The sequence below is a fragment of the Centroberyx gerrardi genome, chromosome 23, assembly GCF_048128805.1.
Source record: "Centroberyx gerrardi isolate f3 chromosome 23, fCenGer3.hap1.cur.20231027, whole genome shotgun sequence".
Classification (NCBI taxonomy): Eukaryota; Metazoa; Chordata; class Actinopteri; order Beryciformes; family Berycidae; genus Centroberyx; species Centroberyx gerrardi.
Genome location: NC_136019.1, coordinates 9014898 through 9084540, shown reverse-complemented (window position 1 = coordinate 9084540; position 69643 = coordinate 9014898). Strand labels below are relative to the sequence as shown.

At 45.0% G+C, this 69643-nt stretch overlaps 5 protein-coding genes and 1 non-coding gene across 8 annotated transcripts in view; 2 read left to right on the top strand and 4 right to left on the bottom strand.

Annotated features, from left to right (window-relative positions):
• mmp14a (matrix metallopeptidase 14a (membrane-inserted)) overlaps positions 1–6326 on the top strand; it is a 16566-nt gene extending 10240 nt beyond the window's left edge. Inside the window, exons 4-10 of the mRNA XM_071909098.2 lie at positions 1–285; positions 604–765; positions 1087–1226; positions 1642–1780; positions 2009–2159; positions 3084–3199; positions 4092–6326. The exon at positions 1–285 is cut by the window's left edge and continues 23 nt beyond it. Of these exons, the coding sequence (XP_071765199.1) occupies positions 1–285; positions 604–765; positions 1087–1226; positions 1642–1780; positions 2009–2159; positions 3084–3199; positions 4092–4411 (1313 nt within the window). The 3' untranslated portion in view covers positions 4412–6326. The remainder of the gene's footprint in view (positions 286–603; positions 766–1086; positions 1227–1641; positions 1781–2008; positions 2160–3083; positions 3200–4091) is intronic.
• Positions 6327–14739: 8413 nt separating this feature from the next.
• On the bottom strand, positions 14740–16742 carry mrpl52 (mitochondrial ribosomal protein L52). The gene is made up of 5 exons (XM_071909137.2): positions 16703–16742; positions 16035–16104; positions 15762–15829; positions 15372–15436; positions 14740–15223 (listed from the first exon to the last, which is right to left on the bottom strand). Exons 1-5 carry the CDS (start codon positions 16734–16736, stop codon positions 15071–15073), a joined length of 390 nt encoding a protein of 129 aa, XP_071765238.1. The 5' UTR covers positions 16737–16742; the 3' UTR covers positions 14740–15070.
• A 2653-nt stretch (positions 16743–19395) lies between these two features.
• Positions 19396–28900, top strand: ajuba (ajuba LIM protein). Its single transcript, XM_071909106.2, has 8 exons — positions 19396–22086; positions 25214–25315; positions 25546–25613; positions 25751–25813; positions 26327–26457; positions 27284–27335; positions 27943–28011; positions 28241–28900. The coding sequence occupies exons 1-8, from the start codon at positions 20526–20528 to the stop codon at positions 28370–28372; spliced, it is 2178 nt and encodes a 725-aa protein (XP_071765207.1). The 5' UTR covers positions 19396–20525; the 3' UTR covers positions 28373–28900.
• Positions 28901–29210: 310 nt separating this feature from the next.
• On the bottom strand, positions 29211–57425 carry acin1b (apoptotic chromatin condensation inducer 1b). 2 transcript variants are annotated; one of them, XM_071909095.2, is made up of 17 exons: positions 57285–57425; positions 55997–56062; positions 55301–55412; positions 54206–54279; positions 51835–53580; positions 51076–51155; positions 44692–44812; positions 39605–39650; positions 37736–37893; positions 36676–36828; positions 36084–36255; positions 35663–35808; positions 33562–33669; positions 32778–32885; positions 31792–32152; positions 30980–31077; positions 29211–30844 (listed from the first exon to the last, which is right to left on the bottom strand). In XM_071909095.2, exons 1-17 carry the CDS (start codon positions 57417–57419, stop codon positions 30506–30508), a joined length of 4023 nt encoding a protein of 1340 aa, XP_071765196.2. In that variant the 5' UTR covers positions 57420–57425; the 3' UTR covers positions 29211–30505. The 2 variants fall into 2 exon arrangements, with proteins under 2 accessions (XP_071765196.2, XP_071765197.2); XM_071909096.2 differs by having other exon boundaries at positions 37736–37890.
• Positions 54569–54687, bottom strand: LOC139919410 (small nucleolar RNA U6-53/MBII-28). Its single transcript, XR_011784998.1, has one exon. It is a non-coding gene; the product is annotated as a small nucleolar RNA U6-53/MBII-28 (small nucleolar RNA).
• Positions 57426–59053: 1628 nt separating the features above from the next.
• Positions 59054–69437, bottom strand: efs (embryonal Fyn-associated substrate). 2 transcript variants are annotated; one of them, XM_071909114.2, is made up of 8 exons: positions 69332–69437; positions 68630–68852; positions 66483–67823; positions 65521–65640; positions 63263–64228; positions 62826–62897; positions 61383–61640; positions 59054–60713 (listed from the first exon to the last, which is right to left on the bottom strand). In XM_071909114.2, the coding sequence occupies exons 2-8, from the start codon at positions 68639–68641 to the stop codon at positions 60528–60530; spliced, it is 2955 nt and encodes a 984-aa protein (XP_071765215.1). In that variant the 5' UTR covers positions 68642–68852; positions 69332–69437; the 3' UTR covers positions 59054–60527. The 2 variants fall into 2 exon arrangements, with proteins under 2 accessions (XP_071765215.1, XP_071765216.1); XM_071909115.2 differs by lacking the exon at positions 62826–62897.
• Between the last annotated feature and the right edge of the window lie 206 nt (positions 69438–69643).

Here is a 69643-nt window from a genome sequence, read left to right as displayed (position 1 = left end):
TTGGGGAACACGCCACGTTCGAGGCGATCCGGAAGGCCTTCAAGGTGTGGGAGAGCGCGATCCCCCTCACCTTCAGAGAGATCCCCTACAGCCAGATCCGGGACAAGGTTGACAAGTTCGCAGACATCATGCTCTCCTTCGCCGAGGGTTTCCACGGCGACAGTACGCCGTTTGATGGCGAGGGTGGCTTCCTGGCTCACGCTTACTTCCCCGGCCACGGCATCGGGGGAGACACACACTTTGACCTCGCCGAACCCTGGACCACCGGAAACGTCGACCAGGGAGGTAAGAGAAGGGAGAGAGGGGTGATAGGGAAAGGTACAGCCTGGAAATAACAGAGGATAACAGGGATTGGAAGACACTTAAGACATCTGAGAGTGTTTTCATTATGTTGTTGGAAACCTGTAATTGTCCTAATCATACTGTTGCCTTGAGGATGTCTAGACTTTGGTCTGCACGCTACTTTTGTTCTTCTTTTGTAACTGTCTGTCTTAATGCTCTGCAATTTTCCTCTTACTCTCTCTTTCTGTCTTCTCTAATGTGTAGCCCTTTGTTTTTTCCCCATTGTCTAAATGATTATGTCTAATCTCGCTCTCTCTCTAGGTAATGATGTGTTCCTGGTAGCAGTCCATGAGTTGGGTCACGCTCTGGGTCTGGAGCACTCCAACAACCCCTCTGCCATCATGGCGCCCTTCTACCAGTGGATGGACACCGAAAACTTTGAGCTGCCCGACGACGACCGCAGAGGCATCCAGGCAATCTATGGTTGGTGATTCCTCTAGAAGAATTGGAAATTTTGTGGTGAACAAATGTTTGCGGTGATGTTCCTGAAATATTGCCATGGAAACCTCCCTTGAATGTTGTTGTGGCAACGCCTTGGAATGCTCCTGCAATGCCCCTGGGGTGTTGAAACTGTTCTGCGTCCAATTTATATTTAATCGCCATTGGTTTTGTTGTACAGTTGTTGCCGTTTACAAACCCACATGATGCTGACGAGCACACAATGGTGTTGGTTTTTTAAATATGTCTTGTGCTTTTTCTTTGAAAGAAATATTTCTCACCTCTCTCCCCCAATCTTTCCCACAGGAACCAAGTCTGGGGCGCCCCCTCCTCCCCCTCGACCCACCAAGCCCTCCACCCCCGACAGGCCCGACCACGGCCCAGACATCTGTGAGGGACACTTTGACACCATCGCCATCCTCAGAGGGGAGATGTTTGTGTTCAAGGTATTTCCAACGCATGTGGAGACACTGATCCTCACATACAAAAAAAAATATTCTCAGAGCTTCATTGAATAACCTTGGAGTTATAAGGTTCTATTTGACATTCTGGTCAAGACTTTTCTGTATATATATTTTATAGTGGGTCAAATCACCTTAAAATGTGAACCTATCCCTCCAGATTCTTGAGATTCATTCGTATCTAAGAAATTTTTCAGTGGGGAATCTGTGAAATGACAAATGGAAGATTCCCGACGTTTGTATGATCTGTGTCTTGGTGCACAACACTAGGACATAGCTGGGTTGTACTTGCTCTTGCAAATAGAGTTTCCCACCCCGAGTGTGACGTATGTTCAAAATTGGTCACCGTGGGAATAAGGTCTATTGTAGCTCCAATCTAACTCCAAGTATGTGTTTGCAGGACAAGTGGCTTTGGCGTGTGCGTAACAACAAGGTGTTGCCAGGCTACCCCATGCCCATTGGTCACTTCTGGAGGGGCCTGCCTTCAAACATCAACGCTGCCTATGAGAGGGACGATGGGAAATTTATCTTCTTCAAGGGTACGTTGTATTTGAGATTAGATTGAAACCAGATTTGGGAAGATTGCGTCATCGCTGGCAAGAGATCCAAGTCATGTGTTAACGACTGGTCCTCGTTTATTCTCAACCTCTATCTCTGACCTCTCTCTCTCTCTCTGATCTTTCTCCCTTCTCATCATTCCTTTCTCTATTTTCTCATCCTCATCCTTTCTAACCATCAACCTCTCTCCTTTTTTCTCCCGTCTCCAGGTGACAGGTACTGGGTCTTCACTGAGTCCAGCATGGAGAAGGACTCTCCTAAGAGCCTGAAAGACCTGGGCACCGGTCTACCCAAAGACAAGATCGATGCTGCTCTCTTCTACACCCCAACAGGACAGACATACTTCTTCAGAGGCACTAAGTAAGTCCATCTTCTATCCAGGATTTACCTCACTCTCCCTTATACTAGCAGTGAACATGCTATATGTACAATTTGTTGAGTCCACTGTCTATTGGACATCTTGCATCGTCCACTTGCAGTACATGTGCTGCTCTGTTGCCTTTGTACCATGCCAATATGTACTTATGTCCCTACGTAAGCTGTTGATATGTTCCTGAATCAATGTCACCAATACTTTGTACTTTGTAATTGTACTTGGGGAAAAAAGTGACTGATTCTGAAGAGTTAGGTAGGGTGAAAAAACACTACAGTCCTCGTCTGAAGGGACTCAATAGTAGTGACCAATCACTGTGAGTAGAAGAGAAGGAGCCAAAGACATTTTTTTTAAATTACTTCCTCATACACATCCTGTATTTTTTATTGTCTTCTGACCCCATTTCCTGCAGTTTAACTGTGGTGTGATCACTTGTACTAAAAAATATTTTATCCATCTTTAGTCAAACATAAAATATACTGCGGGACAGGCATGACACATGAATTCCTGTGAAAAAACGGCAGCTCCAGTGCAAGTCCGTATCACACACAGATGGTTGATGCGATGTACTGCATAAGTGAATGCATTCCTGCAGCAACATGCACCGATTATATCTCTTTCTCTTGCCAAAACAAAGTTTGTTTGTGCTTGTTGTGATAGTACAGTTGCGCAGGCCTGTCATAACCTGCTGTATTCTTTCCATACTTATCTATAAACATGCTGCTGTACAGTAGCATGGCACATTTCATTTCTATGACTCATATTCTGTCCTTTCTATCTTTATTCTATTTCAAGTTGACCGAAGAATGGATATTGTGGCCACATAAACGTTTCAGGAGAAAATACCTGTATATTACACCCATTTTATTCGTTTCATTCCTTTGATGTTGCCTTCTTTCTGGTATTTGCAGGTACTTCCGTTTCAACGAGCAGACTCGCACGGTGGACAGAGACTATCCCAAGCCCATCAGCATGTGGAGCGGCGCACCAGAGAACATCAAAGCTACCATCATGAGTGAAGACGGATGTAAGTGTTCCTCTCCATGAAACCGATCATTTGGGTGCCTACATTCCAAATTTGTGTCTCACTAGTGTTTATACAATGAGTAGTTTCAGCCAAGCAATCTGATTGGTCAAAGACACGTTCCATCTGTCATTGTAATTCCGATGAAGCATGGCTAGTCATGCTTTATTGGTTGCTTTATCAACTCTCGCTTAGCAATATTTCTTGTTTTCTACGTTTTTTATTTTATGTATGTGTATGTAAACCACTTTGAAGAAAACTTTTCAGTCAGTACACAAGCGTTTATAACTGTTGTAAAAAAAAGCCGTAATATCCTTAAAGGAAAAATCCACCCTAAAACACTTAAAAAACACCCAAACCTAAAACACTGTTAAAAAACAGCTGTTGGAGAATGGCGACATACCCTGCATTTTGCGTTTTGAGTAAAGGGCGCGACTCAATTTTTCTCAACTGGAAAAACTCTCTTGCTCTTACTGTGCTATCACTATCTCCCTCTTACGTGTATAACCAACAGTTGAATGCAACATGTTTTCACACCTCTTCTCTGGAGGTTGTGGAACGGCATTCTGGGAAATGTAGAAAATCACTAACTGAAGTAGAAGCACTGTGATGAAGAACACTTCATCACAAAATAACTCCTGGAATCTATTGAGATTATATTATAGATTGATGATATATAACAGAGTAAGGTAAATCTGAGGGTGTATTTTTCCTTTAAGGATGTTCTATACTCTGATTATGAGTACTTTTTTGCGAAGGCAGGAGCATGTTGCATCACCATCATACCCATAATGACAGTAAACAGTGCCTTTGCTATAATGAGGTCACTGTGTTTTATAATCAAGCATCCACTATAAAAATGAGGTGACTAACTTTCCATTTCACTCCTCCGTAGCTTACACGTACTTCTACAAAGCCAACAAGTACTGGAAGTTCAACAACCAGTACATGAAGGTGGAGTCTGGCTACCCCAAGTCCGTGCTCAGTGAGTGGATGGGCTGCGAGGGAGAGGAGCCCAAGAAGGGGCGGGAAGAGGAGGTGATCATCATCGAGGTGGACGAGTCAGAGGGCGGGGCGGGTCCGGCGGCCGTGGTGATCCCTCTTCTCCTACTGGTGCTGGTGGTGGTCACTCTGGGAGCGCTGTTGTTCTTCAGGAAGTACGGCACGCCTCGACGCCTCCTCTACTGCCAGAGATCTCTGCTGGACAAGGTGTAGACGGAGTGACGGATGATTGACAGACTGCCACAGAGGGACAGAGAGAGAGAGGGAGAGAGAGAGAGAGAAAGAGGACCGGATGAAGTGGATCAAAGACTGGGAGGGGGGAAAAGGGGGGGGGGGGGGGGAGAAACGAAAGAGGAGGAGAGAGCGATTGGAGAGTTGATGCCAGTGTGAAGACAGAAGGAAAGGGGGATGGAAGGGGGATGGATGATGGTGTTTCAGGGTTTTGGGTGGTTTGTATATGCCACAAAAGAGAGAAAGAGAAAGCGACTAGAAGCTGAATCAGGAAAATGTGTATTTTTATGTTAACTATTTACATGTACTGCTCTGTGTTCTGAGATTAAGAACATACCCACACACTCACATAGAGGCAGGGAATTATACAGAGAGACTCCTCTTCATCAACGACTTGACTTGACACCCATCTGTTGCAAATCAATAAATCTCTCTTGGTCCTTCCCTCCAGCCTCTCCTCTCTCACTTCCCAGATAAAAAAAAAACCAACAACAACATCCCTCCTCTCCTCTAACTGGACGACTCCAGCTGAACTGCTGTCTGATTCATATTTTCACCCCTCCATAAACTTTTATTTTGAATTCTGTGTTTCAGTTTGGGTTTTACTCTGAAATTCATGGTTTCATTATTAGTTTTGCTGTAAAATCCATTGTTTTATTTTACGAGTTTTACTCTGAAATTCATTATTTCAATATGACTTTTTGCTCTGAAATCCATTGTTTTCACTGAGTTTTGACATTCAGCCATGGAAAATCTCCCGTGTTTCTCTCTTTTCTACCACTAAGAGGATTCTCTCCCATCTCCTAAATGCTAAAGCCTGCCCTTCTGACAGGTACTTGGTCAAGTGGCTATAGATGGAGACTGTGTTCAGGTTCAGGCACTATTACCCACCTGCTTGTGGGCGTATTTGATGAGGTTGAATATAATAGCACAGAACCTTATGCACAGTGTTGGCGTAGATTGATGTAGACTTATCATATTTCAAAATATGCATGGATGGAACTTTTACTACCAGCCTGCGACTAGTACTTTTCAGACCTGGATAGTGCAAAACTGGCAGAATTTACATGGGGCCTGCTGGAGATGGCACGGCGATAGCAACCAAGTACGTTTACTTGCCTATTTCCCATGATCCTTAGGCTGCACCCCTGTCAAAATGTCTCATAATGAAGATGGCCCTTGCGGTACCAAATGTAGAATCTTTTCGAAAGGTTTTTGCCACCATCATGTCTTCACGCAGCTATGTAACTGCAAACTACAGAGGGGAGACTCTTCTTTCAGTGTAAGCAGTCAGACGGAAAAAAAATATAACGAAATGTTTTAGCTCACAAATGACAGTTTTCAAACATTCCAGTACATTTATTATCAATCAAACTAATAAGAGCAGAGCTGCTTGTCCAAATGTTTGAGTAAGCGGTACAGTTTCCAACAATATGGTGCAATTGTTCTGTTTTTAATTATTATCATTGTTATGGATAATTATTGTTGTTATAACTATGGTTATTGTTATTATTGTTCTCCTGGTAAAGTTATAATGACATTTTTGCTGTTGTACATTGTCATTTGGAGTCCTGCTGGACAGAGGCATAACGTGACAATGATGGAAATGTTTTTACATTCAATTCCCAGTTTACATTCAGTGTGTGGTGAATTAGATCTGTACAAGAGGAAGTAATGTGAGTTTCTTTTTATTCTGAAACACCCTGCTTTTCCCATTAGTTGACACAGAATGACAAACAATGCTATTTATGAACTATGATTCAGATGGTGCTCACTGTTTTTTTTTTTTTTTTTTACACAAATCAAAAATGAAGTAGAATTGATTTAGCTCATAACAATGATAATGGTAATGATATTTATAATGATGATGATATCAATAAAACGGAATGAGATTTTTTTTCTGCCTCTTTTCACTTTTGTATTTCATTAGATAAAGTGGAATAAAACTATTTTCTACAATCTTGCATGCACTTTTTTCCAGGCCTTTAGATACGATTTTGCTTGCATAATTCATCCACACTCTCACACAGACACACACACCAAAACACAACAGCCTGAGCTGAACAACATTTATTTGACTTCCCAAAAGTGAAGAAAAAAAAAAAAGTAATACCAAGGTGAAACATCAATCTACACTTAAAATCTACTAAATAGCCAGACAGTTTTCACCACAACTTTTTTGAAGAGCATTTTAATGGCAGTTCTGCTTTATTAATTAAATCACTGTTGTCATGTGAAAACCTCATAACCCTGATTTTGGTCATTTGTTATGGTTTTTTTCACATCAGTTGAAGAATTACATGCTCCTCTATGGGTTGAGAAAATCCTACCATCCCTGAGCTGATGAAACCTTTTTTATAACTACATTCGAAAAACTCAAAAATGCATGGTGGTCAAGCTGAAAACAAGGATGTTCTTCTTAGTTCCTGAACAGTTGACATTTTGGAAATACAAGGTTTTCCAATAGTGGCACTGTGGCAGGGTGATGTCATGAGGACAGGGACCGTTTCAATCCCCATTTAGTCAAGCATCCAAACTGCCGAAGTGCCCTTGAGCAAGACAATGAATCACTACCAGGCGTTCTGTAGCTGATCCTGACCTCTGACCTCCGAGGGAAAAGAGAAACTCTGTATGGGATTCAATAAAGTCACACAAGTGTACAAAGACAGAGAGGATGGGAGAGAGAGAGATGACATGTGACAAAAGCCACGGATCAGATTTGAACCCTCCATGTTGCCTTTGACTTCCTGACAGACCGGGACACGCCAGCATTCCCCCTGACCTCTTCTACAGTTCTGTACAGTTGGAGGGCGACAGATGGAGCGGCCTGGATCGAGTTACAGCGGGGTTGTTTTGGACACGGACCCAGCGGTCATGTGTCCAGGAACGGGGCGGAAAAAGTGATGGAATGGTCACATTTTTTCAGAGAACCGCGTTCCAACTGAGTTTCTCTTAACAGCATCTGGTAATTCTTGAAACATCTGAGCTCCTTGGCCGGGCCCGGCTGGAGTCTGCATATACGTTTGTGTGTGTGTGTGTGTGAACTTGTGTGTTCAAGTTCAAGTTTATTGTCACGTGCATAAGAAAAAAATACAGCTGTACTTTTATACGTGCAAAAGAAAGAAAGAATAGTGCGTAAAAAGAATGAGAAAGAAAAGCTGAGAGAGAGGGAGAAAGGGAGAGAGAGAGAGAGAGAGGAAGAGAAAGAGAGAGAGGTGAGAGAAGTGAGAAGGGCAGTAAAAGCTGAAATGAATTTATAGGTTTTGGGAGATTTTTCCCCCTCAACGTTTCTAACCAAAAATCCTTTTGCAAGCAGCCTCCCTCCCTCTCTCTTATTTCCTCACCCGCTGCAAAATTGTTCTTTTTATGAGGCTTCAGTCTCAAACCACTCCTCCTCTCACCACAAGTATCTCTGTTGGTCTGTTTTTGCTCTTTCTTTCTCTGCTCTTTCCTCTCCTCCTCCTCCTCCTCCTCCTCCTCCTCCTCCTCCTCCTCCTCCCCCCTTTCCTCATGCTCTCTCTTCACTCAGTATCCTTTAACTCTTCACATACAATGTCACTGTAATGGTATATAATAAGCTGGGTCAACCACAAGCTAAAGTCGGTGATCGCCATAAGGCAAACAACCGCCAACAATTAAAAAAAAATAACAACAAAAAGTCACATTAGTATGTTTTAATCTCACGAAAAGACCCTATTTTCATGTAACTGACACCAGGCGGATACCATTTACTATAATACATAAGGATCTGTGCTTGTTTTTAAACAGTATATTCTCTTTCTGAACTCTACCAACTTCAGTCTCTGACACATGAATTCAGAAGAACCAAAATTCTCTTTCCAAACCCTCACTACTAACTGGTATTATATTAATTCACATTACACTTCTTGTGCAGATTAAATAAACCCAGAAAATATACTTTTTTCACTTTTACCAATGTTAACACACAGCATCTGTCAGTCAAGAGGAACTTGGAATCTCAGTGACCTCACACAGTGTGATGCCACAATGAGAACAGTGTAATGTCAGAACTCCAAGGTGTAAAGGCTGCAGTGTTCACAGAGGCATTTCATTTCTCAGCACGATGGAGGAGACACAGAAAAGACAAAGAGGCGAGATGAAAAAAGGCCGGCATGTCCAGCAATACGCACATCAGCAGGGTGCCCAGGTATGGCCCACCCACAGACCAGCAGGGCGGAGAGCCTACCTACCTCCTCTCCCTGAGGAGACAGAGACTGAGGTCCTGGATCAGCTGCAAGACAACAAGAAACAGGAGGAGGAATGGAGCAGGCAGAAGACGATGGAGGTGGAAGCATCTCTCAAGCGGGCTCTGGGCCTGGACTCCCAGACCCAGACTCAGGAACAGACCCAGGCCCAGGAAGAGGCCTGGGTCCATGCCTGGGCCCAGGAACAGACTGAGGCCCAGAAGAAATGCAGCAGCGAGAAATATCAGCAGATAATGGAGCAAGAAGCGTCTCTCAAGCGGGCACTGGGCCTCAACTCCCTGATCCAGACCCAGGAACAGACCCAGGCCCAGGAAGAGGCCTGGGTCCATGCCTGGGCCCAGGAACAGACTGAGGCCCAGAAGAAATGCAACAGCGAGAAATATCAGCAGATAATGGAGCAAGAAGCGTCTCTCAAGCGGGCACTGGGCCTGGGCTTCCTGATCCAGACTCAGGCACAGGCCCAGGAACAGGCCATCCAGACCGATGCCTCTGAGCTGGAGAAGAAGCCTATTAGCCAGCGGACCAAGGCTGCAGAGAATGCAGAGAATGCCCTGTCAGAGCTCCAGCTGCAGTTGCAGAAAACCCAAAAGGTTGCAGAGCAGCAGGCCAGAAAGATTCAGGCCTTTGAGGAGAAGAACGAGGCTCTTAACAATGAAATAGAGGAGCTCCACAGGGAGAGGAACCACAGCAGTCAGGCTGCAGAGAAAGACCAGGCTACTATCCAGGACCTGCGTCGTCAACTTGTGAATAAGGCCGTCAAGGAGGTGGATGCTAACTGCAAAGCAGAGGTGCTGAAAGACACTCTCCAAAAGCAGAAAGACGAGGCATTGGAGAAGTGCCTGGCCTCCCAGCTGGATCTGAAGCAGGCTGAGGAGCGGCTGCAGAGACACCTTCTCCAGTGGCAGGAGGAGAGGGCCGATCTCATCAGGGCCAAAAACGACATCCAGCAGGCGATGGAAGAGAGGGAGCGAGTGTGGGCTGAGAGAGAAGGCTTTGTAATGGACAAGACCGCTGATCTGCAGAGGGCCATCAATGAGACTTTGGAGAAGAACAAGAACAAGAACAAGAACAAGAAGCGTAGCTGGCTGCGAAGACTCGCTGATGCCCTGACTCCCGCCCGCAAAGAGAGGAAGAAGAAAAAGGAGGAGGAGATCTCCAACTAGGACTCCAACAAACCTCCAATTCTGTGAAGAACCTGAGCACCATAACAACTGTGCTAACACCCACACCTTGCATTTTGCATCCTCAATAAAAAGATATCAGCAATGATATCTAAAATAACGTACTGCCTGTATTGTTTTAATTCTGTAGAGAATTTCCACTACACAACAGTAGATGTGTAACTAAACTACCTGTTTGTGTGCTTTTGCTTTAAATGCTGTTAAAAAAAAGGGCCTTCTCTTCTCACCTCTCCTAAACAATCAAACTCAGAAATGTGAGTGGAGCTACTATGGTTCCAGTTGAAATTTTACTCAAAAATAATTTACTCATATAATGCAGCTCTAAAAGAAGTCTTAACATATTGCTGAAGTTTGATATAGATTTACAGTAGATAGACAGTTTATTTTGCATTAGCCTTCATTCCATCCATTTATTACTTGTTTAACTACACTACATATAGTTTTTACACTTAATGCTTTTCCTGTTCTTGTGTCCCATTGTGATGTTAGTTATCTTGTTTCTGTTATTGGCTTTTGTTTTTCATGACCCTGAACCCTAAATGTGCTTTGTAAATAAAATTAATTTTGATTTTGGTTGGTTTGGCTGATCCTGACCTCTGACCTTCCTGGATGGGGGCAAGCAAAATTAGAGTTTCCTTGCACTTTCATTATTTAAAAATCTGACAATTAGTTTGATGAGGTAGGTAAATTGAAGTTAGAAGGGTTTGCCTTCAACTACACTCCTTCTTTTTGGTCAGTAAGCCACTGAGACAGGAACACAACATTGTTAAAATGTGGACTTGGAGATTATAATCTGATCCATCTTGACGAGTGATAAATATAATACATAATACTAAATATGCAGATATGCAAATATGCAATATCATACATAATGCTCTGCACTTTTCATCATTACTTTTTAACATTTTCTGAAATCTGCTTCACTTGTGTGGATATACTGTACACCACCCTGACTTCTTTCCATCCTCTCCATCTTTTTTATTTTATTTTTCTCCTCACATCTGTTCATCCACTCTCAGTTCATGGCCAAACTCTCTCTCTCTCTCTCTCTCTCTCTCTCTCTCTCTCTCTCTCTCTCTCACTCTGTCTCTCTTTGTCTCTCTCTCCCTCCCTCCCTCTCTGTCACCTGGTATTTCGATTTGTCGCCATGGACCTCTCCCATGCACAATAACTATTTCAACTCATTCATCTTTTCTAGACATATTTCCATTGCAATGCTTCATCTTTTGCTCTAAAATCTCACACTGGATGAACAAGTGATGAGGGAAGGAATGTGCGATGAGCACATGGATATGTAGATGCTGCTGGAATGTATGGGAAGGCCTAATATTGCCAGTTTCAATCTTTCAGTAGTTATATGTTTAATAGTCACCAAAGCACATATCATATAGCTTCCACAAAGAAAAACTGTGAAGTTGGCCAAGAGGATAAAAAGACTAGTTTCTCCTTTGGTTATCGATACAGTATCACAAAAAAAACATCATGTGTGCCTTTTCATTTTTGTCCCACTGCCCTATTTAGGATTTCTTTTGTTCCATGGCTCCAGTCTGAATTGTTGTGAAGACATCTTGGTGGACAGACACACAGCCAGAGAAGACAGACACATTTAACGGATGTAAAAAATGATGCCAGTAAGGAATGGGGAGGGAAAAGAAATCAAACAACACAGGCCAAGGCAGAAACAAAATATTTTTTCACTTGGTGTTTGCCATTTCATGTGGTAATGTGGATGTCTGTGTGGAGATGCTGCCGAATGCCAAGTCTGTCTGCCAGGCATTTGCTCTCTCTCCATCTTGTCTTGTAGGTCATGGAGATGAAGAGAGATGGGACCTTGGGCAGCCATGTTAGTTTCCATTCAGGCTCCTCTGTCTCTCCCTCCTCTGGATTCTCTTTCCCCTCTCTCTCTCCCTCCCTCCCTCTCTCTCTGTCTCTCCCTCTGTCAGCCATTTTAATGCTGAACCCATACAGTCTGGCTGGGCGGTTCAGGAACAACCATCAGGCTCAGCACTCCTTCTCCATGCCAGGCAGGAAGTGGCCAGGACAGCTGCTTGCAATTCAACCTGAGACTTTGTTTGGGTAACCTACATTATGGCACAATTGACTTTCTACTGTAAGCTTACCGATGCTTTCTTTTCTTTTTCTTTTCTTTTTCCTCTTTCTATTTTGCCCGACTCAAGACTACTTCTTCTGCTTCTACTTGCACATTACTAACTCCCACACAAGCAGATGCACTTAAACCAAGAGAGATGGAACAAGAGAGAAAGATCAGCGCTGCCTCCACAAAAAATGTCTGTTTACTCTATTGAGTTAACAGTAAACAAGGAATCTGTCTTCCGATGTAGCAAAGAGCCACTTGATTTACCGTCCAACAAGCAACAAACAAGCTTAATTATGGCCTAGGGCGGCAATACTCATACAGTCATACACTGTACAAAATGTTCCGGCTGTGTAATTTTGTAAAACATGCTGGCCTGGGTGCCCCGCGCCCCCTCAGGAACAGCACAGGAACACCCAGGTCAGGAAGTGGTCTTTGGGAACAAGTTGCTGAATCAGACCCTCTGCAACCAACCCCCCACCCCCACCCCTAGTCCCGCAGCCGGCCGCTGCCCGGCCTCCTGCACCCCGGCCCAGTCATATCTGCCAGGAAACCTCCCTGTTTCATCTCTGGTCTGCGGTCCGAACTACAGAGGCCTGTCAGCTAATCCTCGAAAACAAGCCACACCACATCTGAGGGACGCGCTATAACCCCGCTCTCCCCGCTGTCTCGTCCCTCTCTTCTCCTCCCTGCCTTCATCCTCGCTTTCCTCGCACATCAGTATGCCTACTACTAACAGACTGACCTCACCCCGCAACCCCCCCCCCCCCCCCCCTCTTTCCTCCTTCATTGACTTCTGCACAATAAGCAACATCTGGTTCTCATTTCCCCAAACCAAAACAACACGAGGAGGAGAGGAAGAGAGAGAGAAAGAGAGAGAGAGAGAGAGAGGGGAGGGAGGGGAGTGTTGAGGAGAAAGACATACAGAAAGCAGGATGTGAATGATGGAGGGCGTGAGTAAAACAAGAATGAGGAGTTACATTTCTCACTGTTGGGGGAAAAATACAGTTGGGGCTCTTTGATGGTCCAGGTGTGAGTGTGACTGTGACTGTGTGTGTGACTGTGACTGTGACTGTGTGTGTGTGTGGGGGGGGGGGACTGAGAGAAGACAAAGCAAGAAAACAGTGTGAAAACGAGGGTGCGGGGTTACTGCTTTGTTCTGAGGCTCTACATTTCATACCTAACACAACACACTCTATGAAATTTTCTTTTGTAACACAACAAACAGTCAGCTCCTTTGGTCAGCTCCAGCCCCATGAAAAAGAAAGACAAGGGGGGGGGGAACTCCCATCTCCATCGAAAAGAATCTGCAACTCAGCGGCTAGCAGCCCTAATTACAGTGGGGCTTTGCTGAAGTCTGCAAGAAGACCCAGGGAGAGAGGGAGAGAGAGTATGAGGGAGGGAGAGGAGAGGGAGCAAGAGTATGAGGGAGAGAGAATGAGGGAGAGAGAGGAGAGGGAGAGAGAATGAGGGAGAGAGAGGGAGAGAGAGGAGAGGGAGAGAGTATGAGGGAGAGAGAGTATGAGAGAGAGTATGAGACAGAGAGAGGGAGAGGGAGGATGAGGGAGAGAGAGTGTGAGGGAGAGAGGAGGGGGAGATAGAGAGAGAGGAGAGGGAGAGAGAGAATGAGGGAGGGGGGGAGAGGAGAGAGAGCCTTACCTCACTTTGTAAATAGTCTGTTTATAAGTCAAAGTCACACTAAATTAGTGCTGACTCAACAAAGGCACAGCTGCGCAGTGTTTAAACTCAGTCTGCAAAATGTTCCTTTTTAGCCGAATTAGCCTCTTTAAACGATGCCTCAAATTCAACATAATAATGTATCAGTAATAATAACGCTCTGTAAACCTGATGCCTGTGCAGGAACCTCTAATTAATAACAATACAAAATAATCTAGCATTCCTAATTTGAGACAGTTGAACTAAACTGGAATCACATTTCAATGTAATTCTTCACTATTGATTTATGTGTTTATTTACTGTATATTGGTACAAGTTGCTGTTCTAGGCTCAATTTTGTCTTTTAATGAGACGATCAAGTGGGTTTCGTTATTAAACCTTCTGCAACCATGGCTACAGTCATTTAATCATTTTTCCAGACCCCAGGCTGCAGAAGGACCCGTTCTAAAACCCAACATTTCTTCTTTGTTGGTATCAACGTCCTACAAATATTAAGAGTTAATTTCACTACAGTTAAATGAGTAATACGACGCCTGCTCTCAGCTGATGTTCTAGATAACAGCTCATCCTGTAAAGGGACACTGTCCAGTTGTATATCTGTGCTTCTGCGCTGTTGTTATCTGGGGGTTTTGGTCTGATCTTGGACCTTATTTGCCCTGGAGTGACCTCAAACAACCTTGCTAATAACGTAATTTTCATAATTTTGGATGATTTGTCCATTATTTTGGAGCTGGCGTCAAATAAGACTTCATTTTCTTTGGTCCAAGGCTTCACTAAAACTTAACAAGGCTACTTACTGCACTGAGGTGGTCTTGCCAGAACCCTTGTCAAGTATTTAAACTAAAACTGAGTTACAACAGCATGCTAAGGTGTGAACCCCTCGCTCTCTCTCTCTCTCTCACACACACACACACACACACACACACACACACACACACACATACTAAACTCCTGAATCAGTGCCACTTTGTGTTTGCCAACCCCTCCCTTCCTCTGCCTGCCCCCACAAAACTCCTTTCTGAGCCCAACACTAGACAAAATGGCGTCTGAGCCCTCGCATTCCCTTTAACTGGAGAAATGCTGCATTCTAGTGGAAGCTAAGGGACATAAACTCTTAAAAGACATAATCCATTAAATTATCAAACTTATTTATTGGATGGAACAGTTCCACTTATTTTACACCCAACAACTTCTGTATCATCCAGTCAGTCAGCTCACTGATTGCAATAGTTCCACATTCAAAGCATAAAACAATGACAAATGGAGCAAACACATGTATAGTATGACAACTAATGGTCACTGCAGTAGAAATCCATGAATACATTTAAAAAAATTAAGTAATTCAAACTGTAATCCAGGAGAAGAAGCCATAGGCCCTTATAAATATATCCAAAAGGACAACTGAGGCTACCAACATGTTGTTCAGAATAAGGATATTACAATATGATCATGATAGAGGTTTCTAACTTTTAGATTTTTTCTTTGATAATAGCTTCCCTTTAGGTTTGAGTAAGAGAGACTTTTTGTGTTCCTCCACTCTTCTGGCCTCTTCCTGTTTTTCTCTCCACACCTCCATCCCTTTATCCACCTCTGAGTTCAGCATCACAATACGTCGCTGAGAGAGAGAGAGAGAGAGAGAGAGAGAGAGAGAGAGAGAGAGAGAGAGAGAGAGAGAGAGAGAGAGAGAGGAGGATGTCAAAACAATACAGAAACAGTAATATGAAGATGCTTGAAAGAAGACAAATGTACTGTATGATACTCACTGCTAAAACCTCCCTCTCTTGCTTTCTTCTGATTTGTCCCTTCAGCGGAGGTGCTGGTGTCCCATCTGCCCAGATACACAAACCAACAGAAATGTCAACACACATACTATTTAGTGTAACCATGAACTAGATTACAAATTTGACAAGTGGGACATTTTTCTGTAAACTTGATCACAGCTTTCTCTCACTGTTAAAGTAGACTGGTGGATTTTTGTAACATTTACTAAAATCAATGTCAGGTCAACCCAATGAATCTAAATGAAAAGTTGAAACGAAATGGGCAAATCACAGCACTATAGCTCTCCCTTCCCTCAATGCTTTGTGCTGTTATTCATGAGCAAGGCACAAAAAAAATGCCTGCAAACACCTCTTAGTCCACAAAAAAAATACCTGCAAAGGACCAGTCGGGCAGATCTGTCAGAGGTCCGTATTCCGAGCCGCTACGGGAAAGTCCATGTCTGTGAGCAAACACACAGTCAGTTAAATGTTAAACTGTTTAAACACAGGTGAAATGTTACACCACCATCATCAACAGACATGCAAATACTGTAACTGGCTGTGACTGCAAACATGGTTGAAGAGATAAGAAATGTTATGATGTAGGATAAGTGAACTGAGTGTTTACGCGTTTGTTTTGCATATATGCAGCAAATGTAAACTCACTCTTTCCTCCATTTCTGCCCAGCCTGTGCTCCACACGTGGTGCTGAAGGTCCTGCTGGACTGTCTCAAAACTGGAAGAAAAAAAAAAAACACAAGGGGGAAAGTCAGCCTCAGAAGCCATTTCTAGACATAAACTATTACCTATAATTTATAGGATTCACTTTCATCACTGCAGTGCTATCTAGCTGTTGTTCAATTGTTGTATAGTTGTTAAGATCTAATAAAACAGGTGTTAGTTACATTCAACTACAGTCAATAGTAGAAAATGCACCTAACATCACTGCTAGCAAACAAAACACTACTTGTGCAACTTATTAGTCTGAGGCTAACTGGTCTCTTCCAAGTGCTAGTTATAGAACAGCTGTGTGCAGAAACTACCCTCACCAAACTAAACGTATTTACCCAGGTTATTTATCGCTCTGGCCAACAGTAAAAGATATACCTCGTAACCTTGACACACATGATAACTAGCGTTTACATCTGACAGCAACAGTAGCATCAGCGTTAGCCTTGCTAGCCAACGTTATAGCATAAAGTTGGTTATTTTAAGTTAACAGACAGCTGTTTCGAAGGAGGTTAGTAGCTGAAATCAATGTTTATAGCAACATAACCCCGCTTCAAGGTTTAAATGGGCTACACACAACAGATTTACTGAATAACCTCTCTCACCTGAACAGCACAACGTCCTAATGGGGGCCGCCATGTTGTCTGCACGATACTGGGTTTACCAGCAGATGGAGCTCAAGATACACTGTGTGTATGAGTTGGTTTTATATTCATTCATTCATTCATTCATTCATTCATTGTTTCATTCATTCATTCATCTATCAATCAATCTATCTATCTATGATCATTAAAAGTTTGATTATTACATCACAGAAGTTTGAGTGCATTCTACTTACATAAACAGGCACATTTGATTTTTAATTGTGTTATTGATTGACATTGTCACGGTAGTGGTTTTGGATACAAACAAAGAGTAAATGTTACATTTTTAGAATTCTGTTGCATTGCTACAGTTACACTGCAACTCTGCCTGCAAAGGGCGTAGGCAGGTCAGCCGAGGCCAATCCAATAAAACAATGGCATCTAATGAGTTTGTGAAATAAACCCGTAGAATTTTCTTTAAAAAAAAACAACAACAACACGACAAAAGCAAATCGCGAGAGAAGAGAGAGAGAGAGAGAGAGAGAGAGAGAGAGAGAGAGAGAGAGAGAGAGAGAGAGAGAGAGAGAGAGAGAGAGAGTGTGTATTGAGCTCTATCTGAAAATATCATCGATGTGACTACATTTCACTGGAGCACGATCGCACAGAGCGCAGCGAAAGCACCTCTGTAAAGTATTGTTTTTGCATATCTGAACCGACACTAAGCCCCGAAGAATTTCTCTGTTAGCTTTTCAGACAAGTTCCCACTCGCAGTCTCCGAGGTGAACGCCAGAGTCTGGGGAGGCAGGGACTGCAGTCAACCGCAGGGGCCACGAAAGCCTCCGGAGCCAAAGGAGGGGGCTCCGGGGCAGAGAAAACGACAAGCCTATCCAAACAAGACAGGCAAAACAAGTTGTGCTTTATTGGGGCTTGTGCTTGGTCTCCGCTAACTGCCACAAAACGGCCGGAATCAGGACTGACTAATGCCGGCCAGTCCTGAAATAGTAGCGGGATGTTTACTTTGTATCGTCCTTGGAGAGCTCAGACACGCCGAAAAAATTCACCAGCCACGCCACTCGGCAGTGTCCCTCCGCGCATTCCACAGGCTGGTGGTACAATAAAGTAGTGCTGTTGTCTGAACGACGCAGTTGTAAAACGACACAACTATGTAGCATAGCATTGGGCTGTAACAGGTTAAAAAGAAGTATTGTGAAACGTGTGTTTTTTCCACACTTTTGGAACCAACAGATATTGGATTTTTTTTGCCAACATTTAACTGCACAAATGAAAAACATTGCCAAGAAAGCAAAGATAGGACTTGAATCTGCTGGTTACATTATAGGCTTGACTTTGATAAACGTGGCTATTATTGGTACGGGTGGGGTAGAGTGGAAAATAATCACCAGGGATCTAGATGAGGGTAAACCCACCAAATTTTTGTTTACCCACTTTTTTCTTATTTGAGGAATAGTTTACCCACCAGCCTGACATCATTATGAAGTAAATTAGTAGTAGTCCCTATTCATCATAGTAAGTTGTGTCAAGCGGATGGAAGTTATATGAGGATACGGAAAATGTAAGGAAAATAAAAATAATTAATGCTTTTCTGAAAACAACATTTATTTTTGTTTATAGTGGTGGTTTGGCTTATGATAATCACAGACTGGCGGTAATAGTTTACCCACCATCATCACCATTTAGGCCTGTGTCAACCTGAAAGCCGCAATGAATGCATCTGTTTCCTATCATAATAAACACTAATAGCTTTCCCTTATTTTTATCATATATCATATAGTATTTTATGCCTCCTTTTTTGTCCCTCCCCTCCTCAAAACGTGCCTCTCTCCCACAGGTCTCATGGGATTTTTTTTTATTTTATTCAGAAAATTCAAATGTAAGATCAAAGGCATATGGACTCTATAACAGTTATGTGCATAAAGATGTGCGCACCATACAGTTAAATCAATGTAACATTCAGGATTCTGTAAAAAAAAAAAAAAGTAGGGAAAGAACGGGGAAAAAACAAAAAGATCAATGTAAAAAAAAAACATAAACAGGAAGTAAAAAGAAAATAAGTAGATAGATCAAAGAGAAAGGGGACAAATATCTCTTTTAGGATTCTTTCACGTGTTTTTTCCTTTTCATAAATGCAAGAGGCTTAACATAGATCGATAGATTGAAGCAAATTTGGGTAGAAACGTAATGAATTTAGGTTCGTGTATTGAAAACTTAGCAAGAATGATAATTACATATCGGGAAGAAAAGGTCTAAAGGTCTGAGTGGAGCGGGCACATCCAGCAGAGGAGTTTTGCGTATGAATGACGAAACAGCCATGGCTGGTGGAAAGGTGTTCCGGCCTGGTGGGGGAAACGAGCCGCCGCTCACTGATAAAGGAACAGGGAGCTGCGTCAAGCTACTCAGAGAAAGACAGCCTAATACAGGAAGTTAGGCGATTTTACCTTCAAAATAAAAGCGTAAATTGTGTCACTTTTGAAAAAGAAAACGAATAAGTGAGTGTTTGGGTGTAGGGAGCGGCAAATTCGTATAGAAATAGTCAGAGGAATGGTTGTATTAAATGTGAAGCGAAAATATAGCTGTAAAATAGATGGTAAAAGATTATGTTTTGTTAAAGATTATGCTCGTCAAAAAAGAGTTTATTTTGAAAATCCTGATGGGAAGTGTTGTTTTTCATGCTGGCCGGCTTGACGCTGGTGTAAAAGAGGGGGGAGGTAAGTAATTATTTAGGGGGAAGAAAGAAAGCAACAAAGTTGTCGACCGTGCTATGCACACGGGGAAGGATTTTATTTATCTCCTGCGACTCGTTTAGCCCAGCACCGGCCCACCGGGATGTAACTGTCTGTAACGGGGCTCCGGTTTCCATTATTTCCTACTCTCGCCAAACTTCTCCGCTACTATTTCGCCGAGTCCAGACAGGATTTCTTCTTTGAAAACGGGAATGAAAGAGCCGAGGACGGACGGAGGTGTCGTGCGCTGTGTGTTTTCTCTGCGTGGACCGCTAAGTTAAAGATGTTATTTTACTTTTTCTGAACGTCTTTCGTCGAGAGATGAATGGCCGGAGTCGGGTGAGTCGACTAACTGTGCATAAACGGATTTATTTTCTTGTCTACACTGGACCCACATGAAGTAGTGATACATACACGACTAAACCTCTCCACATTGTGCTGAAAAAAAGTATCAAACGGAGGGACACCCGACTGCACTGGACGACCAAAATATCAAGCCAACATTACTAAAGAACATTTCAAACAAGATAACAGTTCACTAATGCAGAAGATGCAGGTGTGGAGCCACATGAGGGTCCACAAAGGAGGCCCTCCACCACCATAGGTCACGGAAAGTGTCCTGAATGTATGTGTCTCCTATTTATTCTCGTCACCGCTTTGTTGGCTTGACTTTAACTGCTAGTAGGCTAATTGTCCAATAATCCAATGGGTTCTTCCTCGCCGCTGCCTACCTGTCCCTGTGGATTTTCCACATGAGGGCACACCAGATGACTCAGAGGACTTAAGTCATGTAACCACCCTGAAATGTCTTAAACGTTTTATTTATCTGTTTTGTATTTATTGTGTATATAGGCAAGGGTCCTTTTTAGCCCTCAATTGATTTCAAGCCAATTTGTCTTGTTTTTTATTTGTTAGAACAGATTCTGCCATTTCAACTGCTGTAGTAAAAACTGTTCTGTAGACTTACTTGAACATTACTGTTCTGCTGTACATCAACTCACACTGTATTTGAGTACATCAATCTTTAACGTAAAGGGGTAGCTGTAAAATTAAAAAGCAACAACTTGACTTTGCCCTACACAGAAATACAAGTAGGCTCCATCATGGACCGACCAATAAGCAAGTTATTGGAAAAGTTAAAGCTAACGGACTCGGGCAGTGTGAAATTCAACAGTTCAAAGAAAAAACATGACTCGGCCAACAACTCTAATAACAGCAATGGCAACATTGGCATCTCTGGAGGCGGCGGTGGGGGCAGCGGTCTGCCACCAGCTCCCAACTCTGCAGCTGCCTCGCCCTCAAGACCCGGCCAGTTCTCGCTTGCCTCTGCAACCGCAACCGAGGCATGTGTTCCAGCGAGTGGGAGAGGAGCAGGAGGCGGAGGGATAGGAGTGTCCTCCTCTCAGCTCCTCAGCCCACCTCCGACTTCCTCCACGGTGGGCCCCGTACCTTCAGATGCTGAGCAACCGCTCCACCCTTCCACCTTAGCCCCGCTGAGGCGGCGCTCCCCCCAGCAGCGCGCCTCCTGCTACCTGGGCGAAGGCGTGGACTCCCACCTGAGGCGTGAGTCGGGCCTGGGCCCCGAGTGCGACCCCTTGGGAGCGTTTGGCTCCAAGGCGTCCCTGAACCAGCGGCGGTACTCCCTGGAGCTCCAGCAGCTGGTCAGACGACAGCAGCTCCTCTCCCAGCCTCCGCCTCTCTCTGTGCCCCCGCCGTACCCCACCGCCACAGGGTACGGGTCGGCTCCTAGGGCCGGCGGGGGCGGCCTGGCCGAGGCCGGCTACCTCTCCGAGCCGGAGAGGCACAAACGCCTCTCTCTCCAGGAGGCTCTGTTCTACAAACGCCTGAGCACGGGCAGCGAGCTGTGGGAGAGCACCAGACCTGCTTCCCTCTCTCATCCACCGCACCGTCCTTCTGATGTCACCGGAGGAGGGGGAGGAGGCTTCTTTTACCCCCCAGGCCCGACCCTGAGCCCCTGCTCTTCCTTCAGCCTGCAGGAGTCGGTGCTGGTCAGCCCCAGGTCCAGCTTCGCCTCCAGCACGGCCAGCGGCGGCGGAGGAGGGAGTCCCATGGGGAGCCGCTGCAGCAGCAACCGGACCAGCGGCATCAGTCTGGGCTATGACTCTCGCTACTCGGCCTCCGGAGGCCTCCCCCCACAGCAGCCGTTCTCCTCCCTGCAGACAGGGGGCTCCACTGCCGGGTATGGAGGTCCAGGCAGGGCCGGGGCGCCCACTGCCGAGGCCTGGACTCATTATCTGGAGGGAGGGGTGCCTCCGGGCGCCCACGATAGCCGGCACTCATACCCGCCTGCGGTGGGAAGTCCGGCGGCTGCGTGTTACCAGGCCGGTCCGGACTGGTGGGAGGAGCAGCGGGCAGGAGCCAGAGGGGAGGAGGGGGGTGTGACGGGAGAGAGGGCCCGCTACTCAGACCTGCCTGGGACCCGATACCAGGAGGAGCTGACCCGACTTCTACTGAGAGACGCAGTACTGGAAGGGGAGGGGCTCCTGGGGGGCCTGATGCTGAAAGAGCAGCCTCCTCCGATAAAAGCTATCTCCAAACCGACGGCGACAACGCTCGTGCCTGCCTCAGCCGGAGGGCCAGTCAAATCCCAGGAGGATCCAGGAGCCGGAAGAGAGGCCACAGAGAACCGCCAGGAGTTCTTTGGTGAGATCAGTAGACTCCTTTATTTTTTAACAACTGTTTTCAGGGCATGAAGTGGAAACAGGAAAGCCAGGGAAGTGAGGAGAGAGGTAGAAAGATGACAAGTTAACATGGAGCTTGACATGAAAATCACAACCCCAATTTGAACCGATGCAGTCACGGTTCATGTACGGCATCCCTAATATGGATGATATAATCTGCTCAGTGCACTGGGTCACCCAACATCCTCCCTCAGTGTGTTATTATTGTCATCCTCACTGCCTGGTGTCAGATCACAGGTTTCCCCCCCTAAATGAAAGGGTTGTATGGATGGATGGATGCAAGGATGGATGGACAGATTGATAGTTGAAAGAGTGTATGGATGGATGGATGAATGGATGGATGGTGCCTTGGAACCTGCAGAGACATGCAGGGTCGTAGCACGCAAAGCATAAAGGAGGAAAAACACTTGGGCCCCAGAAACTGATCCAGACAAGTAGATGTGTTTGGCTGGCCATAAAAGACTGAAAAGAGCAGAGAAGCGGAGAGAGAGAGAGGAAAGAAAAGAGGAAAGAGATAAAAGAGGGGCGTGAGATGAAGGAAAAACCGCTTAGGATTTAACACAGCCGACACATTGAAATGTACATATTGTTGAGAAGACTGAGCGTAGTAAAGCGCACACAATACAAATATGCGCGTACACATGCAGACACACACCTGCAGCCAACACAGTCAGCTGACGTTTGAGGCAGACGGTGCCAATTTGCCATAGAGGGCAAATGTAGCGTATCAATACACCCAGTGAACTGCAAAAACTCTGCTTCAACGTTCAGACGCAAATTACATGTTCCATATAAACACAGCTCCGACCATTACTGTGAGTCACAGAAGATTAGGGCTCAGACTGTGTGTGTGTGTGTGTGTGTCGTAGGGGTAGAAGTGTGTAACTGTGGCTGGATGTGTGTGTGTGTATATTGTTTCTCTGCGGCAGGGTGTGTTTGTGTGTTTCCCGGAGTGACTTCAGGCCACAATAACGCAGTGTGTGTGTGTGTCTCTGTGGGTGTGAGTCATGTGTGTGCTGGTGTGTGTAATGCTGCCCTGGCGTGTGCAGGGGCGGTGTGCTGTAGCCTGTTTTTCTGCTCAGGTATGTGTGCCCCGAGGGGACATACAATACTGTACTCCTCACAGCCATTAGACGGGACTCGGAGGCTCTGAGCCGTGAAGACAGACGCTGCGCACTCCGATTCGAGCTGTAATGCTGAGCGAGGTTAAAAAACGGGAACGGCACGCAATTTTGGCGTTCGTAAATGTTCTTCCTACGGTTAAGGACAGGCCAGTCCGTAGTTGTGAACATGAACAGTACCCTGCTATAAAGCCAGAAACCGGAGAGCTAAGACTCAGACTTGTATCATCAGGTATAAAGCATGGAGCTCCTCCATAAACAATGATTGAAAGACTAATTTTGTGACCAAATTTTGTCACAAAAGGTAAAAAGAGAGAGGTCCGCACACAAAACAATTCATATGCAAAGATGTCTTCTTGTGCTTATCAGTGAGTTTAGGCTCAGCCACGGGAACAAATACACAAACGTTTCAGAAGCCTTCTTCAGCGTGTCGGACCTCTTTCTCTTCACCTTTTTGTGATTTTCATTGGTTTCAGTCTCAGAGACAGTTTCAGTGCATTGGTGTTAGTTTTCTTCAGTTTACCCAAATTTTGTACCCAGTGTTTTATACCCACATGAGCTTTATTCTATAGCAGCGTTGTTGGTCATGGACCACAAAATGTAGCCTTATCCCTAGAAAATGCCCCTGGATGCTGTCCCAGTCACTCCAACCAATTCTTTCCCAACTCATTCTCTATGGAGCGGCTCCAGACATTATATTTAAGAACTTAAGTTTCAGCCTTGGCTCTCTGGTTTCTGGCTTTGGCAGGGAGTTGTTCCTGTTCCTAAATATTGATGGGACTGTCCAAGACCATAGGAACGGAGTGTAGGAATTCTCAATTTGCGTGGCACTCCCTCAACCACATTAGAAAGGCAAAACACAGATCCTTTAAATAGATCACAGTAACACTGTAGCTTGGACCACCGCACCACTTTTCCACTTTACTTTCAATACTCTGACTAGTGCTGAACACGTACTTAGACCTGACTGCACTTTGTTAGATGAGCAACACACAGAAAAGTTAGTTAGTTGTGAAGGTCGACTGACTTCAACCTGGGTCTGTCACACTGTTTACTGACACACGGTTCCCCAAAAGCACCGCAAGACTGTTATTTTACGGCCACCAAGTAGCAAAGCCTGAACTCATCATGATCTTGAGCTAAAAAAGTAGATTATTTACTTAACCCTAACCTGAGCCCTAACCCATAACCTCAGTGGAGACCTTATACCTCACCCTAACTATAAAGAAAACTTTGGCCAGGAAGTGAAAGTAGTATTTTGGCACCAAGCGCATCTTTATGTTTGACTTAAAATAGGGAACAAAGATGATCTGCCGTTAGATAATGCTTTGGAGGAACTCAGCCCTGTAGCAGCCTGTCCTTTATCCTGTTTATATGGGGGGGGGGTTTGAAGAGGAATGCCACCAAATTTGATTTTTAGGTTGTTGTTTTTCCTGTTGTTTCATGAGTCAAGTTTTTAACATCAAGAAAAATGCAATCCTGTGATGCCTCCAAATTTCAGTGTCTGTGAGGATAAAAATTTAATTTTATGGACAGACATGGTCCCGTACCTATTAAACCTTTCTTTTTTTTTTGGTTTTGTTTTCTCAAAATTCCGGATGCCTAGCAGTTACAGTAACCTGAGAACTCAAAACAGAACAGAAACTCTTTTGGTAAATTCAAGAAGAAGTAATCTCCTTTCTCAGAATAACAGTCAAAAAGTCATGTTTTGGTGGAGTTTCCCTTTAACAGAGCTTCAGAAAGAGTGGATGAGTAAACAGGCTGCCATGAGTAACCAGGTTTTAACTGTGTGAAAATCCCCTAGGTGGTGCGAACGAGAGGATTTACAAGTGTTGACACTATGTGTGGAGTTGGATTTCAGACACATCCTCTTGGAATGCATCGTAAACGAAGTGTTAAGAGCCGGTGAGCGATTACTCTCGACTTAATGCGTGTTTGCGTCGGTTGTGTGTCCCATTGTGCTGGCAGGGACCTGCGTGAAGTGTGGGAAAGGCGTGTACGGGGCGGATAACGCCTGCCAGGCTCTGGACAACCTCTATCACACACGCTGCTTCACCTGTGTGTCCTGCGGTGAGTCCTGCTTTTTTTCCCTCCCAAACCCAACAATGACTTGGAAGTACGTTTGAGCTTATGCTGAGCTTCTATCACTCCTTTATCACTGACTGTTTACTATTAAAATGTACCGGCTTTATCTTGAGTGATAATCACCCATCATGGGTCAGCTTGCCATCATGGTTAGTTGATTTAGATTGTCTCTCTGTCTCTCTCTCTCCTTCTTTCCCTCCTCTCTCCCTTCCCAGGACGCACCCTGAGAAACAAGGACTTTTACAATGTCAATGGCTCTGTGTACTGTAAAGAGGATTACATGGTAAGAGTTGAGGTCAAAGCCAAGAAAGGCTTATTTTCTCATCTCTGTCACACACTCTCTCCAGCCATATTCAGATTCAAAGGACTTTATAAAATCAAGATTGATTTTCTGTGCTAATTGTTTGCCTTCTATCGCAGTTTTCCGGTTTCCAGGCTGCTGCTGAGAAGTGTAGCGTGTGCGGCCATCTTATTCTGGAACAGGTGAGGGGTGTGTGTGTGTGTGTGTGTGTGAGTGTGTGTGTGGGCGTGCATATGTACCACATGAAGAAGTGCACCAATACCTCCTAAGCAAATGTTTTGATTCAAAGATGTGGTTTAAATAATGTAGATTTAAAAGAAGTCGTATATCATCAGTCTGTGGTGCTCAATGCATTCCAGGAGTTGTTTTGTGACGAAGAGTTGTAATTTACTTTTTTGGTGAACCCACTTTCCCTCAGCCTGCCTCATCTACTTCTACTTCAGTTAGTGGTTTTCCTACGTTTCCCAGAATGCCGTTTGACAACCCCCAGAGAACGGCACAATCTTATTGCATTCAGCTGTTGGATAGTTATACGTCGGCCCAGAAATTCAAGATACATCACTAATAGCTAGTGTTAGTGTTTTGGGTTTGTTTTTTCTTTAGGGTCGGGGTTGCTATGAATGCGTGTCTGGTGTATCACTGGTATTGCTGAGTCCATTGACCTCTAATAATAAGTTATCGGTCTCCCTTCTCAGATCCTGCAGGCTCTTGGGAACTCGTACCACCCAGGCTGTTTCCGCTGTGTGGTGTGCTCCAAGGCTCTGGACGGCGTGCCGTTCACCGTCGACCACCACAGCAACATCTACTGTGTGGCGGACTACAACAAGTGAGACATGCCATGCGTTTGAATGCTTTTGTTAGAAGTAGACGTAGACGACTCATGGTGGCTCAGCTCAGTCATATACCATGATCCCACAACATCTGGTCTTCGAATCCGGCCTGGGACCTTTTGTTGCATGTCATCCCCCTCTCTCCATCTGTCTACTGTAAACTATCCAATAACACAAAAAGATATAAAATAAGCATAAATTATCATGTTAAAAAAAGAAGTAGACTACTCCTACTCCTGTTAATCGACCTAGAAATGTTATGCGCTAAATTACTAGCAATGCATATGCTGTAGCTGTTTAATGTTCTTTACAATGGGTACAGTTGTTGTTTCAGTGACACATCAGGATGAACAAAAATTGGATTTTGCTCATGTTGCTATCAGATCTTCAAAACCAGATGGAAGTGGGCGGGCCTTGTATTGTGATTGGTTGTCTGGAAGCAGCCCAGCCACATTGTGTACACAAACAGTGTAAAGAGATGCAGAAGCAGAGCGGAAAAAAGTAGTGTAGACACGGGTTAAAATAAAAAACACCAGGAGAGACGCATAAACAGCCATTTTCAAACCTAGAGTGGACGTATAGTGATGTGACCTCATGTTTTATTGACAAGTGTAACCATAGCCAACGACTAGGAAGGTATTACATACTTTATCACAAGGTTTACATGTAATAGGGATGTTACTTTTGGAAAGTACTCTTTGCATGCGTAACATTTGAAAATTGTCCTTCCCTTCCCTTCCTCATCCCATTTTCTTCAGACATGACTCAGCTATCTTATCACTCCTAACAGAACAATAAACTTTTTCCTGTGTGGTCTTTCAGGACTTTTGCCCCAAAGTGCGCTGCCTGTTTACAGCCCATCTTACCTACTGAGGTAAGTGCACATCACTGTGAGAAACCTGTGTGTGTGTGTGTGTGTGTGTGTGTGTGTGTGTGTGTGTGTGTGTGTGTGTGTGGGTGTGGGTGTGGGTGTGGGTGTGGGTGTGGGTGTGTGTAGGTGTTCTCAATTGTGCTTATTTATGGCTTCAGACCAGAGTGGAATATTATTTACAAATACATTTTACATTAACATTTTTACATTTTGGACATTTTAACTGATGGTCTTTTCCTTAGCGACATAGAACAAGTGTAACAGCAGAATAAGCTTACATTTCTAGATCATCAACATCACAACCAACCAATAGTAAAGAGTGAAATACTTAGATGTCAGATGGCTGGGAGTTGCCACATAGGACAATACAGTGAGAGTTTAGGCAATCACAGGAATGTGTTTCAAAATCAGTTGAACCAGCATATTCTCCTGTGATTCACAAGTTACCTGACACAGGATCTTAATTGTCCTGATGTGGAAAACCAGACCCAACGGCTACTACCAAGCAGGATTAAACAAACGCTGAGAATTGATATTTGACCTGAGTGTGTGACGTTTGTGTCCGCTGACCCCTCTGACGTCTCCATCGCTCTCTTGTTTCCCCTCACAGGGCAGCGAGGAGATCCTCAGGGTCGTGTCTATGAACAAGGACTATCACTTTGAGTGCTACCACTGCGAGGTGAGTCCAGCCTTCAGCTCATTAAAGATACCAAGCTCGTTTATTTTGTCCAAAGGATGTGGTGGGTGTGGCGACTGGAGTTGGCACTTTGTAATGTGTTTTGATGAAGCTATATTATACTATATATCACTATATTATCATGTAGTTATTTGACAGCTGACCTCACTTCCTCGTCTGCATTCCTGTCCTTATCTATCTGTGTGTGTGTGTGTGTGTGTCTCTTCCTCAGGAGTGTGGGAAGCAGCTCTCCGATAAGCCGGGCTCCCAGTGCTTCCCTCTGGACTCTCATCTCCTCTGCCACTCCTGTCACATGACCAGAGTGTGCGCCACACACAACATTCCCCCTCACAACACACACTGATCAACCCCTATGCAGCTATATATGTAAAAAACAAAAAAAACAAACTGGTCTTAAACAGTCATTCTCTCTTCCTCGCTCTTGTGCTTTCACTTGGTCGAATACTTGCACACACACACACATTCTTAATTCAAGTTTTGCTTCGGAGATGAACTCACACATGAAACTGCTGATATTAAGACATTTCCACTGGTTCACTTTGATTTTGTCTTGGATCAGTCCCTTTATCACATGTATTGCCTGCTGTACTTTTCGTACTATTACTGTACCATAGTTATGAGGGAATGGGAACGAAACTACTGCTTTTTTTTTTTTTTTTCAACCCCCCCTACCCTGCCCCAATGTGGCTACTGTTTGCTGTAGAAGAACAAGGGATTTTTGCTTAACAGTTTTGTACATTTAATATTATCGCTAGCAAACAATTTGCACTTAAAATTTACTTTACTGTAAGAGATTTGTTACGTGAATCTGTACAATTTGGAACAAAAACATTCCTGTATCTGTTGTAATTAATAAATATTTTCATTTGTGTTCCAACTATAGTGTTCTTGTAGGTGGCAGTCACACCAAGACCTCTCAGTATTACCATACTACAATGATATTGATCGAGAGTATAGGCAAATGAGGCTATTAAATATATTTTAGGTATGGCCTCTGGGCTGTGTAGCTACTGTTTTGCATTGAGCTTCCATGGATAAAATATTCTGTTAAATAGATTTGTCATTAGATGGTTGTGGGTCTACTTTGTCACTGACGGGGAAGAGACTCATTAGCTTCTGCATTGTGAAAACTGTGATGCTTCTTGTGAACAATGACAAAGAAAGCCAAGTAGACCATCTGATAACCAATTTTAAATTTATTTTTTATTCTTGGTACATTCAGTACTTGCAGGAGAAAAAAAAACAGCAAAATCAAATTGTTTCCAACTAAAAACATCAAATTAAAAATATTAAAACTGTAATAGTTACTCTACTAGAGGATAAACTCGTTTTAATGTGACCTCCCCTGAAATATATGATTAAAGGGTCAGGGTAGGCATTTCTTCACGGAGAATCCAGTGCAGGGAAGTTCGGCTTCCCATAATTATTACAGAACAACTCTCCATATTACAGAATATTATCAACCCCATATAATCCACTGAACACAAACATGTGTATGTCTCCCTGTACCACCACAACACACAATATCATGTCTCTTACTCTCACCAAAACAGACACTTGTCTAGTTTTAAAGCGTTTGGACAGTGTTTAGACTCAGTACCAGTCGTGTCGTGTGTGTCAGAGAGGTTACCACACACACAATGACCCTCCAAGGCTGAAACATATACATGATACTTCAAGAAAACAGAAACAAAAAAATTCCTTCACATTAACCCTACAGAGGGCCTGTAAATTTAGCAGTAAAAAAAAAGAAAAAAAAAAGTGAAGAGTGGAACGCTAAAATTGATTCTAGAAAATATTTGAGGGCCAGGGATCTATTTTGGATTGGTTTTTATTACAGGGCTTTGAGGAGGAAGGAACTGTGCACCCGCAGAACTAAAATAAAGAGGCGGGCTCCCAAACCTCAGTGAGCCAAAACGCTGAAGCAAGCCAACTAACCACCGCCCTCTCTGCCTCTCTTCCTACATCAAGGAGAATTAGCAGCACTACACAGAGATGGGGAGATACGCTGCTCCCTACCGGACTCCTGATTTCAACTTTCATCTTCTTACATGCTTACAAACGGGGAGGGGAGGGGGGGAAGGACTGAGTGGTGCGCTGCCTCTGGAAGACGAAAGAGATAGACAGAGATAGAACGGAAAGGGGGACTGGAGCTAGCTAGAAAGCTAGATGAACCATCATTTCACTAAAAACACTCCTATTAACCAACATGTGACCAACATTTTCCATGTAAATGTATGTGGGGGGGAGGGGGGGGGAGAGACACAACGGTGGCGTCAAATGGGACGAATTAAAGCACGGAGGGACAGGTAGCGAGGAGCAGAGAGAAGTCCAGAACTGAAGACAAGAGAAAGGCATCGACAAGTGAAATAAACTTCCCTCCCATGACTTCCTATCTGCTGTGTCCTGCACTACGCTGCATCCCTCTCTCCTAACTCTCTCTCTCGATCGATCTTTCCCTGCAGCCGTTCAGCCCTCAGCGGCGTCTGTCCCTGGGGTTGCTACGGCTACGAGACCGCCGTCCGCCGCCTGCACCCCCCGAGGGCCGCCTGGGCCGGTAGCCGTCCCTCTTCTTGTCCCCTTCTCTGTCTCGGCCCCTCTCTCTCTCCCTCTCCCTGTCTCCGTCTCCTCCCCGCCCGCCTCCTCCTCCTCCTCCTCCTCCGCCGCTCGCCGTCGCTCCTCCTTCTTTCTCCCTGCCCTTGAGCCTCTCCTTCTTCTCCTCCTCCCGCTTCTTCTCCTCCTCCTCTTGCTGCTCTTTGCGCCTCCGCTCTCGCTCCTTCTGCCGCTCGACGCGTTCCGAAGCCCTCTGCGTCGCCTGGGTGGGGGGAGGAGACAAGTACGGTTTAATTATAAGTCTCAACCAAGCATTGGAAGTACTGTGTGTGGTTGAGAGAGAGGGAGAGGGAGAGTTACTGACAGAAAAAAAAGTATGAGTGAGTGGAGGACCAACCTGCTCGTCAGTGAGGGGAAGCCAGTATATACATGGAGCTGCTTTGGTCTTCAGGAACAGGTCGTCTAGCAATTTGGCAGGAGGCTCATCTCCTTTCTCTGTAATGACAATTCAGAAAATGTAAATCTAGTATCATAAAGTAGGTGATATACTGTCTACAACTGTGGTAAAGAACTCGGCCTCTGTTGCATGAGCAAATAGACACACACAAGCCATCCAGGCACAGCTAACTTGCCAGTCTCTCTTTATGACTTAGACAATAGTGTTTCCTGCACAAGTGTTTTTTTTTAGATGTGGGGCACAGGGATAATTTTGGTTCCGACTCCCAGGATCGCTTGTGGGCCAGAATGCCTCTTGTTTGGATATTTACATCATGATATTGGGATAATTGTGCTGTAATTGCAATGTAAATTGTTTTATTTTCTTTGGGTAAGCTGAGCAATGAGGCTAGATGATACATTTTCATTTTATTTAAATATTTCTAGTTGTAGGAACAATTTTGCAACTGTAGGCGGGAGGCACCAAAGCTAAATGACCAGGAAGGAAACACTGCATTAAGTTGGTCATTCTTACTATTTTAGCGAGCACAGATAATGGCTAAAATATCAGACTAACAAAAAGGTAGGTTCCAGGTAGAGGGAGGTAAGTGAAAAGAGAATTTCTCTATGGGCGTTAATGACGTATCACATCATCATTATATTCTTCTTTATGAGGGTTTATCCCACTAACTTGCTTTTCCCTGCTTTGCCCTTCCCTTTGTGTCTAAACAACCACAATAAAGTACTGTGGGACAAAATCCTCCTTCCTCTCACCCTTCTTGTCCGTCTTCCTCTCCTTGCTCTTGCCCCTCTCCCTCCTCCTCCTCTCTCGGTCCCTGGATCGAGAGCGCCGGCCGTCCTCTTCCGGCCTCCCGAATTCCCGGATCTTATCCCGGTCCCACTCTCGCTCGCCCCGGGCCCGTTCCCGCCGCTCCATCTCCCTCTCCCGCTCCGCCCACTGGTCCCGTACACCTGCCACGCCTCGGTCCCGTTCCCGGTCCCGTTCCCTGTCCCGGTCTCTGTCCCTGTCCCGTTCGGGCATCAGCGGGGGCAGCCGGGGCTGAGGAACCCCTGGCTGGGCGGCATGCTCCTCCTCTGCTCTGTCTGGTTTCAGGAGGCCTTTGTGGAAATCCACCTGCAGGGAAAAACATTAGGGCCAATGAGAGACAAATGGACAAGGAAGTTGACCAACATCCCAACCTCCCAAAATCTAGAGAAGTCTACAGCATACACACTTTACAGCATCATACATTTACAATATGTGACTTCAAGCTTCAATGTGTTTTCTATTTGTTTTCCCTCTGCTGGGGCAACGATTTTAGTTTCCACAATGAATACCCATAGAATACTGGCATACTGGAAATATTAAAGCATTCCATTTCATTTAGATTGTCTGCTGTAGTTGAAAATTATTGACAAGATTGACAACATTGTTAATATGAGATGCAAAAAGCACAGTAAAATAATTTTGTTCCTCAAATCATCAAGACTGATAATCGTGATTAAGAATCACAATCACAATATCTAGCAAAATAATGGGGGATTATCATTTTATTCATCATGGACCTCTTCCCTCTCACTGTTTTCTTCAGTAAATAATAGTGACAAATGAACAAAATTATTTATGTAATACCATCTGAATTAGAATACTCGCATTATGCTGTAATATTCCCATCTACTGTAATGCAGACCGTGTTCCACCAAGTGTATTTCAACAGTCATGCAATTGGTCTATATTGGCATCTGAAGGGGTTCTCTACCTCGTCCTGTTCACAGAAGTCCACACTGAGGACCTTGGGGTTGCTCTGGGGCCATTTCACCCCATGGAGCGCAGCTCTGGTGGCTACCGCCTCCTCTGTTGTCGCGTACTGGGAGAGAGAAGAGAAGGGGGTTATCTGACTGAAAAAACTGTCTTCTTATTAAAGTGTGATTATAAAGAGTAATCAAATCTTTTCAAACACTTTCAAGGATATCAGTTCAAATATAAAAAATGTGAACAAGCATAAGTTATGTCTAATGAGAAATGACAGGGAACTGTGTCCAAAAATCTCAAATAATGCAAAAAACAGAGATCGATATGGGTACAGATGGAAATGGATGGAGCTAGATAGATGGAGATGGATATAAAAAGACAGAGAGATAAATACAACTGCGATAGAGACAGATAATAATCACATCAATGCTTTTATCAATGTCTGAGCTCAAGTAAGTCTTCCTGCAACATCATTTATTAAGCTTCCTTTTCTACATACTTTCAGCAACACGCTTCAGAAGAATAGCAGGAAGCTAGGTCTAGTGTAAAGGTCTACCACTCACAATACTCCATTACTCCCTCAGGTCCTTCGTGCTGAGAGTTTAGCATGTTTTCAAGCACTCAGAACACCAAACACTAATGGGTAAAAATAGTTCAACTTTTGGCAAAAAAGCACCAAGCTTCAAACGGGCCGGTTTCGGTAGCTGCAGAGCAACAGCAGGATCCATGACGGCTGGTTAGCACTTCCAGCTCAACAAGAGGTGAAATGAGGAGTAGAGAGAGGGACTCACTGTGACGAAGCAGTGAGACTTGATCTTGTCGATCCAGAAGCCGTCCTCCACCACACTGCCCGTCCGGTTCAGCAGCTCTTTCAGCTGGCCCAGGGTGAAGGGTCGTACCTAGGGGACATCACAGTAAAACGGAATATTAGACTGTTTTTTGCCTTTACTAGACAGATGAAAGTGTAGAGAGACATGAAAGAGAGGGGGATGACGGGCGACACTGGTCCTAGGCCGGACTTAAACCCAGGATGTTGAGGTTACATGGTATGCACCTTAGACCACTGAGCCACCAGGACGTCCCAGGTCAAAAACAATTTTAAGTCTGAGTAGAAGGCATGCTCATGTAAAGCTGGGCACACACTGTATGACTTTTAGGCCAATGATAGGCACGATTTGTCTATCAAGACTGATTTTCAAGATCGGGCCAAGTCTGTGCTTTGTGCTCTCTGTGATTTGGGGATGACTTGTTGTGTGTGAGGGTTAAGGACTTTAATCTCTAGCCTTCTGAATCCAGTTGGCACCATCAGATTTATGTCAAACATGTTTGAGTTTTACGACTCGAATCTGCACAAGTGTTGACATGCTCCTGCAGTGTGAGCTGGTCAACAACTCAAATCAGAATGGAGACAGGTAATAGCCAATAACAGCTGAGCGTGAGATCAGGGGAGAAAAATGTGGAGAGAAAAATGCTCCACCTCGATTTTTGTTTTGGTTCTTCTGTGTTAGAGTAGTTCCAGAGCTCGTGTTTTTCTGAGATTAGGGGGGTTGGGTGGCATTAGATCTTGGGTAGTGTGTGATCCCAGTCTTAACCTCGTCTCTTGCCTCCATGACGCAATTTGAAAAGAATCTGCGAATGCCAGTCATTAAGTGTGTAATGTCTCATCTTTTCACAGTCTGTTCAGTCATGTAATGTGCCCCCAGCTTAAGGTGATGCTTGACTATAGCAATAATACCCAGGTGGGTGTTCGTTGCTGTGATTATGGGTATGACGGCGACGTGGTTACCAGTGGCATCACCAAAATACCCATAATCACAGTAAAGATTATCTATAAAGGTGCAATGGCTTCTATACAACAGTTACCAACGCATGTATACTGTCCTGCAAAGTGTTTGCCAAGGTAAAAGTGTATGCCAAAGCACACAAGAATAAAAAAAAAGGAGAAAACAAATAAGATCGCTAACTAGCTCCCTGGTAACCACCGCAGTTGGAACACGTCTTTGACCAATCAGATGCCTCGGCTGAAATTACCTGATGTATAATAACACTGACACAAATGATATTCAAAATGTAAGAGGAGTATATTGAATGTTAAAGGGATACTTTGATAAAGATGTATAAAAGTCAATTATATTTTTCTGCTTTAGATACTTTAAAAGGAAAAAGCTTCTACATTTTGTCTTTAGGTTGCACTAAAATTGCTGTTGGCATCGTCAGCACCCTTCATTTAAATGACAGGGCAGGTCATAAAAAAGAAAATTAAAGTAAAATTGCAGCTAGCCGTATCCCATGTAGAACGCTGGCAATGCTGTCAAGCTATTTTAAACAAACTGAATGACAAATATAAAAACTGTATCCCACAAGTAACAATATCCAGCTAAATCCTTTAACCTTTAATCCTCCAATAAAGTATCCTTTTAAGCAATGCCTCTAGAATCCATAGAATCAAAGCTCCATCCTGAACTCTTGCATATTTAACATTACACCTTCATAGTAATTTTGCCTATCACCCTTTCCCCCTCATAGTCAGTGGGAAAGCTGTAATATACAGGGCAAAAAAATGTCATAACATGTATTGTTATGCAGGATGGGAAACTAAATGTTTGCCCCATACGCCATAATGGCAAGTGAGTGAATTTTACCAGCTAAAATAGGTGGTGGAACACAACACACCTTCCGCAGACTTTAAAAATAACTTGCCAAGTTACTGGTGGAAATGACAAATTTAGAAGTTGCCAGGTAACATTTACCAACATTTACCGGCTGGTGATGAGTGTTGGTTTTCCACTCTACTTTCTGCCTACTGTACACAGCGGAAAGGCCCTTATTATGTCTACTCTGCACACACACACACACACACACAAAGAGGAAATGCCCCGGAGTTAAACTCACCAGGTTGGTGACATGGACGATATTGGAGAGTTTTCCCCGAGGCGGCGAGGGCTGCCTGGCTGTGCGGACGGGGTCGTCGATGGTGACGGACACGCCAGACTTCTGCTGGCTGATGGAGCGACGCACCAGACTGTCACTGGGGGTCACTGTGGGAAACAGAGAGGGCGGGATGGATGGAAAAACAGGGAGAGAGAGAGGGATGGATGAGGGAGAGAGGGACAAATGAAGGACAGCGAGAGCGATGATTGAAGCAAGAACAGAAGGTGGCGAAGAGAAAAGAGGTAATTGAGATGGTATCGTACGTTTACCCAGAAGCCTCTGGAGATGAGAATTAGCACTAACGGTGTTTATGCCATTGAGGAGGAGATTTATACCCAATAACCCACAAGCTTCTCATCTTCTATTCAGTGAGGCAGTTTACCTTTCTTTGCCTCCGTGTCGTGCATGACAGAGGTCTGTGTTTCCACAGTCTCCTCAGAGTGGCTGTTCTTCCTCTTGTCCTTTGAAGTCCTACGTTGTTTTTCTCTCTCCATTTTCTCCTCCTCTTCCTCCTCATTTCCCTGTCCATTTTCCTGGCTGTCACCTGGGACAACCTAGAGAGAGGTTACAGGAGGATAGGAATGGTGGGACAGTTCAACACACACGCCGATCAACAGTAAGGAAATAAATCAGCATATCACAAGTTTGGCTATCGATCATAATGGCCGTTTGCTGAAGGAAAAAAAACAGATCTCTCTCAGATGCATAAAGATGCACCTCAACTTTAGTTAGTGTTTCTGTTAGTGTGTGCATGAATGTCATAAAAAAAATAAAAATAAAAAAAGATGTGCAAATCTTGGCTGATTCAAACTTTCATTCTCCACACAGCACAGTGCTCGTAACTCCAGTTTAACAGCTTGTTTCCAAAGTTGTGATATTGTGGTTTTACTGGTGATTAGCAGACTCAAAATTGAGTCAAAAGCTTGTTTGGATTTACGTTTTCATCTGAAAGCGACATTATGCACTCTCCTCACCTGTGTGACTGTGCGTCTGATCTTGAGGCCTTTGTCCTGGTCGCCCCGGCTGCTGTCCAGACCCTGGCCCTCCTCGTCCCCAGACAGCTGCAGCTCCTCTGGGTGCAGCTCCACCACCGCCTCCTGGGTCACCTTGATGTCTGGGATCAAAGACTGGAGGACAGCAGGAGGACAGAGACACACAGGAGAGGACGGAGGAGAGCAAAGGAGAGAGGGAGGAGAGAGGGAGAGGAAAATGACGACAGCAGGGACGAAGAGGAGGGGCAGATGAAGAACAGTGAGCAGAGGAATGAACAGGCAGGGTAAGTTTCTTTGAAGTGCATCTGGTGGCTTAGAGCAACACAGTCTCCTCTGCATCTGTTAATGATGCGCCACAGCTTCCTTGTGGCTGGACACATTCTCCAGTTCAACAACTCCACACATCTTCCAAACCAACTCAGCCATTACACCGTATAGCTGAAGATTATTCTTCCCCACACCAAACATCCTAATAATTGAAATGACAGCGGGTTTGCAGCTAGAGGAAATATGTAATCATACGTGTATTGGGACCTGAACAGAGATAGTCAAGTGGTTCAGTCCCTCGCCTGTGGAAACACATTTGCAGGTGTCACTTTGAGTTATAGCCCATTTACTTCTGTCAACGTCTAGTTTACATTTCCCCTAATCATTTTGCAATGCATGCTGTATGGAATGCACTGATATGAAAACACTCAACACTCATGTTTATTGTGATGGATTATCTAACTCGGGCAATTTTCAAGTCTGTGAAAGTTGTTTTTCATACTAGAAGAACGAATGGCAGCAAAGGGCTGCTTTGCTTTGCTGCACATTTTGGGGAATGTTTTGGAATTTCTTGCCATGAAAATAGTCAAATTTAATTATTCGGCACAAAATATCAGCTGAACAGCTTTTTTCCCCAACCATAATTTTCCAGAGCTTTTGGGCAATTCCAAAACTATTCAAGCTCTGGAAATAATCAAATTCATTTTCCACACTTTTCCCAGACTTTCCAGACCTGCACCCGCACCCTGCCCCGGTCTCTGTGACGTCTCAGTACCTTCAGTGAGTCCGTGGTGATGCTGATGGATGGTTTCTTGGCGGTGACTGCCGTGCTGGAGCCCCAACGCCTCTTCCTCCCTGCTGCGACGCCCGCCTCGGACTCTCCTGCTCCTCCTGCGCCTCCTTCTGAGCTGGTGGGAGACGTCTTGCTGCCTGCTGGGAGGAGTCAAGGCAAAGTCACTCATCAGTGAGAAGAAGAGAGAAAATGTAGTCCTGGATTAATGATGTGCTCTATACCGCTAAACGGAACTAGAATGACAAGTCGTTGCATACTCATAGCCCCAAGGCAGAAACTATTACTTAAAGGATAACACCAGTGTAATTCTATTTTTTTTCCTATTGCAATTAATGCCCATAAGTCTAAACCCGCCATTGTATTTACCATAGGGATGGGCGATATGGAAGAAATTGTATATCACAGTAATTATAGGGACGTTTTTCCGATATTGATAAATATCACAATATGTGCTTACGTATGTGAAACCACGTTAAATAAACCAACTGATGTTTATTACAATGAATTGCATGGTAATGACAAGAGTGATCTCTAAACAAAACTATGCAACTCAAATAATACTCCCTAAAATATGGCAGATGTCATATTGTTGAGTGTATATGTTTGGGATCATTGAGACAACAGAATTGGTCATGATTTTACGATGATATCACGGTGTTTAAAGACGATGTATGATAATACTGAATTATCGCCCAGCCATAGTCAGAAGCTACTTCTTCCCATCTAGTGCAGGTTTGCCTTACCTGCCGGAAGTCATAGGCTCCCACCTTTTTCAAAAATCCATTAAAATCAGCTGGCAGAGACATACTGCTGCATTGACGAATCTAATCCATCATTTTAAGTAACATAGGTGGAGTTTTTAAAGTCACGGTAGTTTCACTCACTCCAACCATGCAACCCCCTACAACTTCTCATCAGGTCGCGTTAATGTACTGGCAAGATGGATAAATGGAGAGATTTACCAGCCTCATGAATGTCCTCTATGTTTTATGTGTTTTTTTTATGTAACTGTTGGTTATATTTATAGAAAAGCTTCTATCAGTTGGTTGTAATGGCTCATCTGGGATACAATAAGTGCAAAAACGGCAACTTTATGCTTGGAATTTTACAGAATTGTTAAGAACCATACCCTTCAAATGTATTCGCAAATAATTATTTACTATTTAGTTGTCATTTTGCTGTGTATATTAAGAACTCTTCCTACATTTTGCACTGATAAATTACTTAAATGTATGAAAAGTGAAAAAGTAAAAAAAAACAATTCCCTAGTCGAAGAAATTCTTAATGCTGGATCCTGACAAGGGGCATGATTAAAGTAAATTACCATGGCCACGTCTAAACTTGCTTTTTGATTGGGATTTGCCTTCCAGATTTAAGGCAAGCCTATGGTTTGGGCCTATTACTAAGCTGAAACTTGGTTCCATAGTTCATTCACATATTAAAACTTGAAATAAAAACAATATAACACAAATAAAAACCACTACTTTAAATCAAATGAAAGCGCAATATAATCAGGGTTAAGCTCTGCCTGTGGCGGTCATGCAGAATTCATAGCACTCTGCCTCCATCCTGAACTCTTGCATATTCAGCGTGACAGTCATACCGCTCTCAGGTTTCCAATGCTGCACACAGTCACATTTAACTACTTTTAAGCCTGAGCTGCTCTTTGACGTAACATTTTCAGCTGGTTTTGAATTTAATGATAATAGTGAGGGATCGCTGCAGCTGCAAAAAATTTTTTTAATTCCCCACAACGGGTAAGGTATTTCCTTTTCGTTCCCGTTACTGTCTTTAACAGTCCCCAAGCAGGGAGATCCAGGAGTCAGGTAAACATGTAACTGGTATACTCACTGGTCAAGGAGATCTTGCGAGCAGCAAAAGCCTTAGGAGTTGTGCTCTGGAAAGAGAGGGAGACAGAAAGAGAACATACAGAAACCCCAGGGGTGTGGGGCGAGATGAGAACGAGAGTCCAGACCCAACAGGCAACTACAGAGAGGAGGTGAGACAGGAAAAGTGGAGGAGGAGGGGAGGTGGGGGGGGGCAAAGTAACACAGGCCTGGAGGCTCCAATTTTACCACATTAAGAGCGGGGAGGCTTGGTCGATACAGAGAGACACTCCAGACAGATTTCCGCCTTCCACCTCTGCTCAAAGACACTGAGATAAATCATTAAGCTACTGCTCTGTCTCTCTCTTTCTCTGTGTGTGTGTGTCTGTGTGTCTGTGCACTTACAGAGAGTGGGGGTAGGTTCTAAGGACAAACCAAGTACATGATGTGCATTAAGACATCAGCAGGCCTGTGTGAAACTCAAATGGGGTCGTGTTTTAATGTGCTACCAGCCATTAGAGGACATTGAGAACAGTTTTCCCAAGGGGGGACTGTCTGGTGAAAAAAAAAGGACTAGAAGAGTGTCTTTCAGTGTGTGTGAGTGGATCCTGTCACTTTCCAAAATGAAGAAATACAATGTGATACTAGTGTATTGATCCTGTGTAGACAGCTCTAATATTCTACATTGGTTCTGTGTAGTGTTAACACTGCCATGGTGCTCTAAAATGCTCCAGCTTAAAGCATCAAATAAATGGCATATAGTTGAGTCTTGATTGTATGCAAATGCTGTCCCTTGTCAGTGTATGTCTGCCTGTTAGAACAGATCTGCCTCCACATCAGACCAACAGTGTTGAATATTGTGTGTGTTGATGGAGTTCTATGGAGCAGAGGTGGAGAACCGAGTGCTGGAGAATCTGTCGGTCCGAACCAAAGACATCTCAGCAGGACTCTAGCGATACTGCAGCTGAAATTCACCTAGATTTGCCATATTTAACAAGACACATCTGTAGATCCACAGTGTATGTTCAAAGGTATGATCATCAGTTAAAGAAAATATCAAATTCAAACTGCAGTACTCGTCGTGACAGTTCAAAAGTTTGGACTATGTTTCAAATAGAGAAAGAATTCAGTCCTCTCATTTATGACCAAAAAGATCTGGAGAGAAGAAAAATGTTTTTTTTTAAGTTTTTTTTTTACAGTTATTCCTTTAAAAATGAATACATCTCAAAAGAGGAATAATGACAAGTCATTTCCTGGTACCATTGACACCCGATTCCTTACTGGCTCGACTATGGCCCAACCGCACGGCAGTGTGTACTGTATCTAGGCAACAAGGATCCAATCAGAGAAGGCAGAGGAGTGAGGGCAGGGCTCGATTTGAGTGTGCAGATTAGCCAGCAGACAGGAACTGATCATTGGATTGGACTTTTTTCTTGAAGGGGGCAGGGGAAGACTTTTCTTGATTGATCAGAGAGTCACATTTAAGTCTTTTGGCATTGAGTTTGCCTTGTGATGAATTGGGGTGGGGGGTGAGATATACTTTGTTAGGGTCCATGACAGCAAATGGGTAGATTTGTGAAGTAGAACTGAAAAGTTTTAAATAATAAAAAAAAAAGATATCCAGTTTGTGATGCTCAAATCTATTGTCTCTGATGTCACAACGAGTTCTCCAATGATCTGTCCATTAAGCCTTTGAGACTCTCGAGGCATTATGAAATGTCATGATGAACTGTCTGTGATGTCACATTTAAACTGATGTGACAGTAGTTTGTCCGATGAGATGGCAGTTTGTTGTCCAAGGGATTTGAGTTGCTGTCTTTAGTAGTTTATTGGGCTTGCATAGCCGGACCATTCGCCAAACTGTTCTCCACCTTGCAGTGCAGGACAAAGGTCTGGTTTAAGTCTTTGAATGGGAATAAAGGTGGGAAAATAATCCACAGAGTTTGTATTTCTTTGTCCAATTACAATCCAGGGTGGTGTTCAAAACTAGGGGACTGATGGATGTCATCTTGTGTGTATTTTCCAGCATGACTGCCTTTGCACTCACAGGGAACACAGAAGGCAATCGTTCGGGATGCAAGGACCAAGCTGTGGGTGTAGTGAAGGGATGGATGTAAAAATAAATACATAAAAACAACTGCAGTTCTCTGTCCAGCAGGTCCAGAGAAGTAGAAATCGGCGTTTTCCGGTGAAACATCCGGTGAGTCACACTTGCTCATTGACAGTATGGCCAGGGGGAAGGGGAGCTGATGATTTGTTCAGTATATCAAGCACTGTTGGTCCAAGTGTGGATGATGAATGTCACAATGTATCCACATAAGCTCATGCTACATCATGTGTGGCGGATGAAATGACTCTGGTATTATGTCCTTTGAAAGTCTCTTAATATCCAAAGGAACAGTTCTCTTCAATTCAGTTAAGTTACCACACCGAGAGAGGTGAGATTTTACTTGCACGGTTGAATAGTGGAAGTCTCTACTGAGGTTGGCCAGCCTGTCAAGGCAGTGGACGTCTGCTAGCCTTGAAAGCTCAACCAATGAAAGCATGACAAATGTTTGAATGAGTTCCTCGTCGTCATATCACACACAGGTCTTATCCACAAAGTGCAGACAAATGGCTTTCCATTCAAACAAATAGTCCCACAAAAATCAGGTTCAACAAAATTATTTCAGTTACTCCACTGGAGCTTGATTGAAAGCTTAAAACTCAAAATAATGTCCTTATAAATGATCAAGCCCTGATCACTGTATGGGTTTAGCTCAGGGGTTCTCAGTCCAGGGCAGACTGCCATTACTCCACCCCACAAGCAGGGGGCAGTGTGGGATCAGAGGTAGAGGTAAATAACAGGAACAGCTTTAGTCCTTTGTTCTGAGATGGATCCACCTTCCAACAGAGAGCTTGCAGGTACAGGAACAAGCTCACAGTCTCTTCCTCGTTGAGTTTTGTAGATTCTCTGAGTGAGGCAGTTGTAACTGGCTGTTGGAGGTTGTAGCAGAAGGCAGGGCGGACATGACTCAGGGTCAGAAAACTTGTAGTTTGACTTTACAAGCCACATGTTTCTCTCGGAGGCTGGGGCGAATTAAGTCGACCGCAGCTCTTTCTCCCTGTGAAGACGATGACGATGCTTGTAGACTGAGCTTGTCCACAAAATGGCAGATGGGAGAGGCGGGGAGGGGGGAGGTGATACAGATAGCTACACCACCCCCACTTTCCCTCACTCTATCATCACCACCACGCAGTGCAGTGCAGTACAGTCCAGTCCGGTTCAGTTCAGCGAGCAGGCTTTCAAACCCCCGGGGCTGGTTACTATGGCAACCGTGCTGCTGCAGTTACCATGGCTGCCACTGCTGTCGGTGGTGGTCTGATGCGAGCTCCAGTTCCTGCTGGCTCAGCGCTTCACTGGAGGGCTACTGGGGAGGCCTTGCAGGCTCAGGCTCAGGCTCAGGCTGGGGCTTTACTCAGTGCCATGGGGTTGCAGACTCTGGGCCTAATTCAGGTACCACCGAGGCGCTTGGGCATAGCGGGACAGGAGTTGTAGGAGGAGTAGGAGGAGGAGTGGAGGAGGTGGTGGTGTTGGTGGTGGTGGTGGTAGTAGTAGTAGTAGTAGTAGTACGCAGCAGGTACCATTAGGGGCAATGGAAGAGGCATGGGCACCTTCATAACAAAGCAATCAATGGGGTTTTAAACAGCAATCACACCATAAATATATATAGTGAGAGAGAGAGCGTTCATGATGGGATACACAGGCAAAAGATGGACAGAGAAAGTGAGGGACATAGAGGGGAGGGGAAGACAGCGAGAGAGCGAGAGAGAGAGAGCAAGAGAGAGAGAAAGAGAGAGAGAGGGAGCGAGCGAGAGAGCAGAGAGAATGAGCACAGGGTGAAAGGAACAGCAGAAACAAGCCCTGATGCATCTTTACACACACTGTCAGGGTCCATTACTCATGCAAACCCGAAGGGGACACAAAACCAACAGACACACACACACACACACACACACACACACACACACACACACTGCAGAGACGGCTTTGAAAGCATGCATACTTTAAGAATAACATCAATAATCTAAAATACTGAGAATAGCCAAAATAACCTCAAATACATAAAAGAGCACCCCAGTAAACAAGTATACATAAGTACTCTGGATAAGAGAGTCGGCTCTATGCCTAAAATGTAATAATGCTTGTGGGCATCTTCTGACGCTGCTCTTCAACTGAATTCAACAGCTGTCCTGACGCAGAAAGTTGTGAAGGGAGAAGGCGATACCTGACCAAAAATAGCTTAAATGAAAGCAACAATTTGCTCAGTTCAGTTTTAAGTCACTACTGAGCTTTAGCAACGACATTCTGTGGTATGATGAGGTTGTGAATGTGAATATATGTAGGTGGGGAACAAATGCTTGTTTGTATACAGTAAATGACTGAAATTAATGAATAACTACTGGTGTTCGCATTGTTAAGCTACATAAAGACTCTAAGCTCAATGTCTTTTTTTGTTCTCTCTCTTTCTTTCTCTCTCTCACACACATACACACACATGAAAACAGTGATATGAGGAGCATGCAGCCTGTGTGGCATGGATGTCTAATTTCACACACTATTACCATCCCCACTTGCATTCCCGCAGCAACATCTCTTAACAAACCTCTCCAGGGACCGGACACGCAAAGAGTGTGTGTGTGTGTGTGTGTGAGAGATCATCTAAATCAATGAGCTATCTATGAGAAATTAGTTGTACTGAACTCAGATGGAAGGGGTTAGTTAGTTCATTCCCTTTTACCGCAGGACCCAACTCCAACTCAACCCCTGCTGGTTCACCTACAAGGCGTTTGTTACAAACCTCAAACTGGATAATCTGTTGAGCCTCTAATAGGATAAAAGAATTGAGAAATATCCACTGTATACAGTATTATTATCATCGTAAGAATGTTAAACATCTCCACAGGTGCCAGAAGCAAAAGTAACTCTTGAGCCGTTTGGGGTTGTGTTGGCTTTGAGCGACGTTCCCTAATTGTGATGCTGACTATGCATGCTTGTATGTGAATGAAGAGGTAACTTAGTGGGCGACAGAGCAAAGACCCAGGCGCCCCCCACCCTCTCAGTGACCTTACCTCCTCCAGGCGGCCCTCACTGTTCTCTGGCTCGGCCTCGGAGGCCGGCTGCTGGGCCATGGAGCTCTCCGAATCTGGGTCCACCTCTGTCACGGCGGCCGCGCTGGGCTCCGACACCTCCCTGAACGGAGAAGAGAAGTTTGGGGTGAGGGGAGAAGGGCGAGCGCAGAGGAGTTAGGGGACAGACGGATGGAGGAAAGGTGGGGCAGGTGGGATGGGTGGGAGAGAGAGGGGGAAAAACATGATAGAATACCAGACAGAAGATAGGATGAGTTGCGTGGGAAAGAAATGGTAAGCAGAGAAGGTAGAGAGGAGATGGATGGGTGGGAGAGACCAGGTTCGATGATAAGGACCGCCTGATGGCCCAGGATCAGTGAGACACCGACTTGGAACAGTTGATTCATCAGAGAGAGTTTCTGGTCTCACCATTTCTCACCTGGTGATAAGTCTGTTATCTTTGCCTCTCTCTGTTGTGCTTTCACTAGACAATCAACCTGGACGCCACCTCAGAGTTATTCAGAGGTCTGCGGTGTGTACATGGCAGCAGGTACTTCAAACTCCTGTACCGCTTGAACCATTTGTCAGCGATATATGAGTCAGACAGATCGAGCTGGCTCATTTTTTTAAAAGGCACCCACAATTACCACAAACACACCCTCGATGTCAACGACAAGAGCTGGCAGCACCTAGTCTGTGTGTTGGAAAAGCAGGTAGCTGACAGCCTCTCATCAGATCCGATTAATGTGTTGGGAAGATGGACGAATGGAGAGACTTACCAGCCTCATGAGTTTCCCTTCTGGCTTTTATTTTATTTTTAACATGTTGATTACATTTACATTAAAGTTTCTATCAGTTGGTTATGAGGCCTCATCCATTAATACAATAAGTGACAATTTATACCTGGGGATTTGGGAGTTGTTAAAAATCATAAAAATCACATTTATTTTGGACTTTTCAGTCATGGTTTGCTGTTATGCTGATATTATGAACTGTCATTATCACACCTTTCATAGTAATAAGTTACTTACATTTATGAAAAAGTGGTTACCATCATGTTTGGCTACTGGGTCCGGGAAAATATACTAGGGACGAGTCAAACTCTGACCGACTGGTCCGAGTCCGACTGGGCAAGTAGAAAAAATTCTTTATGTTGAACCCTGAGAGATGAATATAAAGCGTCAGAAACAAACAAAAATCTGTGTTGCTTGACATGTATCACTGCTTCAGACAAAGTCAATCCTACTCAAGAGACAAATAAAAGCACGAGTGCCTCCAAGGTCAACTCTAGAGACGAGGCAACGCGAGGGTCAGAGTGTAGAAAGCAGTAGAGAGCACCGAAGAGATAAAACGATGTGTAGCACAAGACAGAGGAAACGTAGGAAGAGTCAGAGGAAGGGTGCTTGAGGCCAGTGATCTGGGTCAGCACCGCTATAAATAACTCACCAGCCAACTGACACCCAGGGTCACAAATACTCCTCAAACTAACTCATAGTCCAAGACACACACTCACAGCTGACTCCAACAAGACCACACACAGATGCTCTTGAAAAGCCACCAGGGTCTGATCTAGGCTGGGCCATTACGCCAACGACACCCTTAAATATAAAGCGTCCCTCTGAAAGTTGGCCAGTGCATCCACTTGACCCCCTCCAAAAATCACTGGCGACAGAAACGCCAATACAGTTTGTGTTTCTGGTTTGTGCAAAATGGTGTATTTAAGTGCACACACAACCCACTACAACCCAACTCAAAAGAACAAGCTCTACTTCGGTGCACATTCTGCCGCAGAGAGAGATTTCGGCAACGCAGGAAGAGAATTGGATGAAGATGAGATTATATTTTATAACAAAATAAAAAGCGAAAGGCAATGCGCTCAAACACAGCCGACAACGGCCACGCTATCTAGTTAACACAACCTTATTACTGCAGACGTTCATGTAAGTCAAACCTCACTTAGCACGACACTTCCCCGCATTTTGTTTTCGTTTATTTTATCTGTGTGTTATCTAAGACAGAGCAAACCAGGGAAATGTGATCATTATATTTCAGCCCCTGCTGCCAGCAGCAGCCGAACCTCCTCCGCTCTCTCCATGTGATGACACAGCCACCCAGGCAGCACCCTGTAGGTGGGAGGCCCGTCTCCTCAAGCATCCTTCACTCCACCACAGCACACCTCAAATCCTGTGTATCGGTAAATACAGGGATGGGAATGACATAATAAACTTACACTTCCTAAGGAACACGTTTCACATGCATTCATTTGTAGAAGCAAACAAAAGACAAACTGCTTTCATTTATACACATTATAAAAAAAAAAGAAAGTATTGTTTGGTATTGAATTCAAGGTACCAATATCGGTATCTGCATCAGACAGTGCAAGGCGCAGCCAACATGGTGTTTTCTCTCTAGTTCAAAAGTAGCGTCTTCATCAGGTACTGTAGTAAATTCCTTAATTAATTATGAGTGCAATACAGTATCACTTAGCAACATATTAGTGCATTTGACCGTCTCGGGATCCTTGCTTTCCGTTGACCCGCCCAGACAAAGCACTGACCCTCTAGAAAAGTAGTAGGCGGCCAGTTTGACCCCCTGTAAAGTCATCCTGGTTCACACCCTGAGTCACCTACACCCAACAATATCCAAGTCACCGAATGCAGCCAATGTCATTTTGCACCGAACAGACAATACAAGCCATTCCCCCCCACTTGCTTTCAAGAGTGATGCAAAGTAATTGTAAGGATGCCTCTTCAGTTTGCTAATTACTCACACAAAGTCTCACACCGACAGGTCAGACAGTCAATCCTCCGCTTTCTTCTCTCTGACTGACATGCAGCACGGCCATTGGCGATGTTCAGTTTTGCGTCTTTAAGAGGAGGGATTGTAACATTAGTCCCCGCACTACGGCAATCTACCCAGAGGGTAAGGAGAGCCCCTTCTACCTCTTCTCTCGAGATTAGTCACTGGCAGGAGGGTTGGCAGGGGGACGACATTTACCCCTCCTCCATGCCACACAGAATCTCCTCCTTTGTACTAGGTGTAGATGTGGATGAGTGTGTGTGTGTGTGTGTGGCTCAGGGGCAAGACCGCAGACACACCTGCAGAATGACAGGGGCCCATAAAGGGGGCAGATGTCGACTAGAAATATAACCCCCCGAGGAACAGGAGTGGAGGAAAAGCCTGACCAAGATAATGTAATGATCATTAAGAGAGAGAGAGAGTGTGTGTGTGTGAGTGAGTGAGTGAGTGAGTGAGTGAGTGAGTGAGTGAGTGAGTAAAAGTCTGTGTCTCTGTGTTTCAAAGAGAGGCCTCTTTTATTTCAAACATCTCTGCATCTATACCAATTCTTGGACTGCGCTGGAATGAGGTAACACACTGAGGTGCAGCTCGCTGAAATAGGTCAAAGCCAGCTTGTGCCTGAGCAACAATATTACAATCTGTAAAACAGACAAGGGATCAGTGACATCATGGCAAACAACTGATGACATTTCTTCTGGTTGAACTTCTCTAAAATCTGACAGACAAAAAGTGACCAGACCTGTGGTGTTACCAGAGGCGCCGGTTCACATTCCTGGCAGGTCAACAAACTGATCCAAATCCGGCCCAAATCAAGTCTTAAGAAACTAACACCGGCCATATAAACAGAACCAAAGCATTATCACGATCAAACGCGGCATGTAGTCGGCTCCCAGGAGAGGAGAGTGTGAGCGCTGGTGCCAGTTGGGAGAATTATGTCACACCATAAGGGCCCATTCACACAGACTGGGCGGCTAACAGATGTCTGCTTTAATGATCTCCCTTGACAACAGCCAGATCATTAACATCTACAGCCACACAAACCCAAAATACAGTCTTATCTGCTCTAGACAACAGGATGCATGTACAGCATGGCCGTGTTTGAGCCCTGATGGACAAACAATAAAGATGTCATCCTATTCTTTAAAAAAAAAAATACACCCCGTATTTGATTCTCTGTGAGTCTGAAAGAATAAAAAAAGCTCTGTCTTTTGACTGTGTGGTGTGGCAGAACACGTTGAGGTCAAGAAGGAAGATGGGGAGGGGGGGGGCAAATCATTGTTTAATTCATAAGACAGATGCCCGCATGATTCTCGTCATCACGCCATGAAATCCAAGCCCATTATTTATTTATCTGTGCGTTACCTCAGTGTAAAGCTATTTTAGGCACTGATCAAATAAGGCGAGGGACCCCCCCACCCCACAAAAAAAAAAAATATCTCTCCTGCCTCTTTTCTCCCAACAAAAGACTCACCGCGGTCCCCACCCCCGGTCCTCACATGGGCGAGCATGTTACACGCTTGTAACCAGGCCACCGGTGACAATTGATATTTTACCGGCAGGAACGGACAGTCTAGTTAACGAGCTGCGTAAAATACTGCCGGGTAAGCGGTAGGCTGAGACGGGCTATCCCCGTTGCTTTCTGGCTACCGTTAAGAGGGTAACTATTACCAGCAACCTGAAGCCGTCTGTCGCCCTCTGCCTCTATCTCTCTCTCTCTCTCTCTCTCTCTCTCTTACCCGTTTTTGTTGCCTTCGGACAGCATACCGCCAGGCTGGGAACCCCCCGGGGGTAAATAATACTCTGCCGTTAATCGTTTATTCCGGTCAGGCGTGGGTTGAAATCGGGGACGCGAAAAAATCCGGTCGCGGCGGCTTGCTGCTGGGCCGTGCACTGCGTCGGTATCAGAGATGCAATGCATGCATGGCGGCCATGTTGGCTGGTGAGACTAGTGTCAAGCGAGCTAGGATAAAAACTCGATTTCCGGTCAGAAAATTCCACAATAAAAGCCCTTTTGACGATCGGTTGCAACGGTTTCTTTTTAGAGAAGTAGGGAATACGATTAATAAAGGATCTGTAGTTAATGGAAATATGGTTGTTGCTGCCGGCGATTGAGGAAATGACAGGAAAATCAGAGGGAGAAAAGGAGGCAGGGATAGCAAGGACCCATTTTTTTTCCCAGAAAGAGAAGCCACGCCGGTTGTGAGGCTGCCGCATTGAACGCCTGACAAGAAATAGAGCCGGCTATAATTAGGACCAGTGAGTGACAAAGCATGTGGAGGTGTTTTGTAACCGATGCAGGTTGGAGAGCAGCCTGGGAGACCCGCTGTTAGGTAGTGACCAACGTGTTTAATTGAAGGAGATATTGTTTTCCTTCACTCCGTCCTTTCCATACAGTCGACTCCTTTATACAATGGCAACTATTTACGCCCTTGGAGTGACCAATCAATTTGATCCATGTCAGAGCGATGTAAACCAGTTATAAGCATTTAATTTCGGTGAAATCCAAAGTTCAACAGAAATGGTCATTTCTGCAACCCAAGTTACTATAACACAGCTCATGGACAGGAAACACATCAATTTATCCATCTCTTCAATTCAGACATTTCTACGGTACAGTGATGTAGTGGTAAATAAAATTGTGGTTAAACTGACTTCCAGCCCATCATCATATGGCAAAATACCCTAAAAAGACCCTATCCTCATATAAACTACATCAGTTTGATACTACTTATTATGATGATTACTATAAATCATTAAATTAAAAAGGTAGGTATGTTTATATGAGGTACAATTTAAACCAGGTTTCAGTGGGTTCACTACATCCCTGTATTGCAATCTCTTGTATTTACAATCACATTATGTGTAGTTTTCCCAGCGTGGGCCAAAGTTAAGATAGGCAATATGTGCAGGAACACGGCCCTCTAGCTTTTAGAAAATGCAATCATCACCCAAGATATCCAAAATATCTTGATTACTTCAATGTGTTAGACCATGTAGTCTACATCCTTCCATAGGGAAGTGATGAAACTAAATTTTCTTCATCACCTCATTCACCTATCAACTTCTCTGAAAACAGTTTGTCCCAAAAAGTGATGTATGATCACCTCCACCAGCCACAACTGCAGTCAAAAGGAAGTTCAGGTGTTTAGTAGGGGAGTCGGGGCGTAAACACCCTCCTGCATTGTCAGTTCTGCCATAAATTAAGTCAGTGACCAATCCCAGCAATTCAAATTCTACATGAACGTCTCTCACCCAGAAAAGCAGCGGGATCTATAATAATGTGTTGTTTTGCTCCACAAAGCAGTGATTTGCTTGCTAAAAAGTGAGAAAGACAATGAGAGTGGTGGGCAAACATAAAGAGATGTGACAATAAGAAGGGTGTGAAATTATCATTAGCCACCAGGCGAATGCTTGCTGGGTAATTTTTGCTGCTGTTAGTAACTTTTCTACTCCACCAGCCACAACCATCATTTGAAGGTCCAATTCCACTCTAGTTATCTGGTAAAAGAGTGAAATCGCTGGTGAATTTTTGGGATGTACCAGGCTTTTTGTCCTGACAGTAAAGACATTGTAGTGACTGTTTCTGACCTTTTTGTGGGGTATCGCCTCTTCTCTCCTTTATCCAGGGTCTTTTTCTCATCCTCTGCCTCTTGTCCTTGGTCGGCCTTCTGTAAGGTGATTAAGAGTAAACATAAGGAAACACAAATAATAGAAATGCCCAAAGAGTTGTTTTTTTTTAAAATGTATGTCAATAGTTGGCTCATAATCAATGATCAATGATCACAAGACAGAGAGGTTTCTTTCATGGGTGCAACAGAAGGGTTGAAATAAAGGAAAGAAAAAAAAATCAAAAGAACATTAATTGGAAACATTAGTGGAACGCGACTTAAGAATCGGGACCAGAGAACAGCTGAGTTTAACTCACAAACACCCTGGCAGACACACAAATCAACACTAGAAAAAATACACACCCAAACACTCCTAGTCTCAAAGGGGAACACAATCCAAAAAAGTATAGAGAGGTATTTTCACATATTTTCACACATATTTTCAGATTGTAGGTGAACCAAATCTAAGTATCTATGGTGTATTTGAGTTAGTGTCACATTAGCCATGTTGACTATTTTACCTATACATCTCTGCTGCCAACAGACTATATGGTATAAATGAATGACTTTGTAATGCGAACAGGCATGAAGAGAAACTGGTAAGAAACTGGTAACACCGTTAGTGAGTTAGTTCTACCCAGCGAGTAACCGGATGGCTTGTGCGTACCTATAGCTCACAGATCAGAGGCCATTGATGCCCTAACGCATGACTGACACCTACATCAGCCCAGTCACTAACCTTCAGCTGCCTGGCAGGGCGGGACTTATCCTGGGAGGAGGAAGAGGATTGCGACGAGCGTGAAGAAGAGTCAGACTTGGAGTCAGAATCCGACGAGGAGCCTGAATCCTGGGCCTCGGTCACGACCACCGAGCCGCGCTCTGAGGCCTTGGACCCCGCTGGAGTGTCGGAGAACACGCGAGGCCTCTTGGCTGTGGGAGCTGTGTTGGCGGGCAGAGAGGACGGAGGCCGCTGTGGCGAGGCATCCGTGACCAGGACCGACCTCCTCGACTCCTCTGACCCAGCCTGGGTCTGAGACAGCTGGGCCGCTCCCGCCGGGTCTCGGCCTCTCTTCCATGGCGGCAGTCGGCTCTCCCTCTCTTTCTCCTCTGCCTCCCGCCTCTTCTCCCGCTCCTCCTCGAGCCGTTTCTCCTCCCTTCTCTTCTCCTCTTCCAGCCGTTTCTCCTCTCTTCTCTTCTCCTCTTCCTGACGTTTCCTCTCTTTTACCCTCTCCTCTTCCAGCCGTTTCCTCTCTTTTTCCCGCTCCTCTTCCTGATGTTTTCTCTCTTTTTCCCTCTCCTCTTCCTGACGTCTTTTCTTCTCCTCTTCCAGTCGCTTCCTCTCCTTTTCCTTCTCTTCTTCCAGACGCTTCTTCTCCCTCTCCTCCTCTTGTTTCTTTCTTCTTTCTCGCTCCTCCTCCTCCTGCCGTCGTCCTCTCTCCTTCTCCTCCTTCAGTCGCCTCTCTTCCTCCTTCTCTCTCTTCTCTTGTTGCCTCTCCCTCTCCATTCTCTGCAGTGGTGATTCACTGGAACTGGCAGCGGTGATAGAGATGGTGGGCACAGCAGATGAGCACGCCGTCTCTCCTGACATGCCCACAGCTAGGGGGGCCTGCGCTGCAGGGAAAGCCCCCTCGGACTCCATCTTGCGGGCGAGCAGGGAGAGGGGCCCTGGCCTGCGCTGCTGGGGGGGCTCAGGACTGCTGGAGCGGGAGCTCGAATCGGAGTCCTGCCTCTGCATCGCGGGACGAGGGCGAGACGCCGCCCCCGGACCGGCTGCGGCCCTGGGGCCGTCTGCCTCTGGATCGTCCGTGTCCGGTGGGCTCTGCTTGGGAGTGTCGGGGAGGGGGAAGGAGAGCTCGGGGGGTGGAGAGGGAGGAGGGGTGGGGTGGCGTAGCTGCATGGGGGGCTGGTGTACCTGCGGTGGCGGGATGTGCTGCGGAGGCTGAAGCTTGCGTCTGGATCTCGCGGACACCGATGGGATGCTGGGGGACGGCTGCTGCGGCTGGGGAGGCACTCTGCCGCCCCTCCGTGCCCCGGGCCCCCACTCCTCATCTTCCTCGCTCTCGTCATCGCCGTCGTCATCTTCATCGCTGTCCTCGCGGATGTGACTTCCTGCCGCAGCCGCGGCGGATCGGCTGAGGTGGAGGACGGGATGGGCTGAACCCGGCTCGGCGGGTGCGGCGCCCTCCTTCTCCTGGGCCCGGGGCACGGCGGGGGGCAGCCCCTGCCGATCGGGCTGGCCGAGGACGCGCACAGACAGGGACGCTACGGCGCGGGGAGGAGAGGGGGCGGGTGGCTCCTCGTGTCCCGGCTGAAGCGTGGCTCTCTGCATCCAAGATCCCGGAGCCTCAGAGGACTCCTGGTGGTGGTGGGTGGGGCCTGGGCCCATGTCAGGCCTGCGAGCCGTCATCCCTTGCCCCACCAGTGGGCCTCCTCCTCCCTCCTCCTCTGCCCTTGTCAGTGGGGGCTGGGAGGGCATGGGGCGATGCTGCTGGGTGCAAATAATGACGTTAGTTTGAGAGAAAACATTGTGCCCTCAAACAGGGTTCCCACATGCTTTCTATCTGTCTATCTATCTATCTATCTATCCATCCATTTACTTGTTTTGTTAAATTGCTGAGTTGAATGTCCAGGCCCAGACAAACAATTTTCAAATTTCATGACTGTTCCAGGTCTACCATGACTATAGAAACACTATTCAAGGATATAAGAATCAGAAGAATCACTTTGTATAAGGTGAAAGTATCACTTGGGATTTTATTAGGGTGTATCTATTGTTATTCTATACATATAAATTGTTGAGGGAAATGGAAAATAAGCCTTTTATCATTTTAAAAACCCATTTTTGCAACTTAAAATACAGGTAGGCTTAACAAATATTTTCAACACCTCTTAAGGTATCACAAGATGTCACTGTTTTTACCCTTAGTGCCTCCACTTAGATTAGAAATTAGGACCTAAATAAAGAATAAAAAATAATCTTTGTAAACAATTCACAACATGTTATGATCAATGTGTAGTGGTGTAGTGGTTGTGTGTCACTGTGCCCTGTTTGGTGGGACAGATCTTCAGTTTTCTCCATGTGTTTCTGTGTGTGTGTGGAGGTCACTGACCTTGTCAGAGACGTAGGAGGAGCTGTCGTTGTCCTCTGAGTGGTCTTCATCCTCTTCCGGCACTGCTGGGCTTTCTGTCAGAGAGGCACACGACAAAGGGTTTAAAGGGTCAAAGGTCAGCACCTTGGTCGCAACCGACACACGCCTATTGGTTTCCAAACAACGGGAAGCTTTTGAATGAATCAGGGTGACATAGACCCATTTCTCTAAAGTCTCAACCGTAGGCTGAGGGTGTTGTTTTATATGACCTAACTAACTGAAAAACTACAGCAAAATACTGTATATTGAGTTTTGTTGAAATGTGGTTAACATAATCAAGAGCTGACAAAAACAATGTGGGAATTTGTTACAAGTTGTACTGGATCTCCTCAGCCCACTCTGACAGTGTCAGTGTGAGAAGTTGAGTTGAACTCATCTGCACCCAGGAGGACACTTCGTCAGCCTGGTACATCGGTATTAGCATGGCAGAATCATCATCGGAGAAAACACACTCATAGGACCGATGTGGTGTGTATGTGATATATTATGGAGAGGGGTGTGTGTGGATAAAAGAATGCCTACACATTTTCCACTTCAAAATTCCACCCTGCTGTGTAATATAACTGTCAACTAGGTAATATCACTCTATAGCTATTATAAATTATTCTTCACAATAATAAACATCAGATATACAGTATGTATAATGTGAAATGTAACATGTGAAACACAGTGGGCCTACAGCTATATAACATGTTGTTATATGTGTGTCACAACTGAACGACAATATTTTTTGCATATTTTTCCTGTTTTAGTAAAACCTAAACCTTTCAAGATCTGGAAATGAGAAAAAAGGAAGCCCGGTATGATCTGTTTATGTGTTTATGAGCCTGCTTATACAAAAGTGAACAACACAAATTTACCAGACCATTCTGTGTGTGTGTGTGAGAGAGAGAGAGAGAGAGAGAGAGAGAGAGAAAGAAGAGAGTGCCTTGCTCCACTAAGTTAATGGACCATTGTTCTTGTGGCAGAGAATGTGTTCATTGTCTGTTTTGTCATTTTGTGTGTGTGTGTGTGTGTGTGTGTATGTGTGTGTGCGCATTCATGTGTGTGTCATACCGTCGGCCTCGGCTGCTTGCTGCGCCTCTCTCTCCAGCCTCTGACGTAGCAGCTCCTGCTGCTTGGCCAGGTATTGCTTTATGAAGCTGTTCTGGCTCATCTCCTCCCCTATCTAAAACACACACACACACACACACACACACACACACACACACACACACACAACAGCAAGAGCAATATGTTAAAAGCTACATTCTACAAATCAGAGGAGAAATACCCACATCAATGTGTTCTCCTTACTGTTACAGGGAATCTACACCAAAACGTTTACAATCCATATAAAAGAAAGAAAGAAAGTTCCCTCCCACTAATATCTCCTCCACAAAGCCAAAGAGCAGTAATTGTGTGAATGGTGAAACTGAGACTTTAAAGTTCGATATAGGACAAAATATAAACCCTTGTCATGACATTTGACCTTAAAAACACACAAAAAGTATTTACTACTGTTTGCGTTTGCAGAGATTTCACCTCTGAATATTTTGTGAGGGCGATCTGATCTCACAATAACACAGCAGCCATGTTTCTTTATACAGCTAAATACAAAAACCAGTAATAACTCCTGGTAGAATAATTTAGGTCTACTCACTAATGCACGTCTCACAAAACTGATGCATAGATCCCAATGTTTATGATTTGACTCTTAATTTTGTTGGAAGAAAAGTCAAAAGCTACACAGACTCTAACCCATCTAAATACCTGAGAGTTGGGCTGCAGCCCAATGTGAGAGGAGGATGACTTCTGCAGGTTCTCCAGCATCAGGGCCTGCAGGGAGTGACGAAAGAAAGGTATTTAAAATGTAAAATGATATAACATGAAGGTAAGTCATCATAAAGGTGGTAAATTAACACAAGCCAGCTGCTAGTAAATTCTGACTAGATGAAGAGGTGAGATGTCAACAAGCAGCAAAATTATATGCTTCATCTTTCAGAGGGACTTCAGGTGATGTAGCAGGGTGGCCTTATGTCATCTGAGGCTCTCCCTGTTCCAGCACCCGTTGAGTGGAGCTCAGCTACATTGTTCATATGTTTGTTCATCATTCTATCTATGGAGGGAGTGTGACTAAGATAGAGGGGTGCTAAATTGTTGGCCAGTCAAGTACAGGGAGGAGTCAACTCTAAACCTGATGGACCATTCACAGATTTTTGATGTTTTGGTTTACTCAGAGACAATACAGCCAAGTGTTTTGGATGTATGCAAATTACAAAGAAACTGACCCTGACGAAAAACCCTATGCCTATAGGGACTTACGGTGTTAGTAGCTCTCCATAGTGAGTTATTAGTGAGCATTTTGTACTACTTTATGGTATATTTATCTCCTTTGATATGACTATAGGATTTTCTGTAGCATAATACCTTTAGTGTGTTATTTCGCTGTTGTATTCGTACAGTATCCTTTCTAAAATGTATTATAGGATTCCTATAATTGTTTACAGGCTGAAATGCAGACTGAACCTCTGTTGCAAAACTATCATAATAAAATACTTAAATGCTGATTTTATACAAAATTGCATCTGAATAATAAAATATGCGTCGGTGAAATCGGAATAGGTATGTTTACATGGCAAGGCGCGCCCCCGAACCCCAATACACACACACACACACACACACACACACACACACACAGAGCGCGGGCACGATTATCAACTGTAACGTACAGTACAGTATGTGCCGCCGCTCGCTTGCTTACACTCCGCTTAGCTTAGGCCTCGACTTGACAGGTGCACAGTTCAACTGTGTGCAACACGGTGAGCGAGTAGTTACGAGTGAAGTCAAAGCGTGATCGGAAATTCGTTGCAATGCCAATCACAAATCACCAAAAACAAAACATGTTGTTCATACGTAATAACGTGTGCCAGCCGATTTATGCATTCCCGCTTCTGAATCCACACACAGTTACGGCCTCTAACGTTAACCCCCCTATCTCTCGCCTCCTGCTGAACTTAGCTAGACTCGACAGACGCCCAAAACATGACCAAAAACTTACCCCTTTCAGTCGCTTTATAAGTGCATTTTTCTGCCCGCTTTTCGAGAGGTTTCTTTGCTCCAGAGCGGCTTTCAGATCCGCGACTCGGAGCGATTGTAAAGGTTTTCCATCAAGCGTAATATCTTCGTCCGCCATTTTGCTCCCTCCGCTTGTCTAAACTCCAACAAGCGTCGCTACGGCTGCTGCTCGGCGTCAGAGTTCGGCAATCTCCGGAAGAAGATCGGCTTCTCCGAATCACAGCAACAGTACTGTATCAGGGTAATTTAAATCTCATATGTATGTTATATAGCGACTACTTCTTGTCATGCCTGTTTGAAAATACTGTATCATTGTAAATTATCGGGCCAATTTAGGCTCGTTGCCGCACTCATCTTTAAATTATAACGTTCAGGAAGTTAATTTAATCCTAATATTGTGATGGTTGTTCAGACATTCACCAATCGACAGTCTTTCTGCAGATTTATGAAACATTTTTTGATAGACAGACTGCAAAATCAATGACCCACACACAACTTTTTTTTTTTATCACTGAAAAAAATGTATTTGTGCATTTTGAACGGGAATACAAGACAGACATCGAATGTAGTGTTCAACTTCCTTAATGCAGAGACCTGTTAGGCCTGTATTACTGGAGGAGACGAGTCAAAGCTTCACTTCTAAACCTCAGCAAATAGGGCTAACTGACCCAAATGAGCTCACATAGTGTAAAAAACATTCTTGTACAAAAGAAAACACAACCCTAGCTTAATCAAACTTAATATTTTTTCCAGAAACATTATTGTTCGATTTAATTCACTGAGTGAAATCGTCCCTGGTTAAATATGTGCATATATAAAAATTAGAGCAAATTAAAGCCATGCAAATCCGAAAGCAAAGGAAATACAAACTTGACAATAAATATATAATGGTTACTTGTCGATGACGCTCTCTTTATATATATTTCTAAGGCCCGTTTTGGCAGGCACGTATTCATTAAGTAATACTGCAAACCTCCACTAGGTGGCACTCTGGGGCAGGACAGATGGAAAGGGGCCACGTTCAGCAGGATGAAACGCTGGCCACCGTTTATACAAGGAGAAATGAGTAGTGTAAATAATCCTCGTCTCTAACGTGACAAAAATCACATCTATTCAGCTTCCATTTCTAAATGTGCACACTGAACATGATTCTGCTCTATTTTGGCACAGACCAACCAACATATGTCTGGTGACTGGTAAAAATGGAAAGTGGGCAGAGAGCAATATAATGGTCAGAAACAGAAAACAGGTGTATTAGACATAAACTCAACTGTTTCATTTGATGCAGCTGTTATTACACATATGCTCAAACTTCAGGCAACACTGAAATATGACCAACTTGGCATGGTAAATGTGTTACAGAGATTTTATGTGTTCAAAACAATATAAGAATGATGTAGTCACTCAGACACGGGCTGTGCTTCATTCCACAGTTCCTACCATGTGTCCTTAACTCCCCGCTTCACAGCTACAGTAGGCAGCTGAACTGGAACATGCATAGAGCAGGTACCGTCTGAGCCTGGAAAAAATGTTCACCGTCTCATGAGAAGTGGAGCGGAAGAGCAAAGAAAGCGAGAGAAACGTTAAGCGTGGAAACCCTAACAAGACAGGTGGAGACAAGTAAACCCGGCCAACAGGTTTTCTTATCCAGAGCCAGCGCAGGGCCGTGGGAAAGAACAAAATTCATCACTCCCTCTCAATCTCTCCATCTATTCTCACAGATTATCTCGTTCGTATTCAGACAAGGCTCTCGTTGTTCTCCTTCACGGCATCTTTAATGTATGTAAGACTGCATGTTTGTAAACTGAATGGCAGGGGTTGAGAGATGTGTCATGCAATCTTTAGGAAGGTTATGGGAATAAGAAGATGTACAGCAGGTAATTTCTACTTGCCAATGGAAATGAGTGGGTATTATACAAACACTGAAAACACTCTTGAACAGTTTTAACCCTCATCCTACCGACTGGGGTACCCGCAGACCCCAGAGGTATACTTTTTGTCATATCTCACAGGTGCTTTATTCTATCATTCCAATTTTTCATGACTTTGTCAATCAATTTGTTCCTAATGACTTCATATCATTGTTTTCTGTTTCTGTTTTAATTAGTGCTTTTTAAGTATATCAATGTATTGGGGTCCTGGGGGACCCCGGTCAAAAGCACCCAATTCCGCCTATGCAGTTTTAATAGATGGAACTATTTATTGAGTTCATGTTTGCCATGGGTCCTAATTTAAAGTATCACACACTATCAGGGGGTTAGGGGCACTCTGTCAGTCATTTTGAAGGAGACAGACACAGATGCAGCAGACAGATTTCCTCATGTGCTCTGTCGACGACCCTAAATACTGCTCTTCCTAAGGTAAGATGATGTTCAAAGTCAGAAATACAATACATAATTTAATTAACTGTAACTTTCCTACAATAATAATAATCTGTTTTTGTTTTTTTCAGACATTAATTACATAACTAATAATGTTTTGAGAAGAAATAAGTTAACATTTTGCTATGATGGTTGTTTCTTACAGTAGTTTATTCTTGGGGTCCCCAGTCGGTAGTCCTTGTATGTTAAATATGTTGGTAGGATGAGGGTTAAAGGGTAGAAAGTCAGGCAAACATCCCACCACACATCATATTCCATTTCTTCCATGTTAAGCCCAGAACACTCAATATGCTGCATCAACAACTTCAGCATGATAATCACAAAAAGCATTCCTTTCAGGAATCACAGTAGCAAGTAGGCCGATACCAGGATGTTCGGCTTCCTTCTGTGCTATTTTTGGGAGAGGGGGATGGTTAAATAAATAGAGACAGGAAGGAAAAATGGCTATCATGTGAGGAAAAAAATTTGCAAACATAACAAAGCGAGGCTCCCAAGATACCTGGTCCACAAGGACACTCAAAAGTCACAAAGAGGCTTCAAATATTATCAATAAGTTATCGACACGCAAAAAGACAAGTGTGCTTGGCACCAAAGCACAGTGGTCAGTATAAAAACAAAAGGCAAACCAACACACACTTAGAGGGACAGAACCAACACAGTCAAAATCCAGCTGGGCAACAGCTGTAGCACGGCTAACCACTCTTCATCCACGATTCCACTTTTCGCCTGCTTCAAATCCCATTCAGTTGAAAGGTAACAAAAGAATGTAACAACAAATAAGGCATTTCAAAGAGAGAAAATGCACGTGTAGTGTAAACAAAGTTTTACGCGAACAATACGAAATATCATAAAGATATTTCCGCCAGCCGCTGGAGCAGACTAGAGAAGCCCGCTGCCTGCTGGGAGAGCTCGGCGACGCGGTCCACCATCTCCTGGGTGGCCGAGACTGACGGGTAGTTTTGCGCGGCGCCCTTTGTTGCCACGACAACCGTCTTCAAGGCCTGGCACAGTCGTCCCCCCGAAGTTGTGACCTGAAGCAAGGAAAAATAAATAAATAAATAAATAAATAAATAAAAACAACTTACACAATTATTACACAGCTTTAACAGATTTTAATTCTCTACTAGGGACGGACGATTCCACATTTTTTGGAGTCGATTCCAATTCCAAATGAAAATATGTACACAAAATATATACACAAAAATGTAAGTTTTACACCAGTTGGCATTCAACCAATGAGCCTTGAATTTCTCCCTCCCCACTTGTTGTGAAATGGATCAGAATCAGACCAAAGCAATCGAACACAGATTAGTAGGCCTAAATCAGAATTAATTAATTACAAATTCGTTTAAACAACTCCAGATTCCAGAATTTGGAGTTGAGATTGCAACAGGAGTCGACTCCAATTCCGTTTTTTTAGTAGAATCGATACTCAGAATCAACATGATGGAATCGAGAACCGACTCGATCTCTACTTTAATTAACTGTCCATTACTGCTAGTAAACTAAGTGGGCAAGACGTGTTCGGGCCCATTTTTAGCAGAATATAATGTCTGTTTCAGGGCAGACTCGACTCAGACAGTACATGTGCTTATCGTTAGGATTTTCACGATTTTCTTTAACCATACAAGGCTACATGCTATGTTTCCCACCCATACTAGGTCATGAAAACAAAGCCACACATGGTTTGCTCCACTAACCTTAGCCCTGAGGTCGGGGGAGGTCAGGAGGCGGGAGAGCGTGTCCCCGATGAACACCAGCTTGTGGGCGGTCACAATGAGACTCTTCCCCCTGGCGACGAAGATGCGGGGCGGCTGGTTCCCCTGCACGCTGCTGAAGAGCACGTCGATGGAGTCTGCCAGGCAGGAGAGGTGGGCGAGGCTCTGAGACGAGTAGAAGGACAGCAGCTCCGAGTCTTCCAGGGAGAGCGACACCGGCAGGGGAGGCGACGGGGTCAGCTGGAGGGGGGAGGTGTGCGAAGAAAGACAAGTTTAGTGTTTTTTCCAGGGAATGTCAGGTTCATGCTTCAGTGGCTGATGTGTCAACAGCATCAAATGTATTATTATTATCATCGTTAGGAGGTTAGCGGTGGACTAGAAATTAGATAAGCAGGCTTGTGACAGAAGCGACAGTGGAGCTGCTCAATGGCCAACAGTAGACTGTGGCTGTGTAAATGTATATAACTGTGTGAATTTGATGCACGGCATTGCTGAAGAAGAGTATGCATGCTCAGTCAATGTTTTGTTTTTTTAAATGTGGTTGATAGTGTCTCACAGCGAGAGAGAGAGGGACACACACACATATGAATATACACAGTACGTCAGAAAAGGGCATTGTCGTAAGGATGATTGCGCTCCTCTGCCACTCATTGTCCTGCAGCCTGCATTCTCTATAAGCCAAGATTGTTAAGATTAACAAATGACCTCTTGTTGGCCGGCTATGGCGTAACCCAGGAATCCAAGAAAGGAGTAGAAAAAAAATGCAGATTGAGTGATATAAAGCATGACCTCACTCTCAAGCAACAGGAGAAAGGACATGCAGACTTAAGCAAAATTACAATAATATGTAACAGTTATCTCTTATGTACATTATTATAGGTTGTTTGTCTGCAACTGTTTGCCTTGATGTTGATTTCTTGGGGAAAAAAAAAAAAAGATTATTTCCTTGTCAAATAAAGCTTAAACGTTAACAAATAAGTAAATAAAACATTGTCTAAATCTCCAAGCAATGGGGGGTGGGAGTACAGATTAAAAATCAACAAGGACAAATGTGATATAGATCGAGAGCAAGTCAGATGATGTTGGGTAAACGCGGTGAGTATGGACTCAAACAGGTTTAGACCAGATCAGGTTTAGACCAGATCAGGAGCCAAAGAGCAGAGTAACTGTCAATGCCGAGCTGCAAGTTGGATTAATGACTCACACTGCCCATCAGTAAACAGCACACATACACACACACACACACAGAGTGAATCAATGACTTATCTGTGTAGACTTGCTCTGTGTGTGTGTGTATGTGTGTGTGTGTGTGTGTGTGTGTGTGTGTGTGTGTGTATTGTGAAAACTTATCTGAGAGTGAGAGACTGTGCCCTGTGTGAGCAAAGGCTTATGTGTGTGGAAAAAAAAAAAGAAGAGGAGATTTACCCTTGGCTCTGCTGTAATAGTTTGTGTTTGTCCGTTCTCAGCTGGTGCATCGGGAGGCGGCTCGGGTTTTCCCTAGTGTGGGAAGGAGAGAGCAGGCATGTTTACAGACATGGCCACAAAGCCTGTGTAGATTGTATCCACAAACACAAAACTAACAATGCAGAAATTACATGCACGTGTAGTTATGGCAGAGATGAGTCAACGGCAAGGATGAGGTAAAGACAAAAAAAAACAGGATAGAGGAAAAAAAAGCAGAAAAAGAATGGTAGTTGCATGTCCAAAAATGCTTCTGGAAAACAAAAAAAAAAAGAAACTGGGAAAAAAAACAACAACAAACCCTTAAGAAAAATGACTGGAAGCCGCCTGCATATGTCAATTTTTTCATGCACATGCAGTAGGCCTATATAAAATAAACACACTCCACCATGAGGACTGACCTGCAGCTTGACATATCCGACACTGTCTCCAGCAGGTAACGGGGCGGGAATGGGAGTCAGGCCGATCCCTGCATACTCATTGCTGGGGTCTTCTTCTCCCTCGCCGGGGCCCACTGTGAGGGTCACAGAGGATGTAGTGGGGGGCAAGGGGAAGGCCGGCTGAGGGGTTGGGGGCAAGGGCCTCTCCTGGATCCAGCTACCTTTACGTGAGCCCATCCCACCGCCAGATGATTTCCCATCAGGCACAGGGAGCGCGGGCAGAGGCCTGCGGGACAGGGATTCCTGGGAAGGCAGACGAGGACGCCCCTGAGCCTGCAAGAGGAGGGTGCTTTCCTCAAGGGCCCGCTGCACCAACGACAGGAGGCCTTCAGACGGAGGAGCGTTGCCGATAGCCGATAACGCCGGCAGGAGGTCTGAGAGGCGAGCCCAGGCTTGATGAAGAGGCGGCGGAGGATCACCGGAATGGTTCGCTTTCCAGACGGACAGGATTTCAGCCAGTGAGGTGGCCAGGTCCCGCGACGACAACGTGGAGGTGGAGCTGGAGGCTGTGCTCAGTACCGAGTGGACGAGGCTGGAAAGCGAGGCTCTCCATTGGACATCGCCGGAGCCGTTACTGGAGATGGAGAGGCGGCGAGTAGAGGTGGAGGAGGACGAGGAAGAGTGAGGCAGGACGTCGATGGTGAGAGCGGGCATGTCGTAGATGCCGCAGTCCGGCTCGGAGGAGTCCTTTGGATGGTCTCCACAGCTGGCTCGTTTCTCAGGACCAGGGACAGAGTAGACCTGTCCCACCTGGGTGGTATCTTCTCCAGACAGGCTGGTTGTGGACTCTCCTGGGCCCAGTGGCAGGCCGGGGAGCGTCGGGACACTGTAGACATCGTCATCGGTTTCATCAGCCACGAGCACCGAGCCGCTGTGCTGGAGATCTGATGTAGACATGTTCAGAGTGATGGTGGGGACGTCATACACCTGCGAGACGTAGAGAAGAAAGGAGAGGAAGAAAGTCTTGCTTAATCCTTTGTTTGTAAAGTGTGTGCGGTATTTACCTAATGATTACATGCAAAGACTCTAGGATTATTTCTATGGGACACAATGAATAACCACACTGGCAAGGAGAACAATGAAGCAGTTTAAGCCAATGCACTATTCCAACTTCACCCACAATAGGTATTAAAGGAATACACAGATTTTGTAGTCTTTTGTATAAATCTTTGATCAACCTAGAGTTGGGTGCTTGCACTGTATGAAACTAAATAAATACTGAATACACAAAGGTGAAACATATCCATCTTCTCACCGCACAACAGTAAGATTATTCAAGACCTTAGATGTTCTTTACACCTGGAATTAAAATGCATACTGGGTAATCAGACTGAAATTGGTTAGAGAAAAAATACATAAAATCCAGGTGTAAATGCACTTAAGATTCACTGAAGATCCAATCACCCAACAACCTCCAGAGGTGGTCAGAGACATATTTGGCCACATTAACAGCAAAGTGTAAATGTAATGCGTCTCCAATCCATATAAAGCAGACACAAATAAAACAAAATCAAACAGCTGACAGCCAGCTCAGATAATAACATACAGGTGTAAATGTAATCCAGCTAAAATCACATCTACACACAATCCGGATACGAGACGCATGTTAACGTCAGGTGTCAAGGAGGCCTTAGTTGCCACAAAGTCAATGTATTCCTGTAACATTACTGGGGAGACCAGTGGGGATGAGTGGTATAGCCTTGGTATGGCTCTGACAGCTGGGTGCGACTGGGAGAAAATAGCAGCAGCAGCCTTCTAACTGGATAGACAGGCTCCCACGGCAGACAGAGACAGGTGTGGCCTTGCCTTGGAGAGGGGGAGGGAGACAGACTAATGGTGGAATGTGTGAAGAAATGGTGACAGGACATTCGATAGTCATCTCTTGTTGGCGTTCCACTTTACTTGTACAGACACGAGTTCAACACACCGGTTTGCCACAGTTCCCAGCTAGCTGTTTGGAATTCCTACCAAGGACTGCGATTGCATGGTGACAACATGTTCACAGTAGCAGATGCTGTATAAAATCTTCTTCTCATGTGCAATATAAGTGCCATGCCTATATAAACTTTTATGTTGATTTTTCAATGTAAGGAAAAGGGAACGAAGACACAAGATGAATCTGAAAGTGAGTTCCCTTCTCGAAACAGGCATCAATATGATGGTGCCCAGGCTCCATCTGTGTCTCTGCAGGATATAGATGTGAATGGAGTTGTCTTTACCTCTGACTCAGAGTCAGCTTGCGGGGGAAGAGCGCGGGGGGTGTCGTAGATGCTGTCGTCGTCACCAAGGGAAGACGGGGCTGGACGCTGCCACCTGCCACTAGGAGGAGTGTCGTACACCTACCGGGACAACAACAGCACAAAATCAAATTCTGATTACCAATTAAGACACATAATCTTGAATTATATTCATGTATTCCCTAACCATATCTCCTGCAGACTTCGACGGCTAACCAAGTGTTGTTTGGCAAAATGTTGTCAAAGAACAATGCGGGGAGCCACAGGAATGATACAGGCTTCCTAAGGGGCTCCCAGCAAAATTAAAATCAATTTAATCTCACTTTAATTTCATTTACTAAAACATAACGCAAAGAAGAATTGCATAAAATGGCTATTTTGACCATAGCTTTCATCCATTGTTGACTTTGCACTACTGCACCTAATGTAGGCAATTCTGACTGAACCACAGTCAGTGTTTCCTCTAATGGTGAGGGTGCACCAAAATTGCTAAGGTAACATGACCTTAACATGCCCAGGACCCTCTGTCCACTTCTTTTTTTACCCTCAGTATTTTGAATGGAAAAATTGCAGTGAGGTAATGTTGTGCATTCCTGAGTCAGTGATGAACGCTTAGCATGGTTTTAGTGCTTAGAGTACTGGTATTTAAGAGTTTGAACTTTTAGCAAAAAAGCACCATGCTTCAAAAAGATCGTGATTTATATCGGCCTTGGCCAAACAAAAACTAAAATTTCTGTATTGTTCAAATGCTAATGAAACTCAGGCAACAAATATTCTCAGATGTGACTCACAGGGATAGAAGGCATTTTTGGGGGGCCACTTTGCAAGAAAGTGCAAGTATCCCTGCTATACAGAAACATCAGTATGGGCTCACAACATAACACGTGGCTGAGCAGCATGACTCTGTTATACAGTAGATTTGAGAGTGGGCTAAGTGAACTTACCTGCTCATCCACAGGATCCGCATAATCTTGATTTTCTCTTTTGTTCTGTGCATTGTTCCTTCTCTCCAGGCCATCATTCACTCTCTCCTCTTTGCCTTGAGGAGCGCCCCTCTGCCTGTCTCCTTCTTGCTGCAGACTTGAAAGAGTGGGCTGAGTGGCTCTGGGGACAGCAGCCGACGAAGGGGCCGTTTGTGGTACCTCTTTCCTAGTGACGCCCCTCACTGGAGGTGCTGGTGGAGGAGGTTTGCGGGCAAAGTTTGGTGATCCAGGTACCCTGACCTGCCCCGCTCTGACCAGCAATGGGGACCCCCGGTGACAGGCCAGACCCGGCTTGCCCCGGGCAACGGCAGGGTTGGGTGAAACCCCTTTGAGCTGAGGTCTGGGAGATGCCTGGGCCGGGGACGACGGCTGTTGGTGGGCCTGCAAAGGTGATGCTGCGGCTGGAGTCCTGTGAAGGTTGGCTCCCACAGGAGTGGGCGTTTGGTACACCCCAGGGGTCTCCTGGCCCACTTTGGGCTGGGGGGTGAGGGGGATCCCGTTGACCATGGAAGGGCCATTGGGACAGACAGCAGTGGCTGGCGTAGAGCCAAGAGCAGCCGTGACGCCTCCTGTTGGGGTTTGGTAAACATCCTCACCTGCCAGCGGTTTGCCCCTGGGCACCAGATAACAGTTGTCCGAGTGTCCTGTTGCCACTGTTTCCCTAGGGACGAGATAAGTAGTGTCCTCTGGGTCCTCTGCTGCCCTGGGCATACCAACGGGGGAGAGGTACACAGACTCTGAGGCCAACAGAGGTCCTGGCTGCCTGGCATGCTGGGCTACCAGAGGTGTGGGAGTTGTTGGAGTCTGGTAGAGGGTCCCCGTCTCTGTACCTCGTCCTCTGAGAGAGGGGGAGCGCGGACGTCCTGCCACCCCAACATCCCAGTCAGGTCGGGGCCGGGTTCCAGAGCTGGAGTGGGAGCGAGGACGCCCACCCTCTACTCTGCGGAGCTCCCCGGGCCTTGAGGCAGGTGCAGCTCCTGGGCTCTGGTACAGCCCCTCGCCCGCGCCAGGCGGGGAGCGGTACACTCCATCTATGTCTTCTGCACTGCTGCTGACAGCCGTCCGCGCCAGCGGGGCACCTGGGGACAGGTAGACCAAGTCCGAGCCCGGGGGCGGGGCGGTCTGAAGGAGACGGAGGCGGTTGGCAGGGGCAATGCCCTGTCGGCCGTGCAGGGAGCAGAGCCACCAGCCCGGCCCGCCGCCCTGCTCCTGTTCCAGAACCATGAGGATGTCGCCCTTCCGGAACGCCAGCTCCTCCGGGCTCTCCGCTGTGTTGTCAAACAGCGCCTTGGCCAGTACCGTCTGAGGAGGAGACAAGAGTAGAAACTAATGCAAATGAGGAAATGAGAGAAATGGACCCACTCAACCATTTATTCACACACACACCAAATGTCCGTACGAAAGAAGGTTTAATACACAGCCCAAATTCACACAAGCTAGTCTCTCACATCTGCACACCACAAACAAACAAGTACATTGACATGGCAACCCCAAGTCAGAAGTGGAAAATGGCTGATTGTTTAGGGCTGTTGAATGGAGAGTGAATAGGAGAGAATGGGGAACATCTCTTAAAATGAGCGTGTGAGAGAGAGAGAAACAGAAAGGGGGTGGGTTAGTGAAAAAGACAAATTGTAAAACTCTAAATTCACGGCTGTGTCAGTGATCATGAAAGAGTGAGAAAAGGGGACAGAGGGGATCAATGATCAAATGGACAAGAGGGCTTAATGGTAATGAGAGAAGAGCAGGAGGGGGAGGGGAGGAGAGGCACATCTGTCCCTTGTTGTTTAGGGTTTAATTGCCATCCCAAAGCCACAGAGTCAGGCCCCCTTTCATTTTCTAAACCAACCCCCTGGGGGACAACTAGGCTCCATTGAGCCATGTGGGACCCGTTCAGGAGGGTAATGGAGGGACAGCTTCTAAAGCCAATACCTCAGGAGGATCCAGACAAAAATATCAAACCTACTCTGATAAAATGTAAACATCCATTCATGCACTGCCAATCCCAAAAGGTGCACATTATAGTTAGTAAGTCACACAATTGTCCATCATCGTGATACCACCACAGGAAAGAGTACACAACCACACAAAGAAACAAATACTGTACTCACCGAGAGGGACATGTTTGCTATGTCTCAGACACAACTGTAATTCTTCTAAAATTCACGAGCAATGTCCATAAGAGTCCGGGTCAGTCAGGGTCATCCATCTAGATCAGCTCACGGATGGACTGGACGGTAGAGAAACTTGGTGCTGTGCCACAGCTGGGGCTGAGAAGGACACATCTCCGGCAGGCTGAGTCAACTCCTCGTCGTCTCCACCTTCTCCAGGAACCTGCAATCCATGTAAAATTGCTCCTCACGTCACGACTCATTTATAAAACCGCAAGACAGTTTTAGTAACGCTGGCTAACCTCAACACAAAACTTAAAAGGCACGTGAAGTGGAAAGTAGGCAGGCAGCAGCAGCAGCTGTCTGTCCTTTCCACGCCCAGTAAATGCAGCCCATCTTGCGAAAGCTAACGGTTAGCTTAGCTAGCAACGTTAATACGAATATGATACGTGGCGTGCACTCGCTATCATAGCTACCATCTAAGGTTAGCTATACAACTGCTATCCATGTTCAAATCACACCTGAAGACATCTGAAAAGCAAAAGTTACGTTATGTAGTAGCGGCCTGCTAGCTAGCCAACGTCGCTATCGTTAATGGTGCACAAAATTTTCAAAACAATGGCAATGCCGGCATAAACTGCAAAAGCAAATTTGCTGGCTAGCCAACCTTAGCATACAAACGCGTGGTTGTTAAATAAATACCCCGATTTGTCTTGTCGTCGATGAACTTCACATTGATGCACAGTCTGAGATGGGCAAAATCACTTTGTTTCGGTCGTGAAAATCCGTGGCCATCGGTGTTCAATCATCTTCAGCGATGACAACACAATTATTTCCGCCTCCTTAGATGTGTGCGTATTTCACAAATGTAATAGCAAAAGGATGGGTGTAAGTACTGGATTTACACCACTCCCACCTCTTTCCTTACCTCTCTCAAATCGCGTAGCTAACCGCGGCTCAGAAAAAAAGAGCGTATCTGATTGGGAGGTTTGGATTGGGACGTTACCGCGGGGT

What these genes read in the sequence shown, in the direction of transcription:
- acin1b (XM_071909095.2), bottom strand. Translation starts at nt 57,419, where the DNA reads ATGGCGGACGAAGATATTACGCTTGATGGAAAACCTTTACAATCGCTC. An exon ending in TCACCACGGACTCACTGAAG is followed by an intron (nt 36,829 to 37,735) that starts GTACTGAGACGT and finishes GCTGTCCTCCAG; the next exon opens with TCTTTGATCCCAGACATCAA. An exon ending in TCAGACGCACAGTCACACAG is followed by an intron (nt 36,256 to 36,675) that starts GTGAGGAGAGTG and finishes ACCTCTCTCTAG; the next exon opens with GTTGTCCCAGGTGACAGCCA.
- efs (XM_071909114.2), bottom strand. An exon ending in CTATTACAGCAGAGCCAAGG is followed by an intron (nt 61,641 to 62,825) that starts GTAAATCTCCTC and finishes TCCCCCCTCCAG; the next exon opens with CTGACCCCGTCGCCTCCCCT. An exon ending in CCCCCGACCTCAGGGCTAAG is followed by an intron (nt 60,714 to 61,382) that starts GTTAGTGGAGCA and finishes TCCTTGCTTCAG; the next exon opens with GTCACAACTTCGGGGGGACG.
- ajuba (XM_071909106.2), top strand. Translation starts at nt 20,526, where the DNA reads ATGGACCGACCAATAAGCAAGTTATTGGAAAAGTTAAAGCTAACGGAC. An exon ending in AGCCCATCTTACCTACTGAG is followed by an intron (nt 27,336 to 27,942) that starts GTAAGTGCACAT and finishes TTCCCCTCACAG; the next exon opens with GGCAGCGAGGAGATCCTCAG. An exon ending in TTGAGTGCTACCACTGCGAG is followed by an intron (nt 28,012 to 28,240) that starts GTGAGTCCAGCC and finishes TCTCTTCCTCAG; the next exon opens with GAGTGTGGGAAGCAGCTCTC.
- mrpl52 (XM_071909137.2), bottom strand. Translation starts at nt 16,736, where the DNA reads ATGGCGGCCCCCATTAGGACGTTGTGCTGTTCAG. An exon ending in TAGGACGTTGTGCTGTTCAG is followed by an intron (nt 16,105 to 16,702) that starts GTGAGAGAGGTT and finishes TTTTTCTTCCAG; the next exon opens with TTTTGAGACAGTCCAGCAGG. An exon ending in GGGCAGAAATGGAGGAAAGA is followed by an intron (nt 15,830 to 16,034) that starts GTGAGTTTACAT and finishes GTTTGCTCACAG; the next exon opens with ACATGGACTTTCCCGTAGCG.